Genomic DNA, 70,251 nt, shown 5'->3' on the forward strand with positions numbered 1-70,251 from the left:
TCCTGGGCCGAATGCCTTCCGCAAAGCACACGTCATTGCCGGGATGCACCACACTGAGTCGCCTGGCTGGCCTGGCAGAGAAACGGGTAACTCTGACTTGCGGTGATGGTAGGAAACATTCACAACCAGAAAAGAGTCGTTTCTTTAGCCTGTGCTCTAGGGCCAGAAAGACTCAGTCCACTCCTGCCTGTCTTCAGACCATCGGAGCCAGATGGAAATCCGTCTCCATTCTTCACAGCTCTGGAGGCAACGTCTCAACAGCTCTTGTCGTCCGCCCTGCAGTTTCCGAAAACCCTTGCCAAGGTCAACTGGAAAACAGGCCCTTGTGACCCAGAGTTTCTGAATAGCTCACTTGATGAGTAATGAGCTGACCAACAGGAGGAATGAAGTCGGAGATGGCCGGCTTCTGGAAAGACCAAGCGTGGGGCCGTGGGAGGCTGAGTGAGTGGCCTGTGAGGGGCGCGCCCAGCCTCCGGGGTGCACTCCGGGCGCTGGCTCGGGAACTGAGGGGCTCTGTCCTGCACGGAGACATCAAACACAGGAAGCACAAAGGAGGGCCTGTGCTGTGCCCCGAGAATAAACTCGGGCGAAGTTACTCACAAGGAGGGATTGTCATCAAGATCTTGTCATTGAAGCGTTTCCATTTCTCGGTGCCCAGAACAGATAACCCTTGAGATGGCGCAGCGGCTCCAAGACAAAGGGCATCACTTAACCGCAGGAGGCCGTTAGGGAGGGGAGAGGACGAGCGGGCACTGTGCGGAAAGCACTGGGGTGGAAAACAGGCTTGCTGTAGGTAAAGAGATGGAGCTTAGCGTTAAGTTGTGGGAAATACTATTTTCTCATATTTTCAAAAAGTAATTGGAGTCATTCAAACATTTTTTTTTTAATTCTCACCTGAGGATATTTTCCCATTGATTTTTAGAGAGAGCCAAAGGGAGGAGGGGAGACAGAGAAACACCGATGTGAGAGAAACACATTGATTGGTTGCCTCCTGCATGTGCCCCAACCAGGGTCCAGGCCGGGGAAGAGCCTGCAACCGAGGTACGTGCCCTTGACCGGAATCAAACCCAGGGCCCCTTCAATCCTCAGGCCGGCACTCTATCCGCTAAGCCAAACTGGCTAGGGCCAAACATTTATTGATCCACTCCCAGGCACCAGGCACTAGGCTGGACAATAGGACCTCAGGACATATATCCTTGGAGAGTGAACTGCCTATGGAGGGGGTCAAGTGTGACCCCTCCACCATGGGACAGCATGGAAGGTGCTACAGAGGCAGGTACAGGATGCTACGAGGACAGTATGGAAGGTGCTACAGAGGCAGGTACAGGATGCTATGAGGGGGTGAGGAGACGTCCAGCCAAGAGAGGAAGACAAGCTACAGGAGTGGCGCCGAGACATGGCTGCACCTGGGAGTCCTCTCATCTGAGCTGCAGGCGGAGGCCCGCTGGCATTTGCAGATCAAATATTCATGGGTGAAAACAGTCCCCATCAAGTAACCAGAAAGGTCTCTGCCTCGGTTTAATTTGCTAAGACACAAGTCTGAATGGCCAGCCACTTAGCTAGTGACGGCCACGCCCTCCGCTGGGCAGCCCTGTCCCAGCTCAGCTCAGCTCTTCCCAGCGACATCCATGGAGTAATTCTCAGGCTGGTTTAACTGTTTTTCTTTGCAGAGTCAGGGAACTACGGAGTTAATAAGGTACAGATGTCATAAGGTAAGGAGTTTATTTTAATAGCAACATTTATTTAAGTAGTTTTAGAAATTACCTTGGCCCCATAGGCTATAAAACCATTAAAGAGTCCCTTACATTTTTTTCAGTTACACTTTACTGCTTTTTATAGTGGAAATTATATGTCATAGCGACTTTCATGGTTTTGGAGACTCATGAAGGTCAGGGGTGAAGCCTTTGAGAATGTCAAGGGTTCAAGTGCATGAATAATGAGTTACATTTCATTGGCACTCTACTGTTAGAGCCTGGTCTCAATTTAAGTTTGGAAAAAAAAGATTTCTTTGCCTTTACATCAGCGGTTCTCAACCTGTGGGTCGCGACCCCTTTGGCGGTCAAACGACCCTTTCACCGGGGTCGCCTAAGACCATCCTGCATATCAGATATTTACATTACGATTCATAACAGTAGCAACATTACAGTTATGAAGTAGCAACGAAAATAATTTTATGGTTGGGTCACAACATGAGGAACTGTATTTAAAGGGCCAGAAGGTTGAGAACCACTGCTTTACATGATGTGGGGAAGGGGACCGTGGCTGCACCCTGTTTATGAAGCCTTGGCCTGTGCTACCAGACGACAAAGGATGACACTTATGCACAAAGTTGCACCCTGACAAGTAACTCAAATCAACAAAGATAACTAAATTCCACCAATTGAATGCTTTTCTCTTGGGCTAGTTCCTGGAATCTAATAACCTCTGAAATGCAAACTCTGGCCCCTGCACAAAACACCCTCCAAGTTCCTCTAACTTAACACAATAGCACACCTCCTCGTCCGCTTCCCTCCTGTCTCCTTGTCCTGACCATCAGGATCGCATGAGTTCATCTCCTGAAGCTGGACAATTCAGAGTTGGCCAGACTCTTCCCCCAACACCCCCCATCAGTTACCAAATAAATAGATTTTACCTCTTCCATGCAGCCGGGCCTCTCCAGCCCAGGGCGCTGCCCTTGCTCAGGGCCAGGTCATCTGTCTGTCGTCACAACATCCCGACACACTGCCTGTAGCTACCATTGGTCTATTCTCCACACTGACAAAGTAAATGTTCTCAAAATGCAAACCTTGCATCCATTGGCTTCCACAGGTGATCAAGATGTGGGATCTGATGCCCGTGGCCTACACATCACACCTTGATTGTGACCGTTTTTCACACCTCCAGCATTTTGCATTTGCCCAACTCTTGCCCGCACCGTCCGGTCGCCCTTCTCTTCTTTGCGAGCCTCTATCAGTACCTTGAGGATTCTCTCCAAGGGTCACTACTTTAAGACAGCCTCGTGTGACTCTGAGGCTCCCCTGTCCGGGTCCCACAGGATTGGGTACACATGTCACAATCTGCAGGGACAGCTTGTTAACCGGGGGAATTTCCAGCGATCCCTGAGCCGTGGTCACCTTTGCGCCCTGGTGCTCTGCACATGCACTGCTCCCCAGGCAGGCAATGTTTGCTGGACTAACGGACCACGATTGAGATCTGGGCTACCTCGTAAAGTGAGAGAAGCATGTTATCAAAGAGCCAAACTACTTTTTTTTGTTAATTATAAAGTGCATCAAGGTGCCAGCAAAGTTAAAACAAGGATGAAGAGTGCTTAGATCTCAACCAAGTTTTAAATTACTCACCACAACTCTTCTAGCTACAGACTAACTTTAGGCAGCCTCCTGCGGCCTGTTAGAGTATTTCACACTTGGGCACCAGCGAATGCCCCATAATTATAGGAAATGCAGAAAAGCTATTAGTTTTGAAAATATAAATGTAAAAAGATGCCCAGGAACAGCATCTGCTAAATATTTTTTTCTGCACATTTGACCACAATATCAGACACAGGATGTGGTCATACTGAATGCGATGTCCAGTGCAGGGCCGGGGGGGGGGGGGGGCCCCCCGGCAGTCTCCACAGGGGGTTACAGTGAGGCCCTTCTAGTTTCTCATTCATTCACACACACAACTGTGGTCGCCACCATGTGCAGAGACAACGCAGGATCCCTGAGATTCCAGGCTTCCGAGGGGGAGATGGATACAAACCGCACAGGGCACCCTGGACAGTTACTGCTTAAATCCAGCCCTGTTCCAACAGGTGCTGCTCCCCTTGTCCTCAGCGGGTCACGGGTTACCTGGGGTGACCTCATCGGGCTAGCTGGTCGTGCGGGGCACAGCCGTCGCTAGGACGCAGCTACGTCCGCGTCCACAGTGCGGCGTGTGGGTATGTGCGCTGCGGCTGCTGAAAGAGACGTTCTCAGATGGAAAAGATTCGCGTGAAGGCAGGCGGAAGTAGACGCTGAGCTCCGGCTCCCCCCCCCCCCCCCCCCACCCCCGAAACTGCTGGGATCTTGGTGACTGGGGCTTAGGTACCCTCCCTCCAGGCCCAGGTGGGAAGAAAACTTCCAGGCAAATGCAGGGAAGACCCCCGTCCGCTGCCCTTAGCACCTCTGCAGGAGCCTCGACCTCAGCGTCGACAAGGAGGGGCACGGGGGAGCCCCGTTACAATAAAGGACCCCTCTCAGCTACAGCTGCTCCCCTAGCCCCTCTCTGCCTCCAACGTGCACTGCGGGTTCCCACCCTGAATCCTGACAGCCCTGAGCCCCTCTCCGCCCCCCCCACCCCACCAATCCCGGCCGGCCTGTCCCCCATACCCTCCTCCCACTTTGCCTGGGCCGGGTCCCACCTCCACGCCCACCACCGCCCACCCCCCGCCCGGCCAAGACCCCAACCCCCCGCGCCCACCCAATACCCCTCCAGCCGGGTCCCCAAACCCCCGCGCCCAGCTCAGCCCCGATCCAGCCGGGTCCCCAAACCCCCGCGCCCAGCTCAGCCCCGATCCAGCCGGGTCCCCAAAGCCCCGCGCCCACCTCAGCCCCCTCCAGCCGGGTCCCCACGCCCCGCCCACCCCGGGCGCCGCCCACTGCAGCCCCGCCCTGCCAGGCCCGGCCCACGTGTCGGGCCTTGCCGGGCGCCCTAGGCCCTTTAAACACCCCCACCCTACACAGCACCCCCCATCCGGACGGCAGCCGGAGAGGGACAAAACGAGTGGCGCACAGCCAGTTTCCTCCGCGATCACGTCCCGGCTGCCCGGCCCACCGGCCCTCCGCCCGGGTCACCGCCCCCTGGCGTCCCCAGCCCTGCGGGGAGAGCTGACGCGGCCGCTGCGGGCGGGGCCGGGAGGAGCGCGAGTCCTCCGCCTCCTCCGCCGCCGCCGGCCGCCCGCCGCTGGGTGCGCTGCTCGCGGGGGGCGGCCGCGGTGCAGAGGTTCATGCAGCGGTGGCGGCGGCGGTGGCGGCAGAGGGACCGGGCTCCATGCGGCCGCCGCCGCCTCTCCGGCGAGGGGCGGCGGGCTCCGGCCCAAGGTGGGCGCCCCTCCTCGCAGCACCGCTCCCTTCCCTGCCCTCCGCGCGGGCGCTGGAGCCGGTGGGGGCGCCCATCCCCGCCTAGGAGCGCACGCTCCGCGCGCCCTGCCGGAGAGAGGGGCGGGCGTGGCGGGGGCGGGGGCGGGCCGCCGGGACCCCGCGCGGCGGCAGGAGGAGGGGGCTTCCCCGGAGGATGGCCGGCGGCGGCGCCCTGCTCCTAGGCGCGAGCTGAGCCGCCCTGGGCGCGGGAGGCGCGTCGCCAAGCCGGCGTAACGGGCGCCCCCGGCTGCCCGCGCGGCCCCTGTGCCCCGCGCCGCGCCGCGCAGGCCGGGCGGCAGGATGGGCTGCATCCAGAGCATCACCTGCAAGGCGCGGATCAGGCGCGAGAACATCGTGGTGTACGATGTGTGCGCCACCATCGACCAGTGCCCCACGCGCATCGAGGAGACCTCGCCCATCGTCCTGCGCTACAAGACCCCCTACTTCAAAGCCTCGGCCCGCGTGGTCATGCCCCCCATCCCCCGCCACGAGACCTGGGTGGTGGGCTGGATCCAGGCGTGCAACCAGATGGAGTTCTTCAACACCTACAGCGACCTGGGCATGTAAGCGACCGGCCGCGCGGGACGGGAGCCGGTCTCCCTCCGGCCCCGTCTCTGCTCCCGCCCCGACCTCCTCCCAGCTCCTTCTCTCTGCTCTCCCCATCCTCTGTCTAAACCTTCCTCCCGCCTCCTCTCCCACCTCCCCCCTCCCTGCGCTTTTGTTTCAGTGACTGGGCGGGCGTGGGGAGGCTCCTCGCGAAGCAGTTTCTCGTGGTTTGCGTCTGACTCCCCGCGAATGCGAGGAGACGGTGCGGGGCGGAGAGAACGCGGCAAGGAGTGTTCGAGAGATGGGTGGGGGTGGCTGGCCAGTGCCCTGGGAGTTTCGGGGCGTCGTCTGTGGTTTGGGGGGCTTCCCAGGAAGAGTTTAGGGGGACCTGTGGAGAGAGAAGAGGAGTGGAGTGCGGGGGCGCATGGGCTGTGCCGCGCGTCCTTTGGCGAAGCAGGTCCCGGGCGTCCGAGCGGGACTGGGTGGTTCTGCCCATGTTCCTTTGACTGTTGAAATCCAGCCCTTTCACCGGGCCAGGAAGCCTGGAGGCATTTCCATCTGGAATCGCAAACCCGGCAGAACCGGCCGCCTGGCTGGGCGCCCTCTGGATGAGTTCTGGGCAGCGGGAGCAGAGGCACCGGGTGCGTCAGGCCGAGCAGGGCTGGTGGCCTGTGCGAGCGGCTCCTGCTGGTTCCGCACGCTGTGCGTTTTGTGCTCCATGGTCTTAACTTACTCCAGAACTTTCCTAATTGCAGCGCTGGGAGGGCTCCCACCGCCGAACCTGGGAGCTCTCCAACTCCTTTCAGCAGCGCGTGCCGGGTGCGGTGAGACCTAGCCTCTGAGACTCCCTGGCCACCAGGGGCAGAACTGCAGGCTGGTGCGTTGGCGTCTAGGGTTCTCTTATTTACTAAATTTTCATAATTCCCCGCCAGCCTCCTTTCAGAAGCAGACTCTGAGCGGATGGCAGCTACAGAGGCTGAAAGGGTTGGGCCTGTGTTCTACCGGCTGTTCCAGGGCAGGTCCAGGGCACCCTAATTAGCTTGCAGCCTATAGGGAACCCCTTTTCTGGAAGTCAGCCTCATTTCACTTATTCATCCGAAACCCTAGAATCCCCAGGTTCATCCATGGAGTGTGGATATGGGTCAAGCCACCCTTCCGAAGCCGCTGCAGGCTCCCTGTTGCACTCCTAGCACGGCAGTTCACACTCCTCGGAGGTGCTAAAAGGAACGCTGACAGGTCGCCTGTCCTCCCCGAGAGAGTTTGCACTTTTCAAGCACAAACGCCCAGGGCAGGAGAAAGTGTGTCAGTGCTGGAGGTGTGAGAGTGGGCCCTTCATGCCTCCACACCCCGTGTTCTCCCCAAAGGCGGCTGGATGAGAAGTGGGGGACATATTATTTTGGGTGAATCACATCATTTAAAAACAGACACACCCTCAAAAGAATGATTATATTTGAATACATGTGTCTCTTAAAGCTGGTTTTTGCTTTATTTTGTTTTTTAGAAACCGGTTCCTTCCAACCAAGTCAGAGAAAGGCCCAGACAGGGCAAGGGTGCCCTCCCTTCTGCCTCCCGGCCTGGCCCTGAGGGCAGTGTAACCTTGATGGGGGCTGGGGGGCAGTGATCGCAGCCTGGGGCCCCTGTAGAGGAGGCCAGAGGGACTGAACAGAAACAGCCTCAGGTTCCCGAGACCACACAGCCAGGACTCTTAGTTACCTTGATCTCTTAAGCCAGTGGTCGGCAAACTCATTAGTCAACAGAGCCAAACATCAACAGGACAACGATTGAAATTTCTTTTGAGAGCCAAATTTTTTAAACTTAACTATATAGGTAGGTACATTGTTATTAACTTAATTAGGTACTCCTAAGGCTTGGGAAGAGCCACACTCAAGGGGCCAAAGAGCCGCATGTGGCTCGAGAGCCGCAGTTTGCCGACCACGATCTTAAGCAAATCAAAGGCAAATACATAAAGAATTCTTCCCATAAAAGAAAGTGTATCCGACCTCAGGAGAAGTCCAGGTGAGATGTAAACAGACGTGGGAGTTGAACTTCCTGTCTCTGTGGGAGGGTGTGTCCATGCTGGAACTGACATTAACGGGCAGGGATTGGTGCCAGCGCTGAGGCTGAGGGGCACGGATTCCCTGACCTTCCTTGCGGAGTTCTTACCTTCGGATTGGGGGAAGCTTTTGCCGTTAAATGGCTACTTTCGGCATTTTAAGATTGTTGGTTTTCAAGTTGTTGATGCAGGGGAGCAAGGACAATCCCCAAGAAGTCATAAAGCCTGTTATTATGGATCTGTGTCCAGATCCCGCCCGCCTCTGTGTGGCTGCAGTAATTGCTCCATTTAAGGACACTTTGGAGCCCAGCTTTGATTGAACCAATTTCCACAAAATGCTGATGCCTGAAAACTTGGCCAGTGTCAACTTTTTAGTGGGAGCTCATATGACAGGAGTCGCTGCAGTCTGCTGGGTTTGATGTCCACTTCAGCCGGCACCTTGAGTGGAAAAACCCCGGCACCTGTGTGCAATCAATGCGCTTGTTATTACACGAAGCATGATAGGATGAGAGGACTGGGTTTAGAAAGCTGCCTTTTCAATATTTGAAAAGTTGAGGAAATCCACAACTCAAAACGGCAAGAAAACTCTATTTATGGCTTAAAGAAAACATGAACTTTTGTGGTTTAAATTTTCAAGATCTCCAAGAATAGGGTTCTGAAATAGTTGATGATCATGATGGTCGGAGCTTAACTTGAACTTGAGGTCAAGTGATGGGACTTGCTCGGATGATTCTGTAGAGGCAGGATGGGGAGTACTCGTGCGCCCTGTTGTCTCGTGAACCCTGCCGCTGCAGCCGTGGTGATGCGGGTCTCGTCGTTAGTGAGGAAGGGCCCCTGCTTTTCTCCACCCACTCGTCAATAAACCCATGTTTCCGAGGGCCTCCGGCGTTCTGGAGTCTGTGGGCAGTTTCCCTGCTCCTCAGTGTGAGAGGTGGGGGGATGCCGGAGAGGCTGGGCACCGGGCAGGGTTCTCTGGAGGTGTAAGGACTGGACTGGACTGGACTGACAAGATTCCACTGGGCAAGGAAGACTGATTCTGAAGGGAAAACAGCAAATGCAAGGGAGGGGGGCGGGGCTGGAGTGGAGCTTCCAAGTGGAGACTGTGGGAGAGGGGGTTCTAAAGGGGGCTGGGTGTGTGGGGGAAGTCCTTGGACATTGTGGTCTGGAAAAGACCAGGTCGAGGTGGGAGTATAGAAGGGATCCATGCCTTCAGACCTCTCGGGCACACGGGGCTTTCAGTAGGACATGGACCTTTATGATGGGAGTTTTGGATCGTAGAGTCCAACCCAAGAGATTTCCTGAGGGAGGTCTGAACAGAAATGGGGTCGTATGTCAAGGATGGAGGAGGGGAAGCTGAGGCCGATGGGGAGCCCATGTGCATCACCTTCTAGAGCTGGAAGGGAACGAACCCTCTGGTCAGCCCAGGCTGATGGAAGGAGGACGCTGGCCTGCGGGGAGCTTTAGGACTCAGGAGGTCCTCGCTCGCTCCCCTCCTTCAGCTCTGCCTGTCTCTCTAGTCTTCCCTCAGAGCCAGCGTCACTGAAGATCTGACTGTGCCCCCTCCCTCTGTCACCTGCTCTGTTCCACCCAGGCAAGTCCAGCAGCCTCTTTAGAGAGACGCTCACCTTCTCAGCAACATCCCCGTGGCTGACGGCTTCCTCGTCCCGCTCACTGCCTTCGGGAGCTGCCGCTGTTTGTCCAGCTTCCCCCCCTCCCCCCCCCCCCACCTCTCTCTCTCACCTGAAGAGGCAGCTCATCAGGACTCTGCTCGCTCTACATGCTCCCTGGGAGATTTCTTTTTTAAAAAATATATATATTTTTTATTGATTTCAGAGAGGAAGGAAGGAGAGATAGAGACATCACTGATGAGAGAGAATCATTGATCAGCTGCCTCCTGTACGCCTCCTACTGGGGATCAAGCCCGCAACCCGAGCATATGCCCTTGACCAGAATCAAACCCAGGACCCTTCAGTCCACAGGCTGACACTGTATCTACTGAGCCAAACCGGCAAGGGCTACTCCCTGGGAGATTTCATCCATCCCATTGGCCACCAATGCTCTCCTGCAGCTTTATGGGTGTGTGTGTGTGTGTGTGTGTGTGTCTACCCAAAATTTCCTCTTGGCCATCTGGGTGGCATCTCAAGCTTTGCGAATTCAAACCTGAACCCTTGACCTCCACTGCAGCGCCCACCCCGAATCCACATCAGTGTCAGCCTAGATATTCCCCACACCTTGGGTCCATGCTCCAGTCCTGCTGGAGTCTCCAGGGCAGCTCTGTCCGGCCACACTCCCTATGGCCCCCGAGTAGCTCTGTTTGGCCACACTCCCTACAGCCGCCCCTTCCATCTTAGGACACATCAACATCACTGTCCTGGCTCCGACAGCGGCTTTCTAACCAAACTCACTACCTCCAGGTCCTCCCCACAGCAGCCTGAGTGATGTTTTAAAGTTGTAAGTGCTACCACTTTTTGCTTAAGCCCTTTAATGACTTCCATGCACTTGGGTAAACGTTGAGGATGTCTCCCCACTCTCTGAATTTCTGTCCCCAGGCCAGGCCAGCCTTTTCCCATTTCTCCAAAGGGACCAACTTGTTCCCAACCCAGAACTCTTCATGGGCTGCTCTGTCTGAAATGCTCTCCTGGCCCACCCTCTTCTAGCAAATTCCAGCTCCCCCTCCAGTCTCAGCGGTTAGCTCTGCGGAGAGCCCCTGCCTTCCCCATATAGGGCTGTCCTTTCCTCCACTTAGTGAGGGAATTGTGCGCTGGTTTCCACCTGCCTCGGCTCCTGCAACATCAGCCCATTTCATTCTCGACGAACGAACAGTGCTGGGCCCGCAGCACAGGTTTAGGAAACATCTGATGAAGATAAATAAATGAGCCATTTGTCTGACCTCAAATAGTCTTTCTTCTCCCCCGAACCATGTCTCTCCTCAAGTTAGCTTTTCATCTGAAACCTGAGGCCGACCCCACACACACTGGAGCTCTGAACACTCCCGCCGCCGCCGCTCAGCACGCGGACAGATTCCCTCGCGGTGCTTCCTGCCATTTTGTTCCGCGTTGCCTCCTCGGCACAGGCTTCTTCTGCCATGTCCTCTGCCCCTGTGGGCCCCTGTGTAGCAGGAGCCAGGAATAGTGTTCAGCAAACACCTCGGCCACTCTAAGTCCCCAAGGAGACATGACATAGAAAGCCTGCCGTTGTCCTGCTCCGCCAGCATAACCCACTCGGACCTGAGCCAGGACTGTGGCCATTACTGAGATGCCCCCCTGCCCAGCCATCAGTGCCCCAAAGCCAACTCCCCGTGTTCCCAGCTGCCTGTGCATGCGGTGTGGCCATGGGCGGGCCCTTCGCTGCCCACCGACATGCCTTCTGCGGGCATTTTGCTCTTGAGGCCCAGCTTGGCCTGTCTGTCCAGGGAGCCTGATGGGTTTCCAGGCCACTTGTGTCCATACCTGTCCCCCGAGTCCCACTCCGCTCCAAGCCAGGGGCTCCTGATCAGGAAGTAGCCAGAGCTGGTCCTCACCAGAAACACTGGGGACCCCTGTTCTAGAGCCACAGATAGGGGCACAGGGTCCTGTCCCCAAGGAAGCCCTGAGTGCCCTTGACAACTGGCCTGACCCTGGGCCTGTAATCTCTCCATCTCCCAGGAAGGAGGGGGAGGAGGCAGATCTTGTCAGCATTAGCTGACTGCAGATAAAACACTACTCTGAGTCCCGAGGGGGGGCGGGGCAAGGAGACAAATGATGGAGAAAGAGTTCAGGGGGGAAATCAAGGGTGAGTTAGCAAGGACACGGGTTTGGAGAGCCTGGGATGCTAAGATCGCTGCACAGCGCTGGGTGGGACGTGGGAGCAGACAGAGGGTGTGGGCCGCAGGGTGTCGGTGACCTTCTCCATGGCAGCGAGGTCAGTGCTGTCCAGGCCAATCTGCAAGTGCTTCACAAAGTTCCAGATTAAGAAAGAGGGGCACCTGAGGACATACAGGGCCTCAGGAACACACCCCCCGCCCACCCTCCCCCCCACCCCACCCCCCACCTTCATGGCCCATCTGGCCCTCCCTGCGGCCCTGGAGCTGGATGCTGTTATTCTGCCTCTGTTATCGATGGGAGACTGAGGCTCGGGAGGTCAGAGGACTGGCCTGAGGCCACACGTCCAGCGAGAGGCTGAGCTGGGATGCTTCCGGCCCCGTGTCCTGCCTGGCCCAGCGGTGGCGGGACAGGTTAGCATTCCGTTCGTGTCAGGACACAGGCCTCCCGGTTAAGGTCCCTGCCGTTGCTGGCTCAGCGTTTCCTTGGCATTTGGGGAGAAGCTCAGCTTTGTCCTCAGGACTCAAGTAAGTGATCCTGCCGCTCTCGCAACCAGGCACTTAGGTCCCCTGGCGAGAAAAGTTCCACGGACAACAGAGGGGCACTGTTTCTGTTGTGCGAACACGAACCGCAGGAAGTGGCTGTGATGAGACCAGAGGGAACCTGAAGTTAGCAGTCACAGAGCAGTGTGGTGGCCCCTCAGAGGCAGGGCCCACAGGTGCCAGGGCCCCTGGGAGGGCTGGAGTCCCTACCCCACGGCAGAGAGACCCACAGTGCGGATGTCCCCACCAGGCGAGAGCCATGGGTGAGTCCCCTGTCTCACGCACCCACATCACTTTGGTGCTGGGGTTGTGATGGTTCGTAAAGAGGGGTGTGCGTGTGCGGGTGCAGGGACTGTGTTCCGAGTCTGGGAGGTCCTGCCACGGGAAGGGGAACAAAATGACATTACAGGTGATGTGCGGGGAGCTTCCACATGTGGCCGCGGGGACACCTTCAGTGCGGGATGGCTCATGGCGAGGTGGGGTGCCTCAGCTCAGGGACCCCCTGTGGCCTCATGTCAGCCCCGAGGGACGGCCCCGGGCCCAGCAGACAGTCGCCCAGCCCCTCAGGTGCTGCCTTGGGAGTTGTTCATCCCTCCGCTCAGCGCTCAGAGTTGTGTTTTATCTGCAGTCACAATTTTGTCCCTGGGGAGGACCTGGCTCGGGATTCTCGCCCAGTCAGACCGTGTTGGCCGCGGGACCCTGCCGCTCAGGCGCTGGGAACCGAGCCAGCGGGTCGTGCTGACTGTGCCCGTTGAAGACACAGCCGCTGGCTCCCCAGCTCGGGGGCGTGAGTCCCAGTGCCCTCGCTGTGACCTTTGCAGGTCCCTTAACAATTCAGTGTCTCTCCTGCCTGCACGTGAATGGGCAGCAAGGTCTGTGCTGTTTCCTTCAGGAACCTCTGTGGAGGGCTCTCCTAACTGGAGTGCTGTGCACGTGCTGGAGGTGACTGTGCCACCAGGGGGCGACGCTGGGTCAGCCTGGGGGAACCGGAGGGTGTGGTGGGGGCACAGAAGGAGGGGACAGGGACGGCTGTCTTCTGTCTTTTGTGTACTTGCGTGGGTGGTGGCTCCGCGTCCCAGCAGAAGCCACCCTCCAGGTCTGCTCCGAGCCGTGGTCCTGGGCGCAGTGAGAGCAGGAAACCATGCTGTCTGTGCCAGGAAGTGTGGTGTTGGTTCCCAGCCTGGTGGACAGATGAGACCAGCACCACAAACAATTTGTGTCCGAAACGCTTTCTGATATATTCTTTATGATGTGTTTTTAATAATACACATATTCACAATTTTGTCCCTTTATAAAGGGGACCTCCCCTAATTAACCTCACAATAATCGTGAAACCTACTGAAGGCAACCGGTTTTCCCATTTTAGATGAAATAACATGCTCAAGGTCGCTGGCAGGTACTGGTCAAATCAGACCTAGCGTCCAGGCCCCCCACCTCCTGCCCGAGTGCCCTCCTGTGCCACGGTCACGGTCAGCCAACCAGGACCGGAGCCGTGTACACTGAGCCCCTCTGGGTGGGTCAGCGCCCAGATGCCTCTGAAGACAAGAGAGGGTAGATGAGGACACGTCAACGTGTTCAACAAAAGCAAAGAGAAATTTCAGGCTGTCAGGTTAAAACAGAATAAATCAGGCCTGTGCCACCTCGTGGGGTGACTGGCAGCCTGGCCCGGCTCCCTCTCCCGGGCCCTGACCTTTCCACGCTGGCTCGTGGGCCGAGCTGGGCAGCCGCGCAGAGGCTGTCAGGGTCTGACTAACGGGAGGCAGTAAATCAGCCTCGTCAGCACACGCTGTGCAGGCCCTGGAGGGGCAGGCAGGCTCGGGGGCGAGGGGGGGGGGGGTGCCTGGGCACGCATAGTGGTGGGGACACGGGGAACCACCAGAAACAGGCAGTGAGGAGTTGCTTTGCCCGGCCTTGAGGGTGGGGAGGTGTCAGGATCCAGGATGTGGGGGCAGGAGGCTTGAAGGGCACTCAGACGAGCTCTCCTGAGAGAAGGAGGCTGCCTCCTCTTCTTCCTCCTCCTAAGAGACCAGGTGGAGCCTCCATTACCGTGGCGGCCTGGCCCCGAGCCTTCGGGGCTCCAGACCAGATTCTCTGAGTGACTCAAATATTGGAGAATCTGTTTCAAACTTCCATGAACAGCCTTGACATTTTAAGGAAGGATGAAGATGTACGCGTCCCAACAGTAAACCCCGACTCCTGTTGAGGACAGCGGCCTGGCCTTCGGAGTCCGGAGCCTCTTTTTCTAGGACCGGAATCCACCTTAAGGAACGGGCAGAAATTTGCTGACTGTCTCCCCAAGAGGCCACGAGCCCCTCGGTGACAATCATGACAATCGCAGCAGCATTTGCTGGGCACCTACTAGCTCTAAACCAGTGGTTCTCACCCTTCTGGCCCTTTAAATACAGTTCCTCATGCTGTGACCCAACCATAAGATTATTTTCGTTGCTACTTCATAACTGTAATGTTGCTACTGTTATGAACCGTCATGTAAATATCTGATATGCAGGATGGTCTTAGGCGACCCCTGGGAAAGGGTCGTTCGACCGCCAAAGGGGTCGCGACCCACAGGTTGAGAACCTCTGCTCTAAACGCTGCCTGCAGAGCTGGCGCCCATCCGTCCAGTTCCGAGTAAAGATGGCGAGACTGAGGCCGACAGGGGGGCAGCTTGCCCACTTTCCCAGCTAGTCAGTGACGGGCCAGGTTGGAAACCAGCATTCCAGGGACTCCCATGCGGTTATCCGCCACGTGGCAGGGGAGTGAATGCGTGCGAGAGTGGATGTCGCCCGCACGCTGGCTTTGTCCTCGCGAGGAGGCCTGGGAAACGGATTTCAGTCCCCCTCACCTCTCAGCTGGTGTGCTTGGCTGGTCAGGACATGCTGTCACTGAGCAGGGGTCATGGGTCAGACCCAGGGGACCATCCCAGCACCCGGATCAGCACTCTGCCCTTCCAGTGACCTCGAAGTGGCTGCTACCAGATCCCAGTCACCCCAGAATCTAGATTAGAGAGCAGCTGGAAATGCACCTGGGGGCCGGCAGACTCACCCCGACTTGGGGGTTTGCGGCGGTGCCAGAAGTCATCCAGCCCAAGTGCTCGTTTTATAGCTGGGGCTGCTGAAGCCCAGAGAGGGCGGTGGCCCACCAGTGAGGAGCAGGACAGGGCTCTGGCCCAGGCCCAGCGACATCATAGCCGGTGATCACTGCCGCCCGGCAGCACTGCACCCTGGGCTGGCCGGGAGCCAGCGGCTCACTCCTGGGCCAAGGCCGGGGCCCCTGGTCTGTAGAGCAGTAAGCAGGCATCCCCACCCTGTCTGGTGAGGGTCCACGTCTGTGGGCAGAGGTGGCTGCCTGCACAGGGCGCAGCCTCCAGCACCCCAAGGGATGTCTCCACAGTTGCCGGAGCAACAAGACCAGCCTGTTCCCAGGGCTGGCAGGCCACAGGCCATGGTTTGCAAGTGAAAAAGGAGAGGGTCTCCCCAGAGAGGCCCATCACAGATGGCAGGGAACGGAGGGCTTAACAGCCGAGGGAGGGGGATGTGGGACAAACTGGGGCTCACTCTGGGTCCGCAACACCCGGAGTCTCTTTCCTCCCCCTCCACCCCCCAGCTCAGGGGCTGTGCCGTACATGGCCCCTGGCCCCTGCCCACAGACAGGCCAGGCAGCTCCATGCCCTGGCAGCTCGGGTAGAAACAGGATCCAAGTGTGTTAAAGTGACAGATTGTGAGGGGCCAGGGCCCTCCCGGCAGCAGGCTTAGCGGCGGCCCCGGGGGATGGAACAGACGGGGCTTCTGGGAGGGGCAGCCTAGCAGCTGGAGATTGTTTCTATTGTGGTTTTCAGTTGGGTTCCTCTCGATATTCTTTTATTTTTTGTGAACTTGAGGCGTTTTAGCAGAGTGGGACCTGACTGCCACGCTGCTTCCCCTGCAGGAGGGGTGGGGGGCCAGGAGTGCAGGGAGCCGGCGCAGTTCGCTGTGCCCTGGCTGGATTGGGGGAGGGGGCCCCCCCACCAACAGCTAATCGGCAGACCCCTGAGATCTTCAAAGGACTGAGTTTATTTTAAAACAAGTCTGTGTTTGTAAATAACAACTCAATCTGATGAGTTTCGGTTCTTTATGAAAGCCTGTCATTTTCCTGAGAAGCACACTTCAGAATGGATGAGTCTCCGGGAGTGACCGGCCCGGCAGGCACGGTGTTGGGGCGGGAGGGTCGGAGCTGCGCTGTCCCTGTCGGCTGGGCCTCGGCTCCAGGCGGCCGAGGAGCTGTCCCAGCAGATGTCCAAGCTGCATCTCCCCCGCTGGCTGTCAGGTGAGCCCCTGGATGAACGTGAGATGCTCGGCGTTTTACACAAATCCTATCTCAGTTAAAGCCCATTGACATTTACATGGTCCCTGTTTCACTAAAGAAACAGGCCTTCGAAAGAGCATGTAACTTGCCCAGACTCAGCACTAGGACCAGAATTTAACACCAGGGTCCCAGGACTCTCGACCTGCGCTTCCAGCCTCCATTGTTGTAGGTCGTCGCTTCCCCCGGAAAGAGGGAAATTAGCCTCAGGGAAGGCTGAGGCCAGCAAATAACTGGAACATCTGATAAAACCATTGCCAGCGCTCTTGCCAAACTGCAAGCGTCTGAAAGGCATTTCACAATTCATCTGGAAGCCCAGAAAACACACTCTTAAAAAAATATCATCGAAGATTTGAGTGCGTGGTGTTAGCAGCTTTCTGGACCCCTGACCACTTGCCTTCAGCGATCGTGTGCGTGGAAGGTGTCCACGTGGCTGGGCACAGGCTGGAGAGACAGTGTCGATGCTGTTGTCATTAAAAATGACCCCCAAACAGGAAGCATCCCACAGGGAAGCCTGGGCTTCACAGCCACCAGTCGCCCAGAGCTCATCGCCCTGTGCTCGGTTACAAAGCCTGGCGTCCTCTGTCCCTGGGTTCAAACCCTGCCTCCGCCACGGACTCCCTGTGGCCTCAGGCAGCTTCCCCGTCCCAGGCTGCTGGGCAGATGAGATGAGCTGACATGTATGAAGCACTCAGAGCCGTGCCTGGTGCGTGGCGTGCACTTCCTGTTCAGGTTAAATTTTTGAAACAATGGATAAAGAAATAATGACCAGGTATTCATTGTGTGCCTGGTACACACAAGGAGAGAGGCTGGGAAAACTTTGATACGTGAAGGAAACCTGGTGGGCCTGTCAGAGCCCTTTGCACAGCTGACTGACCAGCTGGTGTTTATTCGGCACTTGGGGGCTGGTCATTGTGCTGGGACACGATGGGCCAGGTGGCCAGGGAGGCCCACCCCAGGAGGGGAGCCCCACCAGAGGAGGGGAGCCCCAGAGACTCGTGAAGCACTCTTGAGGAGCCCATGTCGCCTTTGCATTCAGCCTGCTCCAGCTTCCTAAGCGTGCTTGGGGGTTCTGTGTTGCTCGTCCTGGGACCCTGTTCCTAGGGAAGGTCTGGCCTGAGCTGGCAGCAACCGCGGGATGTCCCCTCCGTCCTGCTCCCTGGTCTCAGCTCCCTGTACCTCCAAAAGGACAGCGTTCCAAGAAGAGACGGCAGCGGTCACTCTCCACAGCCCGAGGGCTGTTCTGATCACCTTCACCGCACACAGCCCTCCCCGTCCTGGTGTGAGTGCCTCTCCCGTCCCCGTGTCCGTGCGGCACCCACTGAGCCGCACTGTGTTCCTCCGTGGCCGCCTCTCCGGCGAGGTCCTCTCTGACCAGCTCCTAGATCTGGCCCTGCCTGAACCCAGGCAGCTGAGACCCAGGCCCGGAGCTTAAGCCCTGGAATTCGGTTAGGAGCTCAGAATTTCTAGGAACTCGATGGCTTCGTGTGTGCGCTCGGTGGCTGAGGCGAGACCAGTGGAGAGATTGGGGGTCATGGCCACAAAGAGGTAAAGGGAGCTGCATACCGAGGAGGGCGGAGGACCCGGAGCTCCGAAAGGGAGGGTATCCCGGCCCCAGCGGCCAGAGGATGCGGAATGCTCAGGCCGAGAGGTGGAGGGAGATGCCCACGGGACCCCTCAAGGTTCGCCCACTTTGCCCTCCAATTGGCCTTCTGGGTTCTGAATTTGAGCATCGGCTTAATAAGCCACCCCGGACCCAACGATCAATCCTTTTAACTCAGAGGCAGAAGCAGCGACTCAGTAGGATCCTAAGTACATATCATCTTTGGGGTCCCGGACGCCATAAAACCCTGAATGGGGAAGGTAGACACTGGCCCTGAGGTCAAAGCCTTTTCAGCAAAATGGCGTGAGCAGTTCCAGAGACATCAGGCGGAGCCCTGTCCTCGAGGCTCTGGGCCTCTTGAGCCGTGTCAGTGGCCACCTTCCTCTCGGTTCACAGAAGCGGGGGGCGCTTTGCTCCTCGCCGCCGCTGAGAGCAAGGAGGGGCCGCGCTGCTTCTCTGGCAGATGAAGAAACCAGACTCGGGAGCCCGTGACGGGTCCGAGGCCAGAGGTGCAGACAGACAGAGTGTGTTCTGACCCTTGTCCGCTCCGCCACTTCCCCAGCCCCTGGCCTTCTGGGTCCTGAGTTTGAGCTTCCGTTTCATGTGCAGCCACCGGAGAAAGAGCCACCTTCCTGTGGGAACCTGCAGGGATGGCCCACGGGTGCCGAAGCTGTGTCTGACCTGAGTTTGTCTTTGGTCGTGAACAGACACGGCTGGCCATTCTGCTGACTCTCCCTAAGATAAGGCTTGTGGCCTCTCACGTCAGGGAGCCGCTGGGCAGGAATTGGGGGAATGCCTGGCTCAGCCCTCCCCCTCCACACAGCCCAGAGCAGGTGAGCGTCCCCTGCCACGCGGGCCCTTCTCCCGCCCCCCCCGCCCCCCCGGGGCCCAAGGAGAAGCCCTTTCCCTTGGTGAGCCAACCTGCAGGCGCCAGAGGAGCTCGGACAGGTGGGGAGTGAGGCGGGCGGACGGGCGGGAGAATTTCCGAGATGTGCACGCCTGTCTTGGCTCCATGTTTACAGACCTCTGACTTGGAAAGGCGAACACGAAAGAGACAACCCTGATGGAAAATGTAAGATGAGTCAGGAGTGGGGGCTTCTGCAGACCATGCCCTCCCGGGGCTGTGGGTGGCAGACGGGGCTCGCTCTCTTGTCCCAGGGCCGTTCGTTCAGGTGGCACATCCTTCATTTGCTTTGACGAGAATGGACTCACCCCAGCTTGAGGGCACCCCCCCACCTGTCTTCTCTGGCAGAGTTTGAGAATCGAGGAACCCAGGGCTGAAGTGTGCTTTTTAAATGGTATCAAGCATAGGAGGTGGTGTCAGGTCCCCCCAAAAGCCCACCCCATCGCTGGATTTTCCAAAGAAACCCAAATCACTCTTTCACAGGCAGGAGGCTGGACGAGGGCCGCGTCTTTTGTGGAAAGATGAATGAATGGCCCTGGCTGGTTTGGCTCAGTGGGTGGAGTGTTGACTGGCGGACCAAAAGGTCCTGGGTTCAATTCCGGTCAAGGGCATGTACCTTGGTTGCAGGTTCCATCACGGCCCAAGCCTAGAGCTCGTGCAGGAGGCAACCAATCGATGTGTCTCTCTCACATTGATGCTTCTCTCTGTCTTTCCCTCTCTCTTCCACTCTCCCTAAAAATCAATGGAAATATATCTTCAGGTGAGGATTAACAAAACAAACAACAAAAAAAAGAAAGATGAATGAATCGAGGGAGAAGGCTGGCCCAGGTCCCCAGTGGGAAGCAGGAGGGCGGCCTCCACAGGTCACCATCCACCCGGGCTCGGTACTGCATGTGCTTCGTCCCCTTTGCAGCTGGAGATGTGCCCCGAGGGAAATCGGCGTCACCTTGTTACTGGGAAGCTAGCTCGGTCAGGAGAAAAGCAGCCCCCACGCCCTGTCTGTCTAGAGCCAGTGCGGCTGGGAATGAATGGGAGACCGCTCTCTGCCCCTCTCTGCCTCGTTCGCTCTGGTTCTTCTGCTCCGTCAGGGAGACCGCCAGCTGCTCCTCCGTCCCTGCCTCCCGCTGCCCTCGCCCTCGGAATGGAGCTCATCCTTTAGGAAATGCGTAATGTTCACGGGCCTCCCTTCCCTAGAGGCAGCTGAAGGGTGCCTGTGCTCCCGAGTTCAATCTGTCTCTTCCATTTTTTACAAATGCATCCCCATCTGTTGATTTTATTCCTGTGACACCCACATGAAGATCATTCATAAAGAAGATCGCCGAGTCTGCCCCTCCTTCCCACAGCTTTTCCCACACCCGAGTGCCGGAGCGCGCGTGGACCTGGGAAATAAATCTCAATCAGCCTCTCTCTCTCTCTCCCTCTCTCTCTCTCCCTCTCCCTCTCCCCCCTCCCACCCCCCGATGCACGTGCATTTGATGGGCTGTCGGGCAGTTCTGAGCTCTGGTGTTTATTTCCTGAATAATTAGAAGTAGGCAGCCCACCCCTTTGTCCTTTGGGAATCCTGGTGACTAGACTGACCCACTTCAGGTCAGGATTTGTTTCATTGGTGCCTTTGTCAGCTATTTTGCTGCTTCATCATCACTCCCTCCCTGATGAACTCTCCTTCCTTTTTAATTCCCATCAAAGATAAGTTAGCCGTCCTGTCTCACCTGCCCTCCCAAGGCAGCCGTTTCCTCCCACCTCGCCCATCCACCCTTCGAGGTCTGTAGGTGAGGACTACGGGACGCTCTGTGCCCCGCCAGGTTTGGCACAGGCCTGGCAGGTGAGGGAGGGCTCCCGCCACGGTTCTTGTCGGTGCCTGTAGCACGTGTGGCCTGTCCTCTCGCCTGCGGCTGTCCTCCTCCAGCTCCTCCAGGGCCCCCCAACTGGCCTCCCATCCCCTGAATCCACCCTCCCCTGATGCCTCAGTCAGAGAGGGCATTTCAGAACACAGGTCCGATCACGTCAACCTCCTGCTCAAAAGCCACCGAGGCTCACACTCCAGCAAGGAGCCCAACCTCCGGTGCCCTGGCCCGCGCCCCCCTACGCCCCCACCCCTCGCCGAGGAGTCAGGGGCATCCGTCACCCGTCTCACCTGCCAGTCCCCTCCATGCCTCAGCGCACGGCCGGGGTCACCCTGCCTTCTCCCCAGAGAGCCTCCCTGGCACCTCCTCCATCTAGGCCACATGTCCCAGCCTCTACCACATATAGTACCTACCACTCTGTGAGCCCGAATATTCCATGTCTGAGCGCATTGAGTCCTCACAACAGCCCTATGCGCCAGGCACTTTCCTGTGATGGCCGCTTGCAGGTGACGGAATTGAGACAGTGAACCTGTTCCAAGCCCAGCTCTCCAGAGTGGAACCCAAGTGATCTGGCCCAGAGACAACAGGCAGAACCCCGGGCTTTGTGGCCTCGTGTGTGGTTGCCCGGACCACGGCCCTCCCTGGACGGAGCTCCGGGACTGAGCGCCCTGGGGCCACGGCGCCTGATCCTGGGCTGTCACGGCCCTGATCCTTGGCGGGTACAGCGCCTCTCCTGGCCTTTCCGTTGGTCCCCGTGCTGGACCTATGCACTCGGCAGACCTCAGACTCACTGGCCTGTGCTGATGCCACAGAAGCAGGCCCGGAGCGCTTCTCCGAGCTGGAGCCCAGGGTCAGGGGCGCAAGGCGGGGCTGCAGCCTGGGGAACATATCCTTCAAGCTTAGACACAACCTAAAGTCATGGCAGGGCTCCTCGAGTCACAAAGCCTTTCTGTTTTATGGAGCGTCCTAATGTGAAAAGCCCCCTCTTTTTGCAGCTGGACCCCAGCCCCTTGAAGAGAGGAACAAGGTGTCCCCCACTCAGCGAGGGCCTCCCTGGAGTTCCAGGGTCCACCAGCGGCTCTTGGGTGAGACGCTCAGCCCTCTGTTCCCCACCGTGCAGCCAGGAGGCGCTGGGCGCGGGCGCCAGCAGAAACCCTGCTCCCAAAGGGAGAGTGCGGGAGAGGGCCACTTTGTCCTTTCTGGAGCCAGCAGCGCCCCTTGTCCCAGCAAGATCCTGACTTGATAAAGAGCCCACGCCATCCCGCAGGGCTGCCGCCAAATTCCCAGCTCTGCTGGTGACCTCAGCCCAGCCCTAGAGGCTGTCCCCGGCCCCCGAGGGCACAGACGGGACAGTGGGCAGCCCTGCAAACTGCTCCGACTGCTTCCGTCCTCGGTCACCGAGGGAAGCCAGCAGATTCCAGCGGCCTGTGTCATCACACCCGGGAGCAGGCGTTGCAGCTCAGGCCGCCGCTTATCTGACAACCTTTGGGCGGCAGCGCCCGGACTGGCTCACATAGCCCCGTGGTCGGCAAACCTCGGCTCTCGAGCCACATGCAGCTCTTTGACCCCTTGAGTGTGGCTCTTCCACAAAATACCACGTTCAGGTTCGCATGTACAGTGCGATTGAAACTTCGTGGCCCATGCACAGAACTCAAGGGGCCAAAGAGCCGCATGTGGCTCCGGAGCCGTGGTTTGCCGACCACTGACATAGCTGGTGCAGTATAGGGAGGTTTTCACAGTGGCTCCTTCACAGAAAACTCCGGGAGCAAGCGCTTTGGAACATGGCGCCTTCGTCCCAACACGAGGGGCAGAACAGTTTGGCAACAAGTGCAGAATCGTGGGGCGAGGGACACCTCACCTGCCACCTCACCTGCCACCTCACCTTATGGTGGGATGCAGGGAAGGGCGGTGCCTTGTGGGAAGGCCACTCCCTGTGCACACACCTGTTACATGCCAACATCTCATTTAATCCTCAGTAGTTCCCCTACATCGTGGCCTTATGCTCCCATTGGACCGATGAGCAGCTGCAGCAGGAAGTTCAGTGACGTGGCCACAGTCACACCATCACCTGCAACGACAGGTATGAGCCCAGGCCGGGTGGGTCGGCTGTGTGTCACGGTCCTCACACCGAGTGCTGGGGGTGTAACAGTGAGAGCAGGGACATCGTCACCGTCCAGTTATCCGTGCAAACTGCGCAGTCCCCATGTCACACGACAGTAATGACGTCACGTTTAATTGAAGGTTTTGCACGCCTGCTGCGTGCCAGTCCTCATAGCCGGCTCTTACAGTACAGGCACCTGTGAGCAAATGTACAATTGGACAGAATTGGACGCAGGCGAGCGGGCGTGGCCTTCCTGGTTTCCGGCCTCGGTGGAAGCAAGTGTCTTTCTCAGATGGCGTCAGAGCGAGAGCGACACGCGTGAGCCTGCCACTGCGGCGTAGGCCCAGGTCCCTGCTGCGGGTGACCTCGTCTGCTCCGGGGCGGTGGGCTTTTCCAGGTGGCATCTCCCGTCCAGACAGCCCTGTGCCGAGATCTGAACCAGGCCCTGCATGAGCACAGCTCACAGCCTGGTTCCCATCGGACACACAGACCGCACGATCCATTAGGAGCTCACTCAGCATCGCTAGGTCACCCAGCCTCCCCGGGCCCCAGGGAACTCATGCACTTTATTCAGTTGTCCCTGTTCTTCCTCACTGAGCCCAGTCTGTCCGGTACCCATCTCTCCGTGAACCACAGGAGCCCCCAGGCTGCCCCTCAGGTACTGGAAGTGCCAGGCCCCTCAGGCCCCCTTCCTTGCCTCCGGCTTCCTCAGCCCCACCAGCCAGCCTCTCTGGCAGAGGGCGGGTCTAGGGACAGGGACTCAAATGCTCAAGAAGAAGGGCATCAGTCTGCCAAGCCCCGCCCCTCCTCAGCCGGCGACCCCTCTGCTCTGGGGAGTTCAGGGACCGAGGCCTGGTGTGGACTTCCCAGCACGGTGTTCCCGTCAGCGGATGGCGCTCTCCTGGGGCCCCTTCCTGGCCTCAGCACAGTGCTGTGAGCAAGGAGACCGACCTTGACACTGGTTGGTGTCAGCCAAGCCACCATCCCTCTGGAGGGTTCAATTACCCACTGCGGGGAGCGGGGGCAGGAGGGGGGGCTATTCCTGTCCAGACGCCCTTCCCAGCGTGGCGGGCGGGCTGCTTCCCTCCGGCAACAGTCTGCCCTGCCCCGGGCTCCAGGCCTCGCCTCCCACTGTTTCGTTGGGTTTGGAGGGAAAGCACCCTGGCCCAGCAGGGGGTGGTCGTCCTACCTGGACCCACATCCGTGTCACCGGGACATCTGCCGGGTTTCATAATAGCACCGCCGGTCGGGTCTGTCTGGGGCTTCTGAGCTGCGAGGCGTCGGCTGTGCAGAGGGACACAGGCTGAGAGGAAGAGCACGGGACTCAGGGAACCTGGGGTTTGGGCCCATTTCTGCCATTACATGGCCACCTGCCTTGTTTGGGCCTCAGTTTCTTCACCTGAGTCATGGGGTTAATAGTGGCTTTTACATTCATTCGGGGCTTCTCAGCAGCAGCACTATTGACATTTTGGCCCAGATAGTTAATTCTTTGCTGGAAGAGGCGGCAGGGCTGGCCTGGGCATTGCAGTACATTTAGCAGCATGCCAGGCTCTGCCCACTAGATGCCAGTGACATCCCCCGGTGTGACAACCAGGCGTGTCCCAGACATCGCCCAGTGTCTCCTGGGGCAGAATTGTGCGCCCCCCCCCCCCCATTGATAACCACCGCATAACTCGCAGGGTTGTTCAATGACAGTGTGTGTGCAAATATCGGACGTCACGGTCGCCCTCCCCATCCTGTATAGCCTGTGGTCTTTTCTGATCTGGCTGATCATGTGGAAGCAGAAAGGAAGCAGTGCGTTCCATACCTGGCCCAGCAGGTGGCCTGCTGTCTGTGCTTCGCTTCCTGCAAGTCAAGTAAGTTCCCTCTCCTGGCGCGCTTCGCCTGCTGTGCGAAGTGAGAGCCAGAAAGGTGCCTAGCAGAGCCTGTTTTCGTGGTGATAAGTTCTGGTAGGAGGGACATTTAAGCACAGAAACTACTGGAATGCATAGTGTACATGCCCAGACCAGAAAGAGGTGCTCAGATAGCATCGAGCAAGCGCTTCCCGGCAGAGGTGATGTTTGGGATGGGCCCTGAAGGTTGACGAGGATCTCGGTAGCAGACACTGGACAGCATAGCCTCCAGGTGGTCTAAGCAGAGGGCACAGTGTGATCAGTAGGATTAGAGGAAGGGGTAGCAGGAGGCGACTGAATATCAGGTTTGTGAGTTGTCCTTACCGTCGACGGCAGTGGGAGCCGTGGAAGGCTGCTGAGCAGGGGGTGCCATGGCCAGGGCTGTGTTTAAGGAGCTGTTTGGCAGTAGTTTCTGGAATGAATTGGCGTAAGGCAGGGGTGGGCAACCCCTGGCACGCGTGCCAAACATGGCACGCCAGTAACTTTTGCTGGCACGCGAAACCCTCTCTTATAATCTTCCATTTACAATTGTGAATCTTTGTTCTCAGTGATGAATTTTGTTAAGTCTTGTAATAGGAGTAGTCTGACGGATGAAAGTAGTAGCTCCTGCATATCTCTGAAGGTCACGAAATATAAACCTGATGTAAAATCTCTGTCATCAGTGATGCAGCAGCAAAAGTCCCCCTGATAATATCAAACGGAGCCATAAAGTTTTCTGTCGGACTATCAGTGTACACATATACATTAAAAAATAAATGAATTTTTCATCATCATATACTATGTTTTTGTCGTTTGAATGAATTTTATTATTTCTTCAAGGTTCTTCACATACGTACACCTTAAGAGATATCAAGTAGGCATAACATGTTCTCAAAAAATTAGGCCTGGCACGCAGAAGAATTTTGAGTCAGAGATTTTGCTGGTTTTGGCATGCACTCACAAAAAGGTTGCCCACCCCTGGCGTAAGGAGAAGCCACATACAAGATGACAGGGACCTGAACTGCCGTGACGGGTGTGTGGGTGTAGGAGATAGTGCAGGAGAAAGTGCAGCGGGAGGAGCAACAGGACTTGTGGGGGGCCGAGGCAGGAGGACGAAAGTTGTCCATCTGTATCCCCAAGAAAGAGGTTTCCATTAGGACGGGAAGAGACAAGCTGAAGCCAGGAGCCGGGACTGTGGGCACGGGAGAGGGGCCAGGGAAAGCATCACACTTGGGGCTTTTCCAGATGCTCCCACATCCGTGCCTGCAGCGGTCCCACGCGCTTCCTGTGGGAAAGGGCGCTCGATGGTTTGCTCAGTGCATTGTTTGTTCAGCGGAGCTGGCTTCTCAAGCCCATTTATCCTTTTCCAGTGATGAGTTAGTTATGTGGCCCTCGAAGATAGCATGCGTTGGAAAACAGAAGGGCCACTCAGCCCGAAGCCTTCATCCATGCAATGTGCCTCCTCTGAGTTTGGACTTGGCGAAGTTGACAGCAGGAGGAGAACTGCAGAGCTTATGCCGAATGCTGGCTTTCCTGATGGTCTAACAGTACACGGGGCGCTCTAGGTCCGTAGACCCAGGAGCGATCCAGGCAGGGACCCTGAACCCCACTGCTGCAGCTGGGCCTCCCCCCACACACACTCATATCCCGGCGGGGGGGGGGGGCGGGGGGAGCGGGGGCAGGGAGGAGCGGAGCCTGGGCTCACCTGGCTGAGCAGGTGTCCCATGTTCCTGCTCCCACAAAAGCCAGTGTCCCACCAGCCTTCACAGCGTGTCCCCTCCACAGGTGGCTGGCTTTGGTGTATTTTCCTCCCATGAAACTGCTCCCCGCCCCCCATTACTTCATTCCAGCTCTGTCTGCAGTTCTGATGTTGAGACCTTTAAATGCGTCTAAGAGAGGCCCATCAGTGATGGCTCCCAAGATACCCATCATCCCCCACCACACAGACTTAGTCATTACTGTTTATCGGCTAAGCAGCCAGAGGATGCTTGCTGCATCTGTGGGTCTGCCACAGGGAAGGTGGTCCTGCCTTGGCCACTGCCCCTCAGCCCCTCAGCCCCTCAGCCCCTCAGCCCTGAGCCGGTTTCCTCTCAGGGCACTGGGTGGACAGTCCCAGGGACCAGGCCTCCTGGCTCACATGCTGGTGGTAGGATTCAGCTGAGTCGCTCCCCTCTGGCCTCCCACTGTTATCGACAGAGGTTCATGTGTGTAGCTTTTCACGATTGAGCAAGCGTTTTCCTTATATCAGCCCTGTGAGCTGTCGGAATGGACATGAGCACAAGTGCTGACCCCCTGCTTATCCACACTGGGTGCAGAGAGGTGTGGCCGCGTCCGAGGGCGCACAGCTCCTGGGTGCCCGTGCAGGACCAGGCCCCCACTGTCTGACGGTCGTCCAGGCTCCAGCCCCTGGCGACTCTGTCATAGCCCTTTGCTTCCTTCCTCTGCTCCGGTCCTCGCTCCTGGAGTGAGGGAGAAGGGAGGGAGGAGCACAGTAAGAGAAAGAGGCGCGGATAAAGTAATGAGGACAGATGAGTGACGGATAAATAACTGAAAGGGAGGACGGGAGAGAGTTGAAATGCGGAGAAGAAAAGCTTGGCTCCTGTTAGCAGGTATAATTAGGGTGACAAAATGAGGCACACCTGTGTCTCAGTGTCCACATGTCCTTCAGTTTCTGTGTCCAAGGCTTTTATTTTCTACAAGTGCCCCGGTGCACAGATTCGTGCACATTGAAAGGACATTAATTAGAAGGTGGCCAGCAGGGTGGGACTGGGCGAGATGGGCCTGACATGCCCTGGAGCCAACCTCCCACTGTCCCTCCCCAGCCAGCCTCATCTGGGGTGGCGCCACGGCTCGAAGGCCGTCTCTGGCAGGTGGGGTCCCTCGGCTTGGCTTTTGGGGATCAGGCTGAAACCAGCTCTCCGACATCCCCCAAGGGATCCCAGATTGCGAAAGGACAGTTCTCAGGTGACACACCCCAGAATCGGGCTCCCTCCTCTCTGGTTCCAGGGTGCATCACCCAAGAACCACCGCTGCCAAGTCACCACAGCTCAGCAGCTCCTGTGTTTAGCATCTCTCCCCCGGTGGTCAGTGCACATCATAAGTACCAGCCGGTCGGACGGTTGGACGGTTGCTTAGCCTTTTATATATAGATGCATTCCTAGTCCATGATTGCTAAAGCTTCCGCTAGCAAAGCCAGTTCCACAGGTGTTTTTTATCAAATGGCAAGATGCCGGCGTGTTGGCTCCACACAGTAACCTTTAGTCTGCGACAACCACAGGTGTGTGCTGCCAGCTGGCTGCCTCCTTCTCCTGCTGCTCTGCTCGCAAGGTGGGGGTTGAGCACCTACTCACAGGGATGTTGTGGAGATGAAACGAGGGTGTGGCTGCTGGCTGCTGGCTGCCTCCGTTTCCCCCATACTGTAGTCTCTGGACTGCTAGGAGCTGAGCAGAAGGCACAGTTTGAAGGAGGTAAAAACTCACTTTTCTACCTTTGACCCCCTCCCTCTGTGTCCTTAGGAGACCACAGCAATGACATAGACCCTGGGACCTTCTGGCTTCCATATCCAGTCTTTTCCAAAAGGTGGCAGTTGCTATAGTCTTCGTTTTTAAGTAGAAAACTTTTTTTTTTTTTACCTCTCATCTCTCTAACTTAAGCCAATTTAGCAGTGCATTTAAGTGGGTTTTCTAGGAATACAGTCTTTAGGCAGTGGCTCTCAACCTTCTGCCCCTTAAATACAGTTCCTCACCCTAACCAGTTTGGCTCAGTGGATAGGGCATCAGCCTGCGGACCGAAAGGTCCCAGGTTCGATTCCGGTCAAGGGCATGTACCTTGGTTGCAGGCACATCCCCAGTAGGAGGTGTGCAGGAGGCAGCTGATCGATGTTTCTCTCCCATCGACATTTCTAACTCTCTATCCCTCTCCCTTCCTCTCTGTAAAAAAAAAAAAAAAAAAAAAAAAAAATCAATAATTACAGTTCCTGACCCAACCATAAAATTATTTGCATTGCTACTTCATAACTGTAATGTTGCTACTGTTATGAATCGTAATGTAAATATCTGATATGCAGGATGGTATTAGGCGACGCCTGTGAAAGGGTTGTTCGACCGCCAAAGGGGTCTCGACCCACAGGTTGAGAACCGCTGCTTTAGAGGCTAATGCCTGGGCCTCATATCCCAGCTCTGGCATTTACTAGTGATATGACTTTGGGTCAATTATATAACCTCTCTGGGACTCAGTTTCCACATCTGTAAATGGGGGTTACTGTAGTATGTACTTCCTGGGATGGCTTCGAAGGTGAAATGAGGTGACTATAGAGGGCTTGGTCTGGGGCCCGGCATGTGGGGAGCACTCAGGGAATCGGGGGTGGTCAGGCCCCTGGTACCCGGCAGTCCAGGTTGGAGAGCCTGGACAGCACCTGCCTCCTGGGGTAACAGAGCACCCAGTGTCTCCAGGCCACTCCTTGGATGGTGGGGCATCTACATGGGAGGCTGGATGGGGAGCAAGTGTGTATTCTGTGCTTCACCAGTGAAACCCCAAAGCACACATTCCCTCCAGGCCTTTGCTCCATGCCTGTCTCATCGGAGCTGGTCCAGAAGCGTTGGAGGGAGGCTCTCAGGGAAGGCGGCCTCCCAGGCTCCAGAGCAAGCATGTCAAACTCTCGGCCTGTGGGCCACATGCCTCGTTTATTTGGTCCGTGTTAGCCTGTGACTTTGACATGCTTGCTCCAGAGGGTTCTCTCCTGGGCTTTTTCAGACTGTTGGCCTAAAAGCCTGATTTTAGGAGTTTAGTGCTTGTTTATCATTTGGAGAAAGAGGTGAAGATCAGAAGAGAAGGGATGGGCTGGGCTCGTAGAGCCCTGCTTTAGGCTTGCACCGACATTCATTACTCTCAGCTTCTCTGATGTGTGTCTGGGGTTGTGAGAACGAATGGAACAGAAAAGTGGTAAGTGAATCAAAGTGAATCCCCATAAATCCAGGCGGAATGTGGGGCCGACCAGGCCGAAGGGAAGGGCAGGCCGTGGCGAGCTGCCCCAGGAACTGACACAGAAGCAGCAGCACCTACGAGACCTGGCTGCTTCCGGAGACGAGACTGCAGGACAGCCGGGCAGCCGTGCTGAGTCATGGATCCTGGCATTGATCAAGGCTCTGAGAACCCGGATTGTGCAACCTGCTGAACGCAATTTATATTCTTTTGGGCGAAATCACAGTGACCTGGAGGACATTTAGCCAGAGGGCAACAGAGATGGGAACGCGGGGAATGAATAGCCTTCGGGAAGACACCCCTGGCGCTTAGACTTTAAATATTGCAGGAAGTGAGACAACACTGCGCCTGACCGAGGCCTTTTCTGCACCAGGAACTGGGCTGTAAACGTTGATGTCGCCTATTTCTAGCCAAGCCCCTAAATCCAGGGTCTCCCGGTTACAGAAAACAGCAGAGGCACAGCCAGGCATAGCCCTGGGACAGAGCCGGACACCTGGACCTCACGGTGGCTTGATCCGGGGGACATATGACAGAGAAGGGTCAGGCCTGAGCCAGCGTTTCTGGGGTCAGGGCACCCTATCTGCAGGCCCGCAGTGTCCTCACTCAGAGGCCTCCATCTCTGGGTTCGCTCGTCAGAAGGGCTGACTATTCACGCTGGTCCCTGCTCCTCACAGCGGGACCCTCGGCCTGGGCCCGCCCCAGCCTGACTGCACCAGTCCATGCCCTCCCCACAGCTTCCTGATTCCCAGGCTCATGTGCAGAGGGGGCTGGGCTCTGCCCGTCCCGAACCCCGCGGTCCCATTCCAGCTTCTGTCTGAGTCCTCACAGGCCCCATGTGCTCTGCCACCGCAGCTCTGCCACACTAGGGACCCCAACCTAGGGTCTAGGTGGGGCCACCTGCTCCAACCCCCCAAACTGGGGACCCCACAGCTTTCTCTGTGAGGCTCGGTTCCCAGCCTCATGGCGACCAAAGTGACCGATTCCGGCCGAGTCCCCAGCCAGTGTGCATGGCGGTGGGTTCACCGCGTCGGCGACGGAAAGCAGACAGGGAGGTCCCTGTGAGCCGGGCACTAGGCCTGGTGCGGGGAGAAGCCGGTGACCGCTCACTGCGTGTGTCAGCTCAGCCACGGGAAGAAAGATAATGCCTAGTGCCCGAAGGCAGAGTGAAAGAGACCACGTCTCCAACTGCCGGACTCAGGGCACCCGCTGTGCGGAGGGCGCTGCCCAGCCAGGACTTCATGTCCTGGGTCAGGGCCAGTGACCAGCCCCTCTGAGGACAGCTCATCAGCTTCTCCTGGTCTCCCTGGCAACCAGGCTGGCTTCCTGAGGCACAGTCGGGGTGCGGAGGGGTGCAGACAGGCCTATCACAGGGGTGTTCGGGAGGAAGGCCACCTGGGTGAGGAGAGGCGGGTGAGATGTCGGGGCCAGTCTCCAACGACTTCAGGACATGGGGCGTTCTTGTCCTTCTTCCCATCTTGGGCGAGGAAACTGAGGCACAGCGTGGCTAGGGCGCCCTAAGTCACGTGTCTCCTCATGGAGGGACAGGAAGGGCCACTATGGGGCGAGTTTCCTTCAAGTCGTCTCCGTGGGGAGAGAGGTAGGCAGGGATCTCCGAGGGCCGCCAGACCGGCACCGCCCGCCCCAGCAGTGGCTCCGGGGTAATGACAGCTCAGAGGCCCCCCGGGGAGTCGGAGACCCCAACTTGGGTTTCCCACACGTCACAGCCCCGGGGATGAAACCTCGCTGGCAGTTTGGGTTTCTCAGAGACAGACAATGTGTTCGTACCAGATGTTGTTTTAAGCTGGAAACCTATGGTTATGTTGTTCAGACGCTCGCCTGCATTTGCGCTAACCCACAGGGGCAGCTCCAGAGGGACCGTGGGCCAGAGACGCCTGTGGAGACGCGGCTCAGGGCCCAGGGCCGGCTCCTCCCAGTGGGATTGCAGCGAGGTCTGCAGCCGCTGCCTTTGCTGTCCGTCATCTCTGTGCCTCCTGTCACTAGGCCTCGGGACTCTGACCTGACCCCGCTCTGCCTGCTGGTGGAGCATCACCCCCAAAATGATTCCTGGTTTGCTCACCTCCAGCCCCAGAGGTGAGGAGAGGGATGCTGCCTTGTGCCCAGCTGTCCCCGCTGCTCCCAGAGCTCCCTCCACTGGGATCCACACAGGCCACCCTGTCCCGCACCGAGGACACTCCTGCATGCCTGCCTCTAAGTCAAGCACAGATGGGACATCTGAGTCCACAGCTCACGTCAGCCCGGTGCAGAGTGGCCGGGGCAGTGCGGGTCCGACTGGGAGTGCCCCTGCAGCCCTCTGCCGGTGGTACGGCCACAGGCTGTGAAGACAGGTTCCGGTAGGGACCACAGGACACCGTCCTGCGGGCACATGGTGGCCTTCTGCTTCTGTCCCATCGCCCTGCGCCCCGGACCCACTTGACTTACTGGCCCCGCCTAGTCCCTGCTTTTTATTTGCCCCACTTTCCTCTTGGCTGTGGGCACGGGCGCCGTGGGCACTGGTGATGTCCTAGGCACAGTCTCCCTTCGATGGCTTCTGCAGGGTCGCATTCAGTGCTTCCCACCTCCCGCTTCCCAGACCACTGGCTCCATGCAGTATGGACGCAACACATGCAGGTGCGCACACTCACGCACACGCATGCAGACATACACACACACACACGCACACATGCATGCACACGCACTCCTTCACACTCCCCATGTGCCCTGTCCCCCACGCCCCTGTGCACAGTCGTTCCCCCTGGACTAGGTCGTTCCCCCAGAAGCAGCTCTATGAGGCATCCCATCCCATTAGGACGCCGGCCTTGCCTCCAGTGCCCAGTCCACATCTGCCCGTTTTGTTGTTTCTTTAAAAAAAAAAAAAGAAATAAGGAGCACTTTGCACGTGGCCTGCCCGTCTGCCTTCAGTTCGGGCCCAGAGAAGCCTCCGCTGCTCAGGCTCTTCCGTTCTGCAAGGAATCACCTGGGCACGCCCTCCTCTGCAAGCTGGTCGTCCGTAAAGGGGCACAGGTTCGGTCTCTTAGCGCCTTTCCCCATGGGTGACGGCCTGTGGAGAAGGGAGCCACAGCTTTGACGGGGGTCTGTGAGCTCTGGGTCGTACAGGGCTGGCAGGCTAGAGCACTGATGTTTCCGTCTCAGGGGGAAAGGCACTCACAGGAGACAATGCCCCGTCAGCCCTGTTCTCGTGGGAAGAGTAGTGGGCGGGGAGCGACTTGGAATACCTGCCTGGAAACCAGAATCTACCGTCCTCGGCATTTCTCCCGGTGCCCGCGACCGCCATGCACCCGGGGCGGCGGGGGGGTGGGGGGGGGCTGCGTCGGCCTGTCTGCCAGCGCCTGCTCTGGGCCATTTCTCAAAAGCTGACTTGTCCCCCATTAAGAAGCTGGATATACATTTTAAAGAAACTTACAAAACAGGAAAAACTAACGGTGCTTATTTACACGTTACATGAAGACTCCCCCCTCCCACACATGTAATTGATGTAATTGTTTCTTCGCATCCTTCACTCCCAGAGTCACGGTGGGTCTGAAAGAGCGCGGTGCCCGGGCTCCGATACGCCCCGTTTCCTTCTAGCCTGGCCAGTGGCGAGTCAGGTCTCTGCGGCCCAGCGTGCGTCTGTAAAATGGGCGTTGCTGGAGAGTTCAAGTTTCCCACCCCTTCATTCATCAAAAATGTGTTTCGGGATGGCATTCCTGAGGCCTCTTTCCCTGTCACTATGTCACCCACACTGATTAGACGGCCCCACATTTCAGGGGCTGTGTTTGGAGCACTTGGACTTAAAGTAAGAGCTGGGTTTGTGCCCAGAATTCATCCGGGGGTCCTGAGGGTCAGGATGGGATTTCTGGGGCAGCCGGGGGGGGGGGGGGGGGGGGAAGCTTAGAGGAGCGCAGAGCAGGGGAGAACCTAGGTCTGCCTCGGAGGCAAGGATAGCTCCAGGAAGCCGATGCCCAGCAGGCAGAGCGAGGCGAGAAGCAGGACTGAGTCCCAGGTGAGAGGTCCCGGGAGAGAGGAGGCCCCAGGACTCACTCGGCTCGGCAGGGGGAGGCGGAGGGAGGGGAGCACCGACCACCTGGAGGGGTCCCTTTAAACCGCACCCCGGCAGCCGGCCTGGCTCCCTGCGGGGTGGGGGCAGCAGGCTGGGCCCCACCACCGGAGGGACACTCCCCGGCTTTTATTCTCCACCTCCATGGGTGCCCCGTTGGCAGGGATAATCGCACTGAGGGTAACTCATTAGCTAACTATTTCTGGCTCGTGTTTGCCGAGTCAGTCACGGGCAGTCTGGATAGATCATTTCCCCAGAGAGCCAAGTTCTGGAAAATTCTTGAGAAAAATAGACTCTGGATACAGAAAAATGCTAGCTCAGCCGTGTTAACCACTGAGTTTCCGCGCTCCTCGCTCCTCCGCCATCCTGCTCACAGGGTCGGGAGCCTGTGGGGGGAAACAAACAGGATGTGGAGGGAGGTTCCTGCCAGACCAGGTTCCATTGCCTCCTAACTTCAGGCCTTGAGAAGCTCACTCAGGCCTGGCCGAACATCGGCCGCCTTGTCCATGGATGACAGTGAGGACGAAGAGGGCATTTAGAAGAGGGCACGTGGTGAATGTGAAGGCTGAGCCGGAATTTGGCCGTGGCTTTTTTCCCGTCCATTGACACCGCTTGGTGAGTATCTCCATGGCAACTGGAGGAGCCGGGACCCACAAAGGATTACACCTGGACCCCTACCTCCCTGCACCAACCCAGCCACACAGCCAGGGGGAGTCGCCGAGGCCACCACCCCCCCTTCTGCCTCCTCACCCCTGGATCTTGGCCCGACTTCACGTCCAGGTGATGCGAGACGCTTCCTCTTCCTTTGTGCCCACACCACATCTGGCACCGTCAGCCATGCCGCTTCCTCCTCGCTCCTCATTCTTCGCCCAGGATTCTGCTCAGGAGCCCGTGGCCTGTGATCAGATCCCACAAAACCCTCCGCTCGTTTATTCCCTCCCCAGACCTCGGCTCCTTCCTCTTAAGCTGGGGACAGCACTAGTTCCCTCCTCACCGGTGCTTGTGAGGGTTACTGAGTGAATACGCGTGAAGATGCCAGGCAACGTCGCTGTGGTCACCACCCTCCTCCCTTGAGCTGGCCAGGCGCTTTGCCTGCTGGCCCACGATGCCGTGTATCTGTCCCCAAATCCACGTCACGCTGAAGTGATCCGCCCCTCAGTCTGTGCTCCCGAATCATGTCACCATTTCCCACGGGCAAGGACCTTAGCTTATGAGCCTGGTGTCCCCTGCACCCGGGACAGTGCCAGGCACATGGCTCGACAAACCACGGGACTGATTGTGAATGAGCCATGTCCCCAAGGTGGCTTTTCTTCACTGTTGATTCTGCTGGGACTGCATAGCCTTCGGTGGGCAAGTCGCAGCCATGAAAGGACAAGCTTAACCGTGACCTTGGGTGGTCTCAGCCCCTGTCCTCAGGGAGGTGGCCTCCTCCTTGGGCTCATAGCACCTCCTGCCCCGCGACTTGGCCTTTTTGAGCCCCGTCTTCCTGTGGAGTATGGGGTCGGGGTCCGGGCTGGCGTTGGTCTGCCTGTTCAGGGTGGGCGGGTTCAAGTGTGGGTGGGTGGGCAGGTGGGTGGGGTCTTGCCTTAGGAAGTGGCGTCTTCCCGTGGGCGTGAGCTCGGGGCCCTGGACAGTGGCGCCTGCGGAGAGGGCTTTCTGGTTCCCAGTTTCCATGTGGACATTGTTCAACCCACACAGAGCACAGGGTCAGAAAGGGGACACTGGGAGGAAGGTTGTAGGGCCTGGGAGGGCAGGAGGGGGCGCTACTTCTGCAGGAGGCTGTCATGGCCAGCTTCTGGCTGGCTTTCTGCCGGCCTCTCCGGTTGAACCTGGTGGGGACAGAGTGCTGAGATCACAGGGGAGTGTGGTGTGGGGTGAAGCTGGGGGAATCAGAGGCCAGAGGAGGACGTGCCAGGGAAGCAAGTTAGGGGTTTGGGTTTTATTCTGCTGGTGGTGGGAAGTGACCTGGGAAGGCCACCAACCCAGCAAAACCCAACCCAGACTAATCCGGGCCTGCCTCCTCTACCCCCGCCCCCGGGGGCTGGGCACCGTGGGAAAGCCCCACAGCCGTGCAAGTCAGCGGCGGAATGGCCAGGTGCCCTTCACCGAGGGTCCGGGGTGGAGACCGGAATGAAGTCGCTGCTGAAGCCTGGAAATCGCAATGGGCCTAACACCTGACATTGCACATGCTTCTCGGGAGCCTGCACAGCGCTGCACGGGCCTCCACCTCACAGCCGGGCACAGCGTGCCGCTGCCTGGCGCCCACCACGTGGACCTGGGGCTTCTGCCCAGTGCCCTCTGCCCTGCCCAGTGGGCTCAGCGCCGGGGACGGGCGTGCGGGTGCGCTGCTGATGCTCCTCTGAATCCACATCAGTGCCCACGCAGCTTCGACAGCCCGGGCAGCGGGAGAGTCCTAAGTGCCTGCTTCAACCCAACATCTAAAGAGCAGGAGGTTCCAGAGGCCTCTGCTGCAGGCCAGCTCCCCGCTGGCGCTCAGGCCGACGCCAGAGTCCCCTGAGCAGAGGCGACCCATCCAGGGGCCAGAGCCAGTCCCCGAGCGTTTGATGGAGTCGACTGACAGCGGCCGCGGAATCCACTCAAAGCGCCCCCGCCCGACTGCTCGCTGGGGGCTGACTCCTGACACAGGGCTCTCTGGAGGAGATGGGAGAACAGCCCAGGGACACCACCATCAAAAACATAAAACACGCGGGAGCAAGTGCCTCCGCCGCCCCAGCGCCGGGAGCTTCCTCAGGCCGAGGGCCACTCCTCACCTCACCTGCCTCGGTCATGACCCCATCATGCAGCGGTGTCCCCTCAGCCTCAGTGCCTCGGACACAGGACTTCAGGAATTATGTTTTAAAGGGATTAATCAAGTGTCAGGAGTGCAGATGATGAAACTCTAAAACAGAAAACACCACATGGTCCTGGGGGAGGCACCCAGTTTAGGGGAAGGTCGTGGGTTTCTCCTGGGCTGATTCCCACCCTCGCCACTTACAACCGGGGGTACAGGCAAGCGACTTCACCCCTCTCAGCCTAGCGGCTGCGCCTGTCATTACTGTGCAGGCCCTTCACCAGGACAGTGTGAGCCACGGGGTGACCCCTAAGTGCCGAGTGCTTACCTGGGCGACCGCGAGGGGCATCCCCCAACCAGTGTCCTGGAGGCTCCCCCGTCTGTTGCCTGGTTTGGCTGCACCAGGTGACCTCTGTGCTCCCCTCTGTGTGCGCCTCCACCCCTGCAGGCGGCACCCCGCTGTGTGCTGAGCTGGACGGCCCCCAGGACATAACACACACCCAGCTGCCCAGCTTAGCTGCTGCTCCTCCGTGCAGGGGCCTGTGGCCTGTGAGCACACACTGGGAGGTTAGCGAAAACAGTGAACTCTGAGTGCACATGCGTCTGTGCGCTGGGCCGCGCCAGTCCCGCCTCAGCCTCTCCGTGCCCGCGTCTGCCCCTCTGCCTGGCGTCTTGGACCTGACCCTTCCCCGCCCTTTGCCCTCCCTCCCAGGCGGTATTTGGTGGAAACCACGAGCTCCTGGAAGAGGAGGCAGAAGCACTGGCAGCTGGGAGCAGGGGCCTGGCGCGTCCATGTTCACATCCGTCGTCGCCATGGGAGCATTGGATTCAGCCCCCGGAAAGCAGCTGTGTCTTGATCAACAGCTGAGCCACAAGGATCTGTGCAGCGCAGGCGGGGACTGGAGAGGGCAGGACCCACCAGAGGTGCGAGGCGCTGGTCCTGCTCCAGGAAGAGAAGGTCGGGGTGCACCCTGGTGTTGGAAGTGCTCAGAGGCCAGCGTAGGGGTCTCAGATGCCTCGTGATCTGATTTACGTTCTTAACGATCACTTTCCTGGCCTGTGGGGCCAGGCTGGGCAGCGTGGACGGAGGCCCAGCAAGACCATTCGGTGGCCTGGAGAGGAGGGGTGGCTGGGGCCAGGGCAGCCGCGTGGATGGAGAAGACAAAGGCTGGAGTCGGACCCCTCGGAGGCCTCTGACCTGGCACCTCAGGGAGGCTGTGGGCTTGAGGGGCGCCCAACACAGGCCCCTGCGGTCAGCACAGAGGCCACAGGCCTGTGTGAGGACGTGTTGGGGCTCCTGGCCCGCAGCTCTGTTGGGGGAGCCGCTTTGTTCCAGGAAGCTCAGACATCACCCACTTGAGACCTCGGGGCTATCCGTGGGAGCTGGCCAGCGGGGCCTCTGACAGCCCACCGGGGCAGTGCGAGAGGACCTGAGCTCTGAACCCTGAAGGCAGAGCCCATAACGAGAAGGTGTCGCCAGGGGACCAGTCCAAGCAGAACAGGAGGACCCGACGAGGGAGGCCCAGCCCGGGCCCTCCACACACGGAGGCTCTTTAAAACCCTGAAAAGGGCCTTTCTGCCGTGGGAAAGTGTCTCGCACACAGTCAGGAAAGGATGTGGTCGGAAGGAGGGGGCGGAGGGGCGGTGGGAGGTGGTAGTCACAGGCTTCCGAGTCTGACATACACAGTGCAGCGGGAGGAAAACCTAATTTTAAACTTACTCTGTAATTTTGGTGCAAACCATCTGAGAATCAGGACCCGGGCCAGTGCCGGGGCTGGGATTGGCATCCGCGTGGGTGGACAGGCCACCCAGAGGCTGTGGCTTCGTGACTCGTCAGGTGACACGCCCCCGCCGCCCCCACCTCCCGGCACAGTCCTGTCCCCGCACCTGCCCTTGAGGGGGTCTCCATCCGCTCCCCTCTCTTACCTCCCACCCAGACTTATTTCCAGCTCCTTCCTGGAGGGGCTTGGGGGACAGAACGGTGTGGGGCGCTGGGTGTGCCATGTCGAGTGTCACTGGCTGGCACATGGGCACACTGCTCTCCTCAGCCTGGTCCTCAGTGTGGTGTTCCCGTAACCTAACTTTCCACATCCCCAAGTGGGAACTCCCTCACTGTGAGCTTGGGGCCACTTGGGTGGGGCCACTGAGGCTCCAGGTCCCCAGAGTGTGGTCTGGAAGGAGGGGCTCTCGTCCTCTTAGCCCCAGATCCTCTCACTCAGTGTGGAGGGGCACAGCCAGATCACCCGAGTGGGTGTCCCAGCCCTCTACGTGAGGGACGAGGCAGGGACTCCTGTCACCTGGGCGGGGGAGCTCCATCACGAATCTCGGAGCCGCCCTGGGAGGTCTGTGGGCACCTTCCGTGTGTGATCCCCCTGCTCCCATCCCACACCAGCCCGGGCCCTGCCTTCCAGAACGCCGGCTCCCATCTCCTCACTGACCACAGGGCTTCGGGGAGCCAAGTGGGCTCTTCAGAGAGTGGCTGTGCCCGGTGGGCACTGGAGACCTGGCCGGTCTGGTGGCACCTGGACCCTCACCCAGGGCCCACTTATTTGAATGAAATGCTTCACACGAGCTTGTTTGAGATTTGCCTCTTTCTTTTATAAAAGAGACGCAGGAAGCGTGAAGGTCGCAGTAATCGATGTCTTCATTATTAGCTCCATTGGCGAGTCCATTAGCTGTGAGTGCTGGGTCAATGGCTGATTGTCTAAAACGCAAACACTGTGCTTATCACAGCGAGGAGAAGAGGTTGTGGTTCTCGAGAAGGAGGGACGAGATCATAACTCACATCGGCCCGGCGTGTTAGCGCTTCCGAGCACCTGCACACACCACTTCACTGGCCCCTGTCATCGCTCGGACGTAGGAGGGCCCAGCTGCTTCTCAGCCCGTTTCACTCAGAGGAGCCTTTGCTTGTGTGAACAGCGTACGCTGGTCCCTGCCTCCGACAGGTGCTGCTGATGCTGCACGGAGAAGGCCCAGGGCTCCTCCCCCTCCCCCTTACGCACACATAACCTTCAGCGTTAGGCATGGAGCTGTTCTAATCGTAGACCCTAAGTCAGGGGTCCTCAAACTTTTTAAACAGGGGGCCAGTTCACTGTCCCTCAGACCATTGGAGGGCCGGACTATAGTTAAAAAAAAAAAAAAACTATGAACAAATTCCTATGCACACTGCACATATCTTATTTTGAAGTAAAAAAACAAAACGGGAACAAATACAATATTTGTATTTGCATGTGGCCCGCGGGCCATAGTTTGAGGACCCCTGCCCTAAGTGAATAATAGATGCTAGTGTGCTGTTGTTTTTTAAGGTGAGTGAACATATAAAGTGTAAACCTGTGGTAAAGTGCTTTGTTGTATACAAGTTCTACCAAGCTACAGGCATAGAGGCATGAAAATGATTCCAGTCAAATATTTACTTATTCCTTTGGTGGAGATTTATTAAGATCTATTATTATCAGCAATGTGCTAGACACCAGTGATTCAAAAATAAGTCACAGTCCCAAGCCTGAAGGCAATCATAACCTAAAAGGAAAGACAGACACAAAAACAGTTAATTCTTATCGGGGCCTGTGAAGGTCTGAATACATCCCTAGGAGCATGGAAGAGAGGGCTTCCTGGCGGAGGTGACACATTCAGTGATTCTCAGAGGAAGAGTAGTTAGGTACAATGAGACTAGGAGGGAGGAAATGGTGTGGGCAGAGGGCGGGGCATGAGCAAAGGGGAAGAGGTGAGAAACGGAATAGTGTGTGGGGATGAGGAGGCCAGGCCTTGAGAGCCACTTATGTCCTATTGATGAACTTGAATCTTATGCTGTGGGTGAAGCCAGGGCCAAGGTAGAGGAGCCTTTGGAGGGTTTTAGACATAGAAAGGGCACAATCAGATCTGCATCTCTGAGAGACCAATTAGAGACCGTTACCATAGACCAGGTCAGAGATGCTGAGGGCAGTGAGAGTTGGATGCAGAAAAGAGGATAAATTCAAGCATCATTTATGGAGCAAGATTCACAGGATGTGGTGATGCAGTAGGTGTGGCAGTCCAGGAGAGGGCATAGGAGCAGCCAAAGATGACCTCACCTCTGACCTGGAAGACAGTTAGCACTGGGCCACCCCTGCAGCAGAAATGGGGAAAGGGCCCACTTTACCATGAACAAGGTGAGCTTGGTTTGGCCCGTCTGGAATTTGAAGTGCCTCCATCCTCTTACATCTAAAATGGAAATAAAAATTCATTTATCTTGCAGTATATTTTGAGCATGGACTAAGAAAACATAAAGCACTTAGCACAGTGGTTGGAACAGAGCAAGTGCTCAAAAAGTGCCAGCTATGATGATGGTGATGTTGGTAATGATGTTGGTGATGATGGTGATGATGATCGCGATAGTGATGCTGCTGCTGATGACAGTAATGATGGTGATCATGATGATGATGGTGGTGATGATGGTGGTGATGGTGATTATAATAATGGTGTTGATAATGGTGATGATGGTGATAATGGTAGTAGTGATGGTGATGGTAATAATAGTGATGGTGACAGTGGTGATGGTGGTGGTGGTGGTGGTGGTGGTGGTGGTGGTGATGATGGTGATGATGGTGATGGTGACAGTGGTGGTGGTGGTGGTGGTGGTGGTGGTGGTGATGGTAATAATGGTGATGGTGACAGTGGTGATGGTGGTGGTGGTGGTGGTGGTGATGATGGTGATGATGGTGTTGGTAATGAGTCCATGGCAGGGGAGAGAGACATGGGCTAAGAGTTGGGCACATGTCCTCTTCCCCCCTTCTGTACAAGGTTGGGGACAGCCAGGAAGAGTAGCAAAATGCCCAGATGGCAAATTTGCTAAACGAAGCAATTAGACTTCCAGACTGGACGTGAAGCCAGTGAGAGAATTGCTCTGAGAGACTTTGTCTGCCAGCCTTCACGCAGCGTTCACATCGAGGTGGTTCCAGAGGTGACGCTTATCTCCTTGTGTCACCAGGTTCTATGTCTATATTTTCTAAGTTAGGTTGGCCAGTCACTGGGGCTTAAACAACCTTATTTGTTGAGTAGAAATTCCACTACTGGGATTTCCTAAGAATTGATGTAACCTTTCACTTTGCCACCTTTTGCCCTCTTACAACCTAATAGTTCCTTCCAAGTACATCAAACCTTAACCAGCACCTCTTCCCAACAAACAAACCTCACATACTCATAATTCCCAAGAAAGTGGGTTTTACAGTGAATGCCTTACACACTTGGTTAAAATTCCACCATCCCTAATAGTCGATGCCTCCTTGTGGGTCTCACAAATGCCTATTTGAGTTTTCTGCTTCCAGTTGGACCAGCTATGGCTTTATTTAACTTGTTTTGGTATTGCTTTTTAATTTTTGTTTTGTTTTCATTTGTTCCTATTTAATCATGAAAAGCACAACATGGAACTTTTTTTATCTGAATTCCCCTCTGAACTTTCCATTTTGCCCAAGTTGGCTGTGTTAGGAAGTGGTGGGCACCTCTCCAGCTTTTGAAAAATTCATTCAGCCTCTTCCTTTCTGTGCATCTCTTCTGCTTTGCCAGGTCGAGCTGGGAGCTGCCTGACTTGAGGGAAGGGAGAGTAAAAGCCATCAGTGACTCAGATGGGGTGAGCTACCCTTGGTACGGGAACACCACCGAAACTGTGACCCTGGTTGGCCCCACCAACAAGATGTCCAGGTTCTCCGTCAGCATGAACGACAATTTCTACCCTAGTGTGACATGGGCAGTGCCCGTGAGCGACAGCAACGTGCCACTGCTCACCAGGATCAAGAGGGACCAAAGTTTCACCACCTGGCTGGTAGCCATGAACACAACCACAAAGGAGAAGATCATTCTGCAGACCATTAAGTGGAGGATGAGGGTGGACATTGAGGTGGACCCTCTTCAGCTCTTGGGGCAGCGGGCCCGGCTGGTGGGCAGGACTCAGCAGGAGCAGCCCCGGATCCTGAGCCGGATGGAACCCATCCCCCCCAATGCACTAGTGAAACCCAACGCCAATGATGCCCAGGTCCTCATGTGGCGGCCCAAGCGGGGGCCACCTCTGGTGGTGATCCCTCCTAAGTAGAAGCCGACTGGCCTGAAAGTATGTGGAGCACCCATTGTGGAGACACGCAGTGGGGTTGCCAGGGATGGCAGGAGCCAAACTGAATTTCTGAGCCAAAGCAGACCTCCCGGTTTGCCCGCCTTTGCAGCCACCTGTGAAGAGCAGAGCTGCTCCTTGGGTGGTAGAACCATAACCCTTAGGGAAAATCTCTTCCTCTTAGGAATAAAGAAATCACTGCTTCAACAGACTTGCTGTGAACACCGTGCAAGGAGCCATATTTTATTTGGAGCTGACCAGGATGATTCTTTTATCCAAACTATTGACCATTTTCCTGTGAGATGCAGGGAATGGAAACGACACTAAACAGTGCCTGTGGCAAATGCTGCTTCCCAACCAGTTAGAAGTGGAAGTGACACACCCACACCAGGCGTTTGTAAGACAGACAGTCCGCTGTCGGATGGGAGGGGCTGGAGGAGGGGGTGGAGCAGAGGGGGGTGGGGAGGAGGATGGGCGGTGGGGAGAGGAAGGAATAAGTTATTATTACAAATGAATCCTTGTGCATTTATTAGTTGGTTATCTGATCATCCATAGACTCACTGGAATGAAAGGAACACTTAGAAATTGCAGGTATGTTGACATTTGCTCTAGTCTGAGAGGGAGTCCTGGGAGCTGTCCAAGGTGCTGATGTGAACTAACCGATGGTGACTCTCAATGGTTCCATCTACCTACCTCCTTCCAAAAAGTGATTATTCGGAGCACCCTTAATCACAGCGTTTGGATAGGTCATTTCTGTGCTCTGCAGTCACTATGGTATTCGGGGCCTTCGCCATGTTCTCAGTGAAACCTGAATTGTGATTTTTGTTTACAGCTGCTTGTTCTGTTCCCGTTACTAGTCCTAACTTTACAAAAAGATAATGTGTAAAAGCCAAGAATCCATGGAGGGCTTCAAGAACATTTCAGCAAATAAGAATAGCATTTTCTTATTCCAGTCCTGTTTGTTTGTTGTTTTAGTTTCTGAATGATTTGGACCTTGTGTGCCAGGGTCCGGAAGTTCCTGACGTGTGCATGGAGCACAAAGCAAGCACTGTGCTTATATATTCGATTCTTTCCGCTCGATTTCACAGAAGCTCAACTTTAACTGCTGGGCCTTTGTGAGATGTACTTCCTAAGCCTTAACTTCGAGCTCTTTAATGAAAATCTGAGCTACTCACATGAAGCAATAAATATGAGAAACCGTATTTCCTTTGGTCAGGCCAATATCAAACTTTTTAAAGAGTTTCTAATTTTTATAATAAGGATTTTTCCAGCTCTTCTAGCTTATATCACCCCCCAAGAGCTTTTCCCTTTATTCCCAATCATGAACTATGATATATAAATATGGTGCCTTTTTCAAGCCCCTCCCCATGTAGGATGATTTTTAAAGTCCCACAATGCTGCTGTGGGCTTGATGGATGGACATGTGGGCCTGGTGAGAGAGTTGAGGTTCAGAGCAATTATGACAGCCCTGTGGTTGGCTCCAGGGATGTGTCTTCGGCCAGAGTTTGAGGATGGAGCAGGAAAGCCAAGAGGGCCTTTTTTATGACTTTTATTAAAAGTGCAATTTAGCTGAACTTCTTTCAGGTTCTAGTCCCAGGGATGGTGCTCACTTACAGGAGAGGGTTAACAGATCCATTTTGAATGACACTGTGTGAACCCCACACCTCGGTCCCGAGCTGCCCCCTAGATTCGTTACTGATGGCACGCTGAGCCATTTATAACACACACAGACGACCCACCGGCGACTCGCAGAAAACCAGAGACGGTTCCCTTAGAAGTAGTTCCGCTGTTCCATTTGGATTCCTCCGTCCCTTTCCATGCTTCCTGGGTATGCTCTGTTTCGTTTAGGGGAGGAAGCCCCAGAGAGCTCCGTGGCTGAAATATAAAGCTGCTTGGTAGTCCACACTGAGAATCGGAAACAGCAGTGTGTCCCTCTGGTTGAATTAGATGCCGCCCATATGGGATTCTGGAGAGTGGACACTGATCCTGGAACCTAATCCATGTCATCTTACTAAGAAAACCTGATCTTTAAAAATTGTAAAAAAAACAACAACACAAAAAAAGAGAGAGAAGAAGAAGAAAGGATTATGTATATTACACAATCTTATAGGAGATTTCTGTTTTCAAATACCCATTGCCCACTCAAATACGATGTGACTTACACAGTTATATTCAGATATAACTTTTCCAAGGGTGCACTGTCTTTATAAAGCGAGGCACCACACACTTAGCAAGACTGGTTCCTGCTGAAAATGCACACTTTTCAGAATTTTAAAAGAATTGACTCCAGGCCAGTTTTCTTGAAAATTATTTGATGACAAAATGAGAGAAATAGATAGGAAAGTACTTATAAAAGATAAAGCCCTGGACAATAACCAAATCTACACTGTGATCATTGTCAGTGATACTGTGAACTCTGCAGCAGGGCCTCTCAATTCTGAAATCTCCCGGTGGATGTGCTAGGGCCCTGCAGCCAATTATTTTAAAGTGATCGCTGTTTTACAGGAAAACACCCTTTTCTGTCTGTGAGCCTCGATCACGCCCCTCAGCGCAGTCAGGATATTGCGAAGTGAAAGGCTCTCCAGAGGGAGTCACCTCCAGGTCCCTCCCTGCTCCCATCAGGCGTGTCCCCAAGAGCCCCAGGTCCTGTGGCAGAGGCCATCATTTTAAAGGGACTCATTCAGTGCCATGATTAGTTGGCTGGTCTTAGGATTACATTTGGATTCTACACACACACACACACACACACACACACACACACAGTCTGGAAAACAGCATTTCATTAAGTCATAGGGTCTTCACTGTACTCACCTTTGAGAGCTTTTATTCCACGATCCCGAGGGAATTGAGGTCCAGTTAAATTAGCTCATCTCAGGGCCACATCCCTACTTGGCAGCAGAGCCCAGAGGAGGGCCTGGGCCTCCCACACCTCGGATCACAGCACAGTCACACTTACCTGAGCCCCACCGTCCGCTCTGGGCTCCACCCTGAACCATCACCCTCTTAGCACTGGAGACGATTGGATCCACCCTTTAAAGAACGGGGGAGGTCCTTGTTACAATTACGTTAGAAAATGAATGTGCCAGGTTCCCTTCGATCGGTTTGATCTGTGGCCTCTGTTTTGAAATTGAGCTCTTAACTCGGGCCCTTTGCAGTGCACATGTTACCTCCCGGGTCATGGCTTTGGTCCACAGCATGTGGGAGGTTGGAGGCTGGTCCCCTCTCCAGTCCCATCCGAGGTCGTTTCACGACGCCCTCCGTCCAGGTGCTAGGCGTGTTATCTCACAGGTCAAGTCATGTTCTGAGCAGCAAAATAAAAGAACTGTGATTTGTATTTTACAAAAGGCTTCCATATGCATTTTCTCACCCCTAGACCATCTTGGAGGAGTGTAATGTCATTATCATCCCCACTTTACAAACACTGCATTGAGATACACAGACGTTAAGTGACTTACTCGTTGACACAAACAGAAAATGTCAGGAGCAGGTTCAAGCTGGGCCATTTGCTCCAAATCCCCTGTTTGCCCAGGCCCTGAGCCGCCTCCCTGGGGCTCCCTGCCAGGAGGGCACAAAAGAGAGGGAAGCGAAGGAGAAAGCCAGTCATTTGCTCCTACGCAGCCATGCAGCCTCGCCCCATCTACTAAGTGAATGTATTAAAAATAAGCGAACACTGATTTCTATGCCGAGAACCGTGTAACCCAGGGAGACTGGCCGGAGGTGCCCGCTGGGCGCAGCGTGGGGGCGCTGCCCGGCAGCTCTCGGCAGCGCTGGCGATTAGCGAGGAGCAGGCTGTTCTCGGGGTCTCAGGATCCCTGAAGCACCATAAGCGCAGGAGGAGGGAGCAAGCAGCGCAGCTGAGGCCCCAGCTGAGCGAGGCCCTGCCCTGCCATCCCTCATCCCGGCAGGAGCAGCCCGTGGGGCGGGGGCAGCGTGAACAATGGCCTCGCCCGCTCTGCTTGGCACATCGAACAGCCGCGGACACAATTAACCACCGCCAGAGCCAGCTCCCAACTGAGTTGCAAAGAAAGATGTAAACACGTACGCACGCACACGCAGACCCAATACACTCACCCTCTTCAAGCTGAAAAGAAAATTAATCAAAAGCCCAATGAGCACTGAGCTCTATAATTAAGCCTAAACGATCCTTAGATGAAAGGCGCTGAGCGAGCGAGCTCAGCGCGCAGATATTTTTACCCCTGTCATTGCCATTCATTTCTTTGGGATCTCGAGGAGCTGGTTCCCATTTCCCTGCCCAGGCAGCTGCCATGGGGGCCCTGCAGGAGAGTTGCCGCTCAGCGGCCAGAGGACAAGCAAGGTCACTGGCCATTCTCACACGCTGGACAGGAACGCATCTGCGGAGACGGCGCTCGCCCCGCCCAGTGATGGATCCATCACTCACGTCGGGCCTCCTAACAATTCCCTTGCTGTGGACAGTAGCTCACAGTTTACAAAGGGTTTTGCTTCTCAAGTAGAGAAGCAAACGTCCCTGTTCAAGATGGAAATCTTGTGTGGCCTCCTCTCTCTGTCCCCATTACTAATGGCAGAGACGCCCCTTGGCTCGTGTGCCACAGTGTGCGTAGCACAGGCACAAACATTTCTCATGTTCTTCTCATCCACCTAGAAGACCCCTCTGTAGCCCCGTTTTACAGGCGAGGGATCTGCGGAGTCAGGTACAGTGACCTGTCCGAGGTCACACCAATATTAGTGGTGCTCCGAGGACTCGAGCTTCTGCCTCCTGTCTCCACACCGTCACCCACTCACGGGACCTCCTCCCCTAGTTCGATGCAAGGGCCCTTCTGTGCTTGTCCTCAGGCAGGGCTGACTGGCCGGGACAAGGACAAGGTGGCCTTTGTGGGGTCTGCCCTAATGGGACCTGGTGTGGCTGGACAGATGCAGCTCTCTGCGGTCCCCAGGCTCTGTGCCTTCAGCTTTCTCTCCTGACCCACATCGGAAGGGAGGCCCATTGAGGTGCCCTGCGGTCAGAGGCCAGAGTCTTGGGGTTACCTGGACCAGCTGGGGAACTAGACCTTGAATGAGTCACTTTATTCTTCGGGGCCACGGCTCCTCTGTTAACGTAGCCACTAGTACAGCCCAGTCCGTGCCACAGTCAGGAAGACACAGTGCGATGATGTCTAGAAACAACCCCGAAGTCTAAGTGCTGCCTGCTGTGTGGTGTGGTCTCCCCGTGGACTCCCAGGTGCCGGGCGAGTGACAGGCCCTCCAGCCCCATCTCCTGGAAGCCAGAGCCACCTCAGGGAAACCCACTTTCCCTGCCAGTGACCCTGGCCTCGTGGGGGAAGGGTCTCCTCAGGCACCTGGCTGGGGAGGCCTGGACCCTGGCAGTCAGGAAGGAAGGGACCGCTGCTTGGCCCTATAGCAATCTGCTCGGGGCTGCATTGGCCGCTGCAACTCTGGGAGGTCTTCTGGAAAGGAAAAGAGGCCAGATGCGAGACCTGGCCCAGACCTGAAGTCCCAGCCCCACTCGCCTAGTTTAAGGCGACTAAAGAAGCAGCCGGGGACAGCTTGCCTGCCATGGGCTCGGGCAAGAGAAACAGAAGGGAAAGTAAGTTAGATAGATAGATAGATAGATAGATACATAGATGATAGATAGATAGATAGATAGATAGATAGATAGATACTAGATACTAGATGATAGATGGATAGGTGATACATACATACATACATACTAGTACATACACCTATCTACCTACCTACCTTTCTGTGGCTCTCCCCTGGCATGTCTGTCCCTACAGGGTCCCCGATGCCACAGGCCTCTGCTGGGACGCCTCAGTCCGGAGGGAGCATTACCGACTTGGTTGTGCGGTGCACACACCTGCGCTGCACCCCCCCCCCCCCGCCCCCGCAGGCTGGAGCCACATTGGTCGTGGCCCCTCTCTCTGCCACCTGCCTGCTGTGGCTCCACTGGACCCGCCACACAGCCACAGCCTTGCCTCCAGGCTGCTTCCCAAGCCCCTCCCAGTTCCCACAGCCCAACCAGTCTTCTCCCTGAGCTGGGCCTCCCCCTCACCTCCCCTCCCTCCCCCACCCCCCCCCATCCCCGCTCTCTGAGGGGAGAGGTATTTTGTCCAACTGGGGAGTGGTGCCGAAGAGACCCTCCCAGCTCTTCTCGCCAGAACCAACTTGAGCCAGGCCTCAGGCGGCAGGCCCCACGCAGGAGCCTCGCCTCTGCCCCCAGCGCCCACTCTCCCCGCCAACCCAAAAGCGTGGCGTGACCCTCAAAACAGCTGTGTGCTGGGTCAGGACGCCTAGAGCGGGAAGCAGACCTCGGAATGGGAGCACTTGGCCCTGGGGCATTGGAGGGTTCGGACAGCGCAGGCAAAGCACTGCTGACCGTGGGCTGGTCTCAACTGGCCGGCCCCATCCCTGGAGGAGACAGGAAGCAGGGCGGGTGCGTGCTCCAGGCCGGGCCCCAGGGTGCACAGCTTAAGGGGGCACCCACTCAGTTTGTGCAGACACCCACCCTGCACTTGCTGAGTGAGCCCCTAGTGTCCGCCCTCGACCCCAGACTCGTCTCACCCATCCCTGCTCTGCTTCCTGCCAACTTCTACCCCCTGTTTTCTTCTCAAGGAGAATGGATGAGATCCCTCCACATCCCATCCTCTCAAACAGTGTTCACACAGTGTCTGCCATGCGTCAGGCTAGGCAGAGTCCCTGCCCGCAGGCCACGATGCCCACAGGCCACGATACTCACAGGCCACGATATTCACAGGCCATGATGCCCGCAGGCCCTGATGCCCACAGGCCACGATGTTCACAGGCCATGATGCCCACATGCCACGATGCCCACATGCCACGATGCTCGAAGGCCACGATGCCCACAGGCCACGATGCCCGCAGGCCACGATGCCCACGGGCCACGATACTCACAGGCCACGATGCCCATGGGCCACGATACTCACAGGCCACGATGCCCACAGGCCACGATACTCACAGGCCATGATGCCCACGGGCCACGATGTTCACAGGCCACGATGCCTGCAGGCCACGATGCCCGCAGGCCACTATGTTCACAGGCCACGATGCTCACAGGCCATGATACTCACAGGCCACGATGCCCACAGGAAGCTTTGCAAGCGCACAGCACAGGAACTTCCCCCCATGCACGTGCTCCCCGAGCCCTCTCTGTCCAGAGTATCAGCATCTGCCAGTGAGGAGACTCCGGGAGGGAGGGGGCGGTGACAGGAAGCACTGTCAAGGGCTGAGCTCCTCCAAGGAAAGGCACCGGGAAAACCTGTAGCCATATCCACACACAGGCACCAGGGTCACCTCCCATCGGCTCTCGTCCCATCACCCCAGCCTCCAATCCAGTTAGAGTTCCACACAGACGCTCCCTGGAAAAACAACAGGAAAGGTGACCATGCACCTCCCTTTGAGAACTGTCCCATCGAACGGGGCTTTGAAAGCAAGAGGCCAATTAGTTCCCAGCCCACTCCCTCCCCCCATTCCAGCAATGAGGAAGCCATTACTTCTAATTAATTAGGGCTGAAAGAAGGGCCTGCATATGCATTTATAATGAGGGGCTGAGGCTCTACCCCACCCCTAGTGCACAGTGTACATGCTCACACTCACACACGCACATATGCTCACATGCACACACATGAACGTTCACACACAATGCACACCTGCACATACGCACATGAACACACGCGCACTGTGCACACACACACACACACACGCAGGTGCATGCACCAGGGAGTAAAGACCCCGGCAACTGAATGACCTGAAGCATTTCTTCCGACCCTGCCATCAAACACCTGCTCCTGGAAACCACTCACAAAATCAAAGGCAAAGGCCTTCGCTGGCACCTTCCTCAGAAACGAAAGCAGCCTTTGTTGTGAGAGAACAAGCAGCTGTAAACTCCTCCGATTCGAAAACATCTGCAGCCAAACATGACCTGTTCACGCAGGTGCCCTCCCCGCTCCCACCTGTCGGGTGGGAAGGAGGCCCGTTCTCGGTGCCCTCACCACCCCTTCAAGGTTACGGCTTTGCCTTGCCTTGGGGGAAACTGCAACTAAAGGAGTTTCTGTGCAAAGATTAGGCTAAGCCAAGGCACCCTACTGAGTCGTAAATCTATTACATAATAAAACAGGGATGACATGGCACGGAGGTAACCGTCAGGCGAACCCTCGTTATGAGGCTGTGATTCTGCACACAGGCATCTCTCCCGGTCCATGAGCAGCAGGCAGACTCTGAGGTCGTCGCGGGCCTCGGCACACCTGTGCCACACCACACCTGTCACCCAGCATTCTGCCATTCTGGGCCAGGCAAGATCCCACTGGCCGGCAGATCAGTCGCTGAGGGAGGAGGGGGAACTGGCATCGCCGACACGGAGCGTGGCAGCCATTCCTCTGCAGTTTCTAAATCGGCTTCTAGGCTCCTGAGTCCCTATTGGCATGGTAATGGGTGGTCTGCAAACTGCCAACAATTGCAACAAGTTTGGCGGCCACCTACCTAAGAACCCGGGCATGTTCTGCCTGGAGCTGAAACCATCATGAAATCTGAAAGCACAACAGTGTTCACTTGTAATCCTAGGCCCCGTTGTGCCGGCAGCACCCCTGTAAGCAGCCCCAGGTATCAGAAGCCCAAAGATACAAACACAAAAACCGATCAGGGAGACAGCGGAGGAGCCCGATGGCCAGCTGACCTCGGAGCAGTTCCCTTCAGACACTCAGAGCTACTGTTTGTGTTTTTAAACTTCAGTTCGCCCACTGCTTCAGGACCACAGCTGTTACACAAAGCCATGCGGACAAGTGCCCACAAAAAAAGACAGTGGAAACAAGTTTTCTTTTTAAAGACAACCTGATTGACAACTTCAGGCTGAATAGTGTAGATTCACGTCCAGCAGCCAGCCTGTGGCACGTGCAGAAATCCCCACTGAGCCCTGATCCTCCGAATCCAGCGATTCCTGCAAATCTCGACACTGAGAATGGGCCATGGGTCTGAAATGCCCACCATTTCTGTCGATCCTTTGAGCCTGGCCGCTGGGTGCCTACAGACAACCTGCAATCCCTTAATACCACTTTAGTGTTTCATCATTTTTTAAAGAACCACGTAAATGCTACAGACCATCTTTCCTAATGGGTGCATAAATAATTACCCATAATTTTGCATAAAATGTCAGGGTCATTGTCCCCTTGAAATCTATTCACTGTGCTCAGATCTGCTTTTAAGTAATGACGTTCTTTAGTCGCAGTCTTAACGCCGGTTCTGTTCACATGTTTCCATGTCCACGTGCAGGTCACCTCGGAGGACAAGGCACACCCAGCCAGCAGAACCACGTGGCAGACTGAGGAGGAATGAGCATGGCTGGTGGCTCCCAACCTGAGGCTCTGGACAGCTGGTTTCCCATAAACCACGTGCCATCCTGCTTGTCTCCTCACCACCCGCCCATCCAGTGACCTGTCCCCTCCCACCCACCACGTGCTGGGCACCTCCCCACCGGCAGGGCTGCGGGTTGGCTCCTGGGGAGGTGTGTTGAGGGGGTTGTGCCTGCTGTATGTTTCTGTGTGTAAAGGTTGGGTCCATCCAGGACTCCAGTCCATGTCCAACACTCTCATGAAGCTGCCCAGGGTGAGGGCTGCTCAGCCGGCCTTCAGTTACCTGAGGTGGCCCAGCCCTGGTCCCCAAGCCCTGCCTTCCCTCCTACCCTCCCGGGAGGGAAACAGGGAAGGTGCGTCTCCCCTCTTTCTCCCTCTCCGTGTGGGTGGCCAATGTCAATACTCTGGAGATGTCTCTGACCTTGGAGAGCCGGGTCAAAGCGTCCTGCTTCCCCGAGCAGCCAGGCTGGATGCCTGCAGTAGCCCAGGGCACGGTGCTTGCCGCCAGGGGCAGGGGCAGGGGAGGACCACCCTAAGAGGGCACAGGAGGTGTGCATTGTCCTGCTCACTGGTGTCTTCACTGGCTTGCCCTCTGCTTTATTTATGGAACATGTATTCATTACACAGCGGAAAACCCAGTCCCGTCTCTGAAGTATCCAGCCCAGCACTTGTCTTCTTGGCCCCATAGAGCACAGTGAGTTATTCCACTTTGAAGCCACAGACATGGGGGGAAAGTCCTCCCTGAGTCCAAACACCCATCCCCAACCAGACTGTCAACCAGAAGTGGGTTAGAAACCATCAGCTGGAGAGGCTGTGAAGCCACGCCCACCAGCGGAGCCTGACTGTCTAAACAGCAGCCCCAGGACTGCCCCCCACCCGGCACCAGGCCTCCCCTCTCCTCCCCACGTGCCCGGGGGCTGGCACTCAGCTGCCCTCTGCCCGACTCAGAACTGAGCTGCTCCTGCTCCGGTGCCGCCCTCTAACGCCACCTGCACATCAGTGACCCGCGAGCTCGGTCCCCTCCGGCACCGTGGTCTCGGCGTGGAGCCCGGCACCCGTGTTTTAAGGAGACCCTGATGGTTCTGCAGGGGGCTGGGCTGAGAAGCCTCCGGCGTCTGCTCTCCCCCCTCGCTTCCCACATCCTTCATTCCCCAGCTTTCTCGGCTCCAAGTGTGGGAAAGGCCACTGAGAAATGGCAGCGGTCTCCTCCCGTTCCTCAGCCCCGCCCCAAGTCCCCCCCCCCCTCCCCCCCCCCACAGGTCAGTCACCCTGAGCGGGTCCCTGAGGAGTGGCAGGTCCCACCACTGTCCCCTGAGCCTGGTGCCTGTGCCCAGCCTGGGACGGCTCTCGGACAAAGGCCGCCAGCCTTGCTGGGAGCAGAGGCCTGCCTTTTGCCAGGTTCTCTTGCCACTAGCACCTCCCTCGGCTCCCAAAGGCCAAGGGTTCAAGGTCACTTTGGTGACATTCATGTATCCAAATCCTAATCCTGGTGAGAAGGATTTTATTTATTTATTTATTCATTCATTCATTCATTCATTCATTTATTTATTTTATTTATTCATTCATTCATTCATTTATTATTGATTTCAGAGAGGAAGGGAGAGGGAGAGAGAAATAGAAACATCAATGATGAGAGAGAATCATTGATCGGCCCTTCTGCACACCCCCCTCTGGAGACTGAGCCCACAACCCGGGCTTGTGCCCTGACCGGGAATGGAACCGTGACTGCCTAGTTCATAGGTTGATGCTCAACCACTGAGCCACGCCGGCCGGGCCCCATCCAGCCTGTACAACCCAAGCCTTGCCCACTTCTGCAGAGCCACCTGAACTGAAGGAGGGTCTCCTGGTGACAGAGGAAGGAGTCACACTGCCCCGAGCCAGTCCTTCCCAACAATTGGGCAGCATCCAAACCCCAGATGGCCGAGAAGAGATCTCCCACTTCACACAAGATCTCCCTGCTGAGTGTGAGTAAGTGTGTGTGAGATGTGTGTGAACGTGTGTGTGAACATGCAGATGCCTTGTTCAAACCGTCACCATCACAGAGGTGTGCAAGCAAGTTCTGTATTAGATGTATACACAGAACGTTGTGATCTATTCACACTGACACACACACACACACACACACCCTAGGGAACTGTGATGTGGGACAAGTTGTTCTGCGACCCGACCTCCCCATCTGATAACTCCAGGCCAGTAAGTACTATTTCCCACCCATGGCCAGCCGCCCCGCCCTCCCGTGGTCCATACTCCAAGCCTCCTTCCCCAGGGAGGGAATGTCCTGCCCTGTGTCCATCGCTCAGGGTCCTACTCTGATGGGTGACGGACAGTTCAGTCCACACGTGGGAAGAGTTGAGTGTCCCCCCCAGATGACATTTATGTTTTAATAGTGACCACAGACAATGCCTTCCCCAGAGGAGTGGCTCTAAGGGTGGGGTTTCGAGCACTGTCGTGGGCGGGGAAGGGGGCCCTTTTTTATCAGGGGCCTTTGAGAGCTCCCAAGGCATGCCTGTCTCTGCGACCAGCCGGTGCCTGAGCCACCTGCCCACACACTTCCCCTCGGGGCGAGACACCGCCTGATAGAGGCCCTATCTTTCAAAATGAAGAAAGAGCAAAGGAACCAGCTGATATGGAAACCTCACCGCCGGCCAGCGGGTCCACACCCTTTCCGTCCCTCCTGCTCCCTCTCTCGGCTGCCACCGCGTGTGAATTTACTCCTGTGCCCCCCTGTGGTCTCCCCCCACCCCCATGTACTACCTTCCTCTCTGTCTTCCAATGGGAACTGGGCTGGTTTTCGGGTTGGGACAAAGAGCTGGGGCGAAGCAGGCACAGGTGTGTGGCCTGGCAGAGCGGAACGGGCTGCTCCAGTTTGGAGAACGGCCGCGGAGGAGGAGGAGGAGGAGGAGGAGGAGACGGGCTGGCCCTGCGAGTGCCTTAAAATGACTTTCATTCGGAAACTCTGCGTCGTCAGTCTTCGGATGTACATCAACTCAAACAGATGTTGCATTTCAGTTCTCTGGGATTATAAAAAGTTAAATACAGTGTGTATTCGACAACAAAGCATCTTTCCTGTTTACTTTGGTCCTTAAAGTCGCGGTGCCTGGTTTCCTAAGAAGCCGTGGGGATGCAGGGGCAGGTGCAGGGACCCTGCCTGGCCAGCGTCCTCGCCAGCCTCCTCTGTGCCTTAGCCTGTGATGTAGGGGACGGAGAACATTCTAGAGAGGCAGAGAGTAAACTCTGCCCTTCCACCCTCCCGCCATGCCCCGCGCACCAGCTGGCGGTTCTCCTCCCCTGTGTGAGTGGCGTTCCTCTGCTGCACACCGGCCACGTGACCAAAACGAGATGTCTGGGGGGTCTGAGCTCCCGAGGCAGTTAAGGGTTCGGGGTGCCGCCCTCTCCCTCAGAACGGCATTTGTTGTTGTTGTTAATCTTCACCTTCGGATATTTTCCCATTGATTTTTAGGAGAGTGGAAGAGAGAGGGAAAGACAGAGAGAAATATCACTGTGAGAGAAACACATCTATTGGTGGCCTCCTACACGCCTCCAACCAGGGCTGGGCTGGGGAGGAGCCTGCACCCGAGGTACATGCCCTCGACTGGAATCGAACCCGGGACCCTTCGGTCCTCAGGCCGAGGTCAGAGCTGCATTTTTAAATGGTGAGGATGGAAGTGGAGTTGGGGTGGACTTGGTTCTGAAGCTGAGCTCCTGGGAAGGAGCTGATGACTTGGCCCCGTGGCACCAGGGCCCCGGCCCGGCAGAGCCCCGCCCGCCCTGTCCTCGCCTCGCCCTCCCACTGGCCCACGCGCGCCTGGGGAGCGTCTGTGCCGCCTAGGTAGCAGGTGTTCTCTCTCTCAGACTTTTATTCAAATCTGTCTCGGCTATTTTCACAAGAGGGGTGACCCTTTGGTGGGGTCAGTTTTTAGACTGAGGGTCACTAATTCATATTCTCTCTCTCAAATCAATAAAGAAATAAACATTTTTAAAAACAACCTGTACATTCCACGTTAAATGGTTTGGAAAAGGAAACAAGGTGTGATTCATTGGCAAGACCAAGTTGTCTTATATTTAGGTGTTTCTGTTGTATATCTACATTGCACCTAAAGAAGAAATTTGGGGAAACAAAGACAGAATGTTCACACAAACACGATATACTGTTGCTACCTGTGTGAAGAAATGGTCCAACCTGCCGGTCAGCGTGGGGGTCACACGTGGTCACTCTTTTCCAGCGTTCTGGGTAGATCCTGTTGGCAGAGTTCAGTGAGCCTTCCTGGAGCCCCTCAGCCCACCCCCGATTCCCAGGAGCCCTGGGTCCTGAACCCCGTCCAGAGAGTCACAGCGCCCAGCAGAAAGGACAGGGTCACAGCGACCCGTCCTGCCTCCCCTCCCCCCACTGGGAGGAAGACTCCAGGTCACAGCTGTCCCGCTCCGGGCCCCACGCGTGGCCCAGTCACTGTTCTCAAGAAGAGGGTGGCCCTGCAGGCCCTTCCAGAACCCGTCCACGTGGTGGAAACGCCCTCCTCCCACGTCGCTAAGCCTCTGCCTTCCACCCGGGTCCGTGACCGAGAGCCCGGCTCCTCACGCCAGGACCTCATCGAAAGCCCACATTCACATCAGACAGGCCGTCCCTGGGGGAGCTGCAGAGCGAAGATTGATCTTTTCTTTAATGTTTCATTTTTCCATTTCATTGTTTTTACTGACGTTTTCAAAATATCCCATATTTGTCCCACTCTCGTTTTGTTATGGAACTGAAGGTGTTTGGTCGCCCAGTGTAGCAGGGCCCAGCCCCAGGCCCTGCGAAGGGCGTGCCTATCTTGTCATGTATGGTGCCCCCGGAGAACGGGCGCTCATGCTTAAATACCAAACCCCTGATGGGACACGGCTGCAGAGTATGGAGGGCAAAGCCGCACGACGCCATGAGCTCTGGGTTCAGAGTCCCGATGGGAGCCGACTGCCGGAGGGGAGGTCAGGGTGACCATCGTCTCTTCGTGTCTTGAGGGCAGCCCTGTGGTTGTCCTACCTTCAGTCACGATGCTACCTCAGCCTGCGGGGTCCAGCCTGTGACCACTGGTCAAGTCCAGGCTCCTGTCTCCGGCTGCCTGGGGAGTTGCTGATGGCCGGGGGAAGGCTGGGTCTCTGAGAGGCCCCACGCAGCAGTGCTCGTGCTGGGAGCATGTTCCTGCCCTGGCGGCCCAGGGTGTGTAGTGAGGTTCATATCAGTGAGGCGGAGCCTCCTCGCGCTCCGGCAGCCGGAGGGCAGAGTGGGCTGGGGCTGCGTGAGAGAAGCCGGATCGGGGCTCTCCCAAGACTGATTCTTTCCGCAGACACTGCCTGGGTGACCGACAGGTGCCAGGCATGCGCCAGGACTCCTCAGTGAACCGACCCGGCAACCCCGCATCCCTCTCGAACTGTCGTCTTGTGGGAGGAGAGACAGGGGCGTAATCGATGAGAAAACGGCACCACGTGCTGGGTGGTGGGAAGTAATGTGGGAGGGGAACCGGAACAGAGCAGGAGATGGAGCGTTCTGGAGCACCTGCCTCCAGGCGACTTCCTGTCTGGGCAGCTGTCGGTTTCCACAATAGCAATGATGTGCGGCCTCTCCGGCAGGCGCCCCCCTGATCCACACTAACGGCGTCCGGTTCGGGTGAGCCCGAGCCTGCTCTCCCCTCACCGCAGAGCAGCTCCGGTCACGGTCTCCTGTCCTCACCAACAGGAGGCTTCGTTTACCGCAGCGAGGAAGGACAGGTGACTCCCCAAGGGCGCCCGCTGCTGAGGTCAGAGTGAGGTTCCCACGGGCTGCTACGATTGTCCCAAAGCAAAGAGCACAGGCCAGGAGCCAGAGGCTCCAAGTTCAAGGCCCAGCACAGCCTCTCTCAGTGTCCAAAACCGGGAGCCGTTTATCAGACCGGAGGCCGGGCTGCGGCATCCATCGGAAGGCGTGTGCAGGTGGGACGCTTCGAGGCAGCAGCAGGCTGTGAGCCCTCCACCTCCTGTGACCCGGGAAGTAAACCCTGTAATGAGAAGGAGTTATTCTTGCAGCATGTTGCACACAACTCCCAAAGCAACCCTTACTCAGGTTGGAAAAATTAACACAGCATACATTTTCCGTCTCTAAACTAGTTATCTGACTCAAAGGGATGCAACGCCTCTCCTTCCTCTGTCATGTAAGTCCCTGAAGAACTGTCCCCCTGGCCTGGAGCCTCCGTCTGAGCCGGTTGATCAGACCGAACTCCTGGCTGCACTCGCCCGGACCTGGGAAGCCTGGCTGTGTCGGCTTCAGCATCGCCTCTCCGTCTCCCCGGGCACCTGGAATGCTCAGTAAATACTTGGGGAACAGGAAATTCTGAATGCCTTTTGTTTTTTCCAAGGAAGTGCCAAACGCTTGCAAGCTAAGAAGCTATTTATGCCTCTGCTTCTGAATAAGAGTAAAATATTAGCACAGAGGGAGACGTGCAGCCCCTTTGATTCCCATAACGTACGGAGGCTGGAAGACATGTGGAGCGCATTCACACGCTCACTCACACACCGTCAGGCGCTGAGGACACAGGTGAGCCCGCCTGGTGGACCACACCTCATTGCAGCAAAGCTTTGCTGACGGAGGGAGCGGGGAGGGGAGCCTGGCCACGTCCAATCTGGAAACAGTTCCCCAAAGGAGTGCCTGAGAGGAAAGGCTGAGAGACAAGGGCCAGGCCGCAGGGCAGAAGTCACGAGACACACGGGAAAGCCCAGGCGCCAGCCTCGAAACCCTCCATCCACACTCTTCACCAGGACGCCGGGGCCTGGGCCGTTGCTCCGTCCTTGGGTGCAAAGGCCTGAGGCAGATGCCCGGGTCTGGTTCCCTCTCTGCCTCTCCCTTCCTTCTCAGCAAGGAGAGCCACAGTGGAGGCAGAGGCTTCGGGGGGATTGGGGGGACACGAGGAGGGGGCATCCTCTGAAGAGGGAAAAGCCTGTGGGGGGCTGAGGGGAGGAGAGTCTGGTGCGTCGGAGGGGCCGACAGAGCCCAGTAAGAGGAGGGAAGAGGAGGCTAGAGGGGCAGCGGGTGTAGCCTGGAGGCCTCTGCCCAGATCCCAAGAACAGGGTAGGGCTGAGCAGGGGGGACATCATCCATGTGTGCGCCTTCGAGATCTCCCTCTGGCTACAGAGTCCCCAGGGATCACCTGCCAGCTGAGCAATGATGGGGACCCGGCGGGTGGCCAATGGAAAGAATAGATGGAGTCAGTAAATGCTTAGGAGACAGACTCCAAAGAGCCCAATGGTTCTTGGAGCATGTATTGGGCTCTTGCTGTATGCCAGGCATGAACCATGGCATTTACTCCTCCCAACCGCCCCCTTGGATTGTTTCTGTTATTACCTCATGTTTACAGAAGCAAGTGAGCCATCGTGTGGAGCAAAGCCACCAGCTGGCACGTGGAAGGGCTGAGATGGCCGGGCACTCAGGTCCCATCCACACCCTCCCACGTGGCACCACTGGGTGTCCGGCTTGGGCAACGAGGGGAATGGGGTGCTAGGATAGAAAGGAGGGCCAGCGCATCTGGTGGGAAGAAATGAGAGTTGGCATGCCGAGGGACACCCTGGCAGGATGCGTGGCAAGCGGCCTGGAGCAGGAGGAAGTCTGGTGGGGGGCAGGGCAGATAGACCTGAGAGTTATCAGCAAATAAGAACAATGAGCCCCAGCCGGTTTGGCTCAGTGGATAGGGTGTCGGCTTGTGGACCAAAGGGTTCCGGGTTCGACCCGGTCAAGGGCAGGTACCTTGATTGCAGGCTCCTCCCCGCCCCCGGCCCTGGGCAGGACTCATGCAAGAGGCAACCAATAGATGTCTCCCTCTCACATCGATGTTTCTCTCTGTCTTTCCCTCTCTTTCACTCTCCACTAGCCTCTCAGAGGGTGTGATGGGTGACACAGGCTTCTGGGGCAGCCTCTGGCCCCGCCTCCTGCCTGGGCCGCAGGAGCTGCTTGCATGCCATCACCTACTCCCTTACGTTGGCACACGCCTGCCAGGCGGTAACAGACGATAATGTACTGTCATTAACACATCCCCACATCCCCGTCTATTTAAAACCCCGAGAAGCAGGCAGCCTCGCCTTGGACTAGCTCAGCGGTGGGATTACTGCCGGCTAATTATAACCGCCATCTCCCAACTCCAGGGGACCCTGGGGCCTCTGTCCGTCGGAGGAGCCAGGAGGGATTGGGAAACTACCGACTCCAACTCAAGACCCGGAAGTTAGCGGGACATGACACGCTGGCACAACGGGCCCAGAGAGAGACCCTTGCCGATGTCACGGGGTGTCAGCCAGACTCTGGCAGGGGTGCCCTTGAGCAGCCCCTCCCGGGTGAATCAGGGCTGGTCCCCTGTGGCCAATACGATAGGGCAGACGTGGGTGATTTTCAAGGAGAGGTGATAATGACGCTGCAGATTGCACTCGGGGGTGGATCCGGCTGTGAGAACAGCCAAGCAGCCCAGTGGACAGGTCCTGTGCTCTGGAGTGGAGAGCCCAGCCAGCAGCGGCCAGCACCAGCTCGCCAGCCTGTTAACCCCCCCAGAGTGGCATGTTCCAGCCTCCACCAGGCCTTCAGATGGTGCGGCCACAGTGACAGCAGCTGGAAGCTTGGAAGGGACCTCGGAGCAGAGCCATCAGGCTGCTCCCGACTCACCAACAGAGGCTGCTGGAGGTGACCGCGCTGAGCCTCAGTGTGATGTGTTATATGAACTAAAGCAACATTAACTAAGTCCGTGGGTAAAGGGCTGGGTCCCGGTTGGGAAAGGACTCAGGGCCTCACATACACGATCTCATCTAATCCTCACAGCACCTCTGGGAGCCAGGCCTCAGCCCCTTTCACAGATGAGAAGGCCAGTATGCACGACGGCGCAGCCTGCCCTGCCCACAGCCAGGCATGTGGAGCCAGCGTGGCGACCCTGACCGCCGCCTGCCCTCACCGCCGCCTTCCCTGACCGCCGCCTGCCCTCACCGCCGCCTGCGACGAGGCAGCTCTTTCCATCACAATGTCCCGCCTCCTGGGACACTGTGAGCCACCCAGTCTCTCCTTCTGACTCTGCCAGGGAACCCTCAGTAATCCGGGGAGTTGTTCAGTCTCCCTCTGCCCATTCTCCTCCGTAAGGTGAGAGTCGTTGCTGCTAAGGGCCCAGTTTGCGCTAATATTCTCTGACCCTGGGTCCCACCCTCTATGTCCACCTTCCTTCCAGGACAGGCTTTCTCACAGGGTTCCCCCGGCTCCCGACGGTGCCCCCCACACGGAGCTGGCTTCCACTGAAGCACAAGGGTCTCAGGTGAGCCTTCAGAAGGCCCCAGGTGTTCCAGGAAACAGGTTGCCACAAAGGCGTCCTTCCTGGAGGCTTTTCAACCTCCACGTGTCCAGGAGCTGCGGGGCTGGCTGAACAAAGTGCAGAGAAGTGAGGCTATGTCTGAAAGAAGCCAGATGACGAGCTTTTCGTAATGTCCCTCTTGCACGGAGTCAGCATCTCAAGGAGAGTTGTGGGGTGAATAAGTGAGCAATGCTGAGTGAATGCGCTGTGGACAGTGGGCAAGTTACATAGCCACTCTGGGCCTCAATGTCCTTATCTGTAAATAGTAATTAAGTCAAAAGACTTGTAATGATTATAAACACAATGATGCACATCAAGCCCTTCTCGGCCTGTCTGGAGGACAGATGTGCTGGGAGCAGGAAGAAGGACCGATTCCACAGAGTGAGGACAGCCCAGGGTCCCCGCAGTGGGAAGGAGGTTCCTTCTGTGCGTTAGCCTGGAAGGGCACTGGCGTCTGTGGAAGGGCGTGAACTACGAGAAGCCCAGATGGCAGACTCAACAGTGCCTCCAAGCACCCTCCAGCTCCCACCTCCCTTCCACCGCGTGCATGCCCAGACTCCACCTGTGACCCTATCACCCAGCGCAGGTAAGTGCCACCCACTCCTGGCCCAAGGCTGGGAAATCTCTCCGCTTCACCAGGACCTTCCCGCCACAAAAGGGACTGGTAGCAGCTACCTACACACATCTCCCAGGGCAGCCTCAAGAAGGGGCTGAGCCCCTGCCTCCTGCCTCGCTCCAGACCAGACCCTCTACACCAAGCAAATCAGACTCAAAGGCTAGCCCGGGCCAGATAAACAAGGTGTTAAGTTTATGTGGGCCGCAAAAAAACAAAAGCTGCAATTTTCATAGAAATATAGATTTATTTCGATAGAGACATGCTGAATACAAAGGGCTGAAATAAATGAATCATTGTTAACATCTATACATATAAAACCCTAATATGCAAATAGACCGAACAGCGGAACAACCAAACAACTGAACAACCAGTCGCTATGACATGCGCTGACCACCAGGGGGTGTGGAACATGGCGGGCATCGGCAACAAGTTGCAGAGCGCAGAACATGGCAGGCGTCGGCCGTGGTGGGATGGTGGAGCAGGTGAGCAGGGACATCAGACCAAGGCGAGGTGCCGGTCGCTGTCACCGGGGCAATCCTCTGGTGGTTACTGAAAATTCTTTGCTCCCAAGCACTGCAGTCCCGCCAGGCACTTGCCCTGCTTGCACCCGCTGCTGGTGCCTGAGCTGCCACTTGCACCTTCTGCTGGCACCTGCTGCTGGTACACGGTGCTGGTCCTGATCGCTCAGCGCTGTCATCAGGTGCAAGCAGTGGCTACTGGCCCCGATCACCCCTGATGGCTTCTCCACGTCCCCCTGCTCCTGAGGGACGATTGGGGCAGCAGCTGCTGCTCGCACCCGCTGACAGCACCATCCCCAATCGCTCTGCACCATCAGCACATGGGAGCAGCAGCAACCAGGAGTGGCGCTGCAGGCAGACAGGGGACCGGGGGCTGCAGCAGGAGAGGCCAGGCAGGGGTGCAGAGGATGGGCCAAGACCCACCCCTGTGCCCACTGCAGCCTTGCGGCCCACAGTTACTTTCAAGGTGCACAAATTTGTGCACTGGGCCCCTAGTAAAATAATAAAACATTTAAATAAAAATTAATATTTTTTCTTGAACATTAACTTACCAGACACTGAGTCACTGCACAAATAAGTAAGTGTAATGCAAATAAACCTATTTTTCTTGTTCTCCGAAAGGGAAATATTTCCTCTTGCGTACACCAAACAAGTAAGTACAAGACTAATGATGTGGCAATCGGCTGCTAAAATACTCTCTGCTAGTATTAGTGGAGAGAAATGGTGGGTCTGCACATAAGGTGCGTAAAGGAAATGAATGCAACATGATTATAGTAATCAGTCATTGGCAAACGTTGTAGTTTGTTATTAATAACTAGAGGCCCGGTGCACGAAATTCATGCACTCAGGGGAGGGTTCCTCAGCCCAGCCTGTGCCCTCTCACAGTCCGGGAGCCCTGGGGAGATGTCCAACTGACAGCTTAGGCCTGCTCTGCACAGACATCCTTAGTGCTGCCACGGAGGCAAGAGAGGCTCCCACCACTGCCACTGTGCTCGCCAGCCATGAGCCTGGCTTCTGGCGCATTGACCACCAGGAAGCAGCTCCTGCATTGAGCGTCTGCCCCCTGGTGGTCAGTGCACGTCATTGCCACCGGTTGACCAGTTGTAATGGTTGCTCAGGCCTTTCTATATATAGATTATGTATAACAGGATATTGTAAAAATTAAGTTACGAAATTTTTATTAAAACATTTCTTACATACCATCATATTGGCTGGGCCGCAAAAACATTTGTTGTGGGTCGCATGCGGCCTGCGGCCACGAGTTTGACATGCTTGCTCTACACCATCCACCATCCACTCAGGAGGCTGATTCCTGCAGCTCGGTCCACGCACAGAATGTCCCCCAGTGATTAGTTCTGGTGTGGGTCTCTGGGAGGCAGGCATGTACGTGGCAGTAATTCCATTCTGACTCTGAGGATGCTGCCCACTCACAGGAGAGCAAGTGTGGCAAAGGCACTGGCGTCACTGTTCTCACAGGCACTGGCCCAAGAATAGTCAGTCAGGCTCCCTGGGGGCTGCTGATGGGCTAACCCAGCTAGAACCTCTCGTTTCATTAGCGGGGAGACGATAATCTCATCTCGAAGCCCACAAGGAAAGGTCATGATAGTTAATGAGTGGGGAGGGCTCCCGACAGCCGTAATACAATCAGGTGAGGCCCAGGAGAAAATATGATTATCGGGCCCAAGATGACTCTTGTTTTTCATTAGTCCTCACCAACATTACCGTGCAGTGGATCTGTTTTCCATTTGTCTCATTTGGCTTTAAAGACTATCCTGTTTCCTGCAATATCCTCTCAGTGGAAAATTAAAAACAACAACAAAAACAGCCTCACTTCTGCCAGAAATCTCATATCCAATTCAGGGATAAGGGCACCTACCCAAGGTGGACAAGACCAGGTGTGGATTCATGTCAACCTTTTGGATTTGCTGCCCTTTGTCATGCACAAAGTTTTGTCACCTGCATGCTCTCATTCATCCTCACAACAGCTATCCCCACTTTTTAGGTGTAGAAAATAAGCTTGGACAGTGTGTCAGGTGTGGGAGGGGCTTACTGAGCACCTCCTCCCCATTGGACAGTGTGTCAGGTGTGGGAGGGGCTTACTGAGCACCTCCTCCCCATTGGACAGTGTGTCAGGTGTGGGAGGGGCTTACTAAGCACCTTCTCCCCATTGGACAGTGTGTCAGGTGTGGGAGGGGCTTACAGAGCACCTCCTCCCCATTGGACAGTGTGTCAGGTGTGGGAGGGGTCACCAGATAACTTGCACCTGGTCTTAGATCCAGTAAGTGGTGCAGGTGGGACTTGACTCTTGATCTTTCACCTCCTGACCTGGGTCTGACTGTGACCGTGAAGCTGGGGAGCCCCTCTGATTGGTGGGGAGAAACAGGGTGTCCGTCCTGTCCCTGGGTACACATCTGTCATCGTGCAACTCAGATCCTCTATTTTGAAAAGCCCCATCTAAAAACTGTTTAAAATAGAAATCAACTGTAAAGTAAGAGATTTACTCCTTTCTCTTGTGTTCCTAAGAAGGACGGGAAGCCTGGAAGATGAATGAGAATGTTCTGAAAGAAAATGCAAGTCCCATCGCGTGAGCCTCGGGACCTTTCCGGGTTTCACATGACAAAGCCATCGCCTTCCCTGGCAGGTGGTTTCTGGTGCCTGGACCTTTCTGGTCCGGGGACCAATATTTCTCCATAAGGAGTAATTCAATACAACGAAGGCTCCGTCTGCCTGGTCACCCGCCATTCTCTGCTGTGTCTGGAGGTAGCTCCTGTGGGTTTTCTCACTGGTGAGGGAGGTCCTTAGGGCACAGCACATGACAAACACCGTGTTCAGTATTCATTACATGTAAGTGCTCTGGACAAACACCTGTGCGTTCTAGGTGTATTTCAAGTACAGATGTCAGGCTTTCTACATGTAAGGGTGTGTTCCAGGGAACTTGGAAATATTTCTTGATGCACCAAAACTTCTCACACAACTTTCCTCGTGTCCTTGGCAACCAGCACCCCTTCCTCTCTGCTCCGACTCGTTCTGTTTTCCTTCGGTAGCACCAGGCCACAAGGGTTCGTTTACACTGAAGATGCTTCATACACCGTTTACTTCATGTGCTGACAGCTGTGACCCTTCCCACCAAAGTCTCGCCACTCGACTGGGAGTGCCCTGTGCCTTTGTGTCTGCGTCCTTATCCTGGGGCCTGGCTCAGGTAGTGAGGGCAGAGAGGAAGGAGGGAGGGAGGGAAGGAGGGAGGGAAGGAGGGAGGGAAGGAGGGAGGGAGGGAGGAAGGGAAGGAGGGAGGGAGGTAGGTAGGGAGGTAGGGGAGGAGGTGTGGGTGCGTTGGAAAAGGAGAGGAGGGAGAAGAGAGGAGGAAGTCATCTGAAAATATTGAAGAGCCAGCAAGATGGTGAAGAATCACCAAGCCAAGATCTAAAAGAATCTGGAAATAGAGACGTGAAGCCAGCATCGTTCCCTTGGGGATATTTGCTAATTTCCTAGTACTCAAAAGCCTGGAGGCAGCAGGGACGGGGGATGGCATTGATAAAGGGCCTGATCAACCCCTCATGCTTCTGTCTGGGACCCCAGAACACTGCAAGGACGAAGCAGGTGGACCAGCCGTGCAGGAACTGTGGCCTCCACCTGGGACTGGGTGAAGGTGGCTCAGGCCTCCGTGCCTTGGGTGGAAACCCAGACAACAAAACCGAGGTCAGATAAAGGCATTTTCAGACAAACAAAACCCAGAGAGCTTGCCACCAGCAGGCCCGAGTTAAAGGAAACCTTAAAGCGGGTGTTTTAAGTCGAAGAGAAGTTATCCCAGTCAGAACAACATAGGTATAGGAAGAAATGAAGGGGAAGGTCTGTGTGTGATATTGGCTGTATAAATAAGTATATGGTATCTTGTGGCGTTTAAAATCGATTTAAGTTAAAATACACAGCAATGGCTTCTTTTTTTAAATATATTTTATTGATTTTTTTACAGAGAGGAAGGGAGAGGGGTAGAGAGTTAGAAACATTGATGAGAGAGAAACATGGATCAGCTGCCTCCAGCACAGCTCGCAACCAAGGTACATGCCCTTGACCGGAATCGAACCTGGGACCTTTCAGTCCGCAGGCCGACGCTCTATCCACTGAGCCAAACCTGTTAGGGCCACAGCAATGGCTTCTAAGCCCGAGGAGCTCTTGAGCTTCTGTACCTGAGATCTTTGTGTTTCCACAAGAGGCCTCAGGCACCAGCTAACTGGACTGCGGGAAGTCAAGGGTGCACCTTGCAGTCTCTTAGGTCACCAATGACAGATAATAAGAGGGCATCGTCAGAGCTAACAGAAGAGGGAAGTGCATTCTCAGCCTCGGTCTAAAAGGAAAGGAGAGGCAGGAAAACACGGCCTTGAAGAAAGTGGGATGGTGAGAAGCACAGAGAAAGATGGAGATTTAACCCAAACACACCGTGACTGTGTCCCAGGTGAGAGCAGTAAGCCCCCAGGCCCCGTGTGAGTTCCCACCGAGGACCCGCCTCAGGCCACAGGCCCCCTCGGCCTGTCCCCCAGGCACCTGAGCGAGGAGCTCCCTGTTCCAGGGACATTCGGTCCATGTCATCACTGTGAAACGGTGACTGTGAGCCCGGCACCAGGGACTGTTTTTAGAGGTAAAAGGAACTCGACACCCAAGCCTGCCGACTCTTTTTCTTTTTAATATATTTTTATTGGTTTCAGAGAGGAAGGGAGAGATTGAGAGATAGAAACATCAATGGCACGCAGCCCAGGCATCCCATGTGCCCTGGCGAGGAATCCTAACCCTGACCTCCTGGCTCATAGGTCGACACTCAGCCACTGAGCCAGGCCGCCAGGCTGGCGGACTCGGATGGACTCTCGTAGTGGAGAACGGGCGTGGAGCGCAGGGCGCGGTCCGGGCGTTCCCTGGAGAAGCCCTCGGGCGGACAGGACAGGATGCCAAGAGAGGAGACGGAGCAGAGGCCTGGGCCCAGGCTCCGAGGTGCCCCAGCGTGGGTCCTGAGCCAGTTGCTGAAGGGTTAGTCACTTGTTAGAGACCCACCCAGAAGAAACCAGGAGAGAAGGGCGCAGGTGCCCCTTCTGAGTCGAGTCTGAGGAACGGCGTCCCCCAGATACAGAGCCTGGTGACCACCCTGCGTGTCCTGCGCCGGGAGAGTCGCAGGGACACAGGAACGCGGCGACACGGAGGGTGCTGTGCTTTCAGCAGAGCCAGGCAGACGGTCCGCCTCACCCCATCGCACCCGGTTCATGGGGTTCACAGGCCCTTCGCAGCCCCGGGGGGCGCTGAGGGGCTGCCTGCAATCCCACGCCTTCATCAGATGCTCTGCCGGACACGCAGATGGACAAGAGTGATGGTGGCCAGAGGGAGGGGCTCTGGGGAGGTGGGTGGGGGAGGGGGAAATCTGTAATAGTGTCAACAATAAAAATGCAGTTTAGAAGAAAGAGCCCACGTACCAGTGAGTCAGCAGTCAGCACGCCGTGGTTCCATCCTGCCTCCGTCGCCTCAGACCCGTCGCCTGGCACTGTGGGTGCGGCGCAGCTCCCAATGCTCAGCCTGCACCACGCATTGGCATTTGCGCCGCCTCCAGCCTCCATCACCGGGATTCAGGAGTCGTGGGAGCCCTGCGGGCCACAGTCTGCAGTGAATGAGCCGCAGCCGGCCCCCTGGTGCTGCCTCAGGAACGGGGCCTCCTGTCACCATAGAGTCTCCGGAGCTTCCTCTTTTACAGGAATCCACACGAGGTTTTGCAAAGCAGCCAAGAAAAATGGCCCTTTTCTACTCCTGAGGCCCACTGAGAGGAAGCCCTGAGGGCTGGGCTGCTAAGGGCTGGGCGGCCCAGCAGAATAAAATGCAGGACCCGCTGTGCTAAAAGTGGGGGTGCACAGTGCGAGACACAGAGTATAACGCTTTCCCTTTAAAACTACTGCGTTCCTTATAAACCCTAACAAGAAGAACTACATACACTTCCAAAAAGGCAATACTTTCGGTATTTTCATTTCACCTAACGAAATAAATAACGATACTTTGTTCCTGTGATGTCTTGGTTGACCCTGAGATGTTTCTGGCTTGCTTTTCTGGAAATTCATCTATTAGGTTATACTTTTAGCAACTTCATTTTCAGTTGCTTAGAACTGAAAGCAACATCTCTCTTGGCAAAGACACGATCACAAACAATGTCTGGTCCTGAGGAGGATCTTGCCGCAGACGCGGCTGCCAGCAGGCTGCTCGGGGCATGTCATAGGCTGTGACAACAGTGGGATACCTTTCTGATAAGCATCAAAATATACATCTTAGTGCATCTAGAGCAGATGATTCTTGCAAAAACAATTTTTCTACAAAGATTTAACTCCATGTCGTTCGGTTTTGTGGAAGTCTGCATGCAGTTTAGCTGTAAGCTCCCACCGTCCCCTCTGCGTTCCTGCAGCTGTGGGGCCCGGGGCGGGGGCGGGGGGGGGGGGGGGGGAGGGGACTGAGCAGCATCACTGTTTGTGTATCCCTCAAAGCGTGTGTTCATTACACGCTGCTCTTCTGTTAGAAGGAAAAGTTAATTTTTAAATTGTCTTCATTAATAATTGGCTCGTTGAAAGTGTCACGTGAAAATGGTGTTGTTTTCCGATGACTGTGATGGTGTTTCGATGTCTGTTTCTAAGCCTGTGGATGTTGGCTCTGCGATGTTGGGGCAGTTTTAAACCCGCAGCTGGAAGTCTTTGGGGAATTAGAGTAACTCCCTTGTACGCTGTATTGCAAGTCCATGTGCGCGCTTTCCTTCTGATGACCTTGCTGACAAGGTCACTGCCTGCGCCCACTGTTCCGGCCCTGGCACCAGACGGGAGTTATAGCTACAGTTCCGGGGGACAGGCCAGCTGGCCTCCCCCTAGACCCAGCACTGGCCACTGTGGGGGTCCCCGTCCCCACAGCCGCACTGCTAACACTGCAGTCTGGCCCAGGGCTGAGCCTGCGCTCCGACCCCCGGTCTGCACCCCGACACTCCCACCTGCACCCCGACACCCCCACCTGCGTGCAGGTGGCCAGATGGCTGCTCAGCAAGTTGCCTGCTGCCTGCTGTGTCTGGAGGCCTCGCCTGTGCCCCCACCCCACCCCCGTCCCCCATGCTCCTGGGATACCCGTTGACTCATGCATATGTTCCATCAGATTTTCTTATAAAACACAAGGTCAAGGATGAGACTAAGAACTTCAAGATGGTGCTGGCCAGGCATCCACCAGGAGCTGGCTCCTCCTGAGCGCAGGACCCAGTGCCCGTGGCCTCACCCATCAGCCTATCCGGCCAAGAGGTTCCCAGACCCTGGGACATGCTTCACCTCAATGCCTAGTCACCGCAGTCCCACTGTGTCGTCCCTCAGACCCTCCCCTCGCCTCGCCAAGGCCTTGGGCCTGCTGCATTTCTGAGACCTCAGCCCTGTTCCTGGAGTCTCGCTTTGTCCCGCCCAGTGACGTGGCCTGTACTTTAGAAACCCCGCATGCGCTCCGGACCCCACGATTTCACCTCCTGCCGGCTCTGCTCATGTGGCTTTGCTGGCTTCCAACTTGGTTTGTCCAGTGGCAGCAAGATTGCATTTTAAAACAAACAGAAGGAGCCACGATCGTGACGAGAATTAGCGCAGGAGCAACGACTGGCGGGGCTGACTGTGGAGTCAGTGACTCAGCAGCCAGTGGGCCGAGTTGCTATTCAGAGACAAATCTCAGCTGAGCCAGAGGCTCCTGCCCGGACCCCCGCCCACACCAGCTCCCTGCCCCATCTCTCGGAAATGCTGCATTTTCAACAGAACAGCCACCGTCCTTTCCTCCCGGAGATAGTCCCTGGGAGTGAACTAACACGCCGAAGACCCACTGTGTGCT

At 56.4% G+C, this 70,251-nt stretch overlaps 1 protein-coding gene across 2 annotated transcripts; it reads left to right on the forward strand.

The window, feature by feature from the left end:
- Positions 1 to 5,399: 5,399 nt before the first annotated feature.
- Positions 5,400 to 51,954, forward strand: FAM78B (family with sequence similarity 78 member B). 2 transcript variants are annotated; one of them, XR_011468629.1, is made up of 3 exons: positions 5,400 to 5,662; positions 42,068 to 43,002; positions 51,864 to 51,954. XR_011468629.1 is itself a non-coding variant. In XM_070395876.1 (2 exons), exons 1-2 carry the CDS (start codon positions 5,400 to 5,402, stop codon positions 42,588 to 42,590), a joined length of 786 nt encoding a protein of 261 aa, XP_070251977.1. In that variant the 3' UTR covers positions 42,591 to 43,029. The 2 variants fall into 2 exon arrangements, 1 of the variants encoding a protein (XP_070251977.1); XM_070395876.1 differs by lacking the exon at positions 51,864 to 51,954 and having other exon boundaries at positions 42,068 to 43,029.
- Positions 51,955 to 70,251: the final 18,297 nt, after the last annotated feature.

The sequence above is a fragment of the Myotis yumanensis genome, unplaced genomic scaffold (assembly GCF_028538775.1).
Source record: "Myotis yumanensis isolate MYYU_CA2020_CCGP unplaced genomic scaffold, mMyoYum1.0.hap1 SCAF_17, whole genome shotgun sequence".
NCBI classification, from domain to species: Eukaryota; Metazoa; Chordata; class Mammalia; order Chiroptera; family Vespertilionidae; genus Myotis; species Myotis yumanensis.

Excerpts from the sequence above, each read along its gene's own strand:
- FAM78B (XM_070395876.1), top strand. The coding sequence starts at position 5,400 with ATGGGCTGCATCCAGAGCATCACCTGCAAGGCGCGGATCAGGCGCGAG. Across the intron at positions 5,663-42,067 it reads ACCTACAGCGACCTGGGCAT|GTCGAGCTGGGAGCTGCCTG; the intron begins GTAAGCGACCGG and ends CTGCTTTGCCAG.